A 72,089-nucleotide genomic window follows, 5' to 3' on the forward strand; every position below is an offset into this window, starting at 1 on the left:
GTGAAATATTGGTCAGCCTATTAATTACGATGAAAAATGCAACTTGCATTGAATGAATTCAATCATGCATTGACAACATTGACTGGTCAAAGTTGCAGAAAGTTAACTTGTTACTTGTACATTATAAAGTTAGTCATGAATGAATGATAACAGATAAAGTGAAACTGGATATCTGGTATATTGCAACAATGTTCAGACTTTTGTATTTTACATGAATTATTCTTACTTGCTTAACATGATAAGTTAGTTTAGAATACAACTGTAGTTCTCTCTACATTTAATGCGATACTAGGCCGCCATATTTGACCATATTATAGATATTGTATAGCCTTGGTAGTATGAGATGGAGTTCGCCTGCATGGATATTGGTAGTTATTATCTATGGAGGTGACAACGTAACACTACATTAGTATTTCTTCTACTTGTAGACAATTGCACTTACTGTGAAAGTTAAAGAATCAGTGATTATTGTAAATAATAACTTTTATGTGACGTGCGAGGTATTTGTCTCTCACTTTACCCTGACCTGTTGTTATGACTGGGTGGAGTAATGGCTGTTTTTGATCTAATTTTACCCTTCTCCTTACTTGCTGTATTTCATCCAATCAAATGTAGCATATTCGTCACGTGGTCATTGTTTGTTTACTATGTACCAGGAGCCACGCTAGTTCAGAGCAGCAATTTTGATCTTAATTTTTACTTGGTTTTAATGACCCCCTGTACTGTATATACTTTTCGTCATTTACTAAATAAATGACATTTTCTATTCTCAAACTTGTTCTGTTTTGCCTGCTTTGAGCAAAAAACGAGTGCAGTCCACTTGGCTAGTGCTTTTGAGCTAAGGATCATAAAACATATTTTGTCATTTATAATTATATGATTGTAATGGTTGCTATGGTGACAGTATTCTAATGGGGATGTTTCCTATGGTAACTGTTGGTTAAGATAATGTCCGTATGATACACTTCAGAGAAAATATTGGCAAAAGTTGTTTGTTCTTAATAAATATCATAATATTGTTTAGAATTGACTTCAAATTGTGAGCATCAATGAGTTTCAAGTGTTAGAAATGAATGAAATTCTACACTATGATATATCATTTGTGACGTCATACCGCCGCGGTGGCCGAGAGGTTAGAGCGTTCGCCCCGCATGCGACAGACCCAAGTCGTTAAAACAGGTAGTGACAGTTCCATCGCCAAACGCTCGGCATCAGGTGTAAATGTCACGGGTCCTCGGAGATGACCTTAAAAACGGATGTCCCGTGTCACAGTAAGTGTGAAACGCTAAAGAACCTTCACTGCTCAATGGACGTAAGCGCCGAGCATAGGCCTAAATTTGAAGCCCTTCACCGGTCTTGGTGACGTCTCCATATGAGTGAAAAATTCTCGAGCGAGACGTTAAGCAAGATACAATCAATCATATATCCGTAACCATACTAGATAAGACCATAACATTTTCAATGCGCAATTAGGCACAGGCAATTGCATCGCTTGGGGTCGAATTTACTATATAAAGTATATATAGTAAATTCGACCCCAAGCGATGCAATTGCCTGTGCAATTAGGCATACATGTGTACACGTGAGTCATTTTAAAGCTAATTTACATGGTCCGAATTACAACGGTTACCTTTTTTTCCATCTCGTAAAAACGTTATTAAATCATCGCACGTATGTAGTTATGAGGCTGTATTACATGTCATACATTATTTCACCTGTTTTAACCAAAATTATTTAATTCTAAATCGGTGTTTACAAATAACCGCGTCACTCTGCAGTTTCAAGTGACAGTCACGTGACCAGTTCAAACTTTCAGATCATAAGTGGTCTTATCTGTGTAAAGCTGTGTATTTTGTTATGTACAACAGTACCGTGCCATAAGTTTAATAGAAATAAAAATATCAAATACCTGTTAGTATTTCGTTGTTTCACGCTCTTTCAGCCTTAAAACTAGACAGTTGCGTCTGAGTTAATACATTATGTTGGGATTCCCCTGACGCGCGTGGAGCTATTTATAGAGGCCTAACACTGTATAATTTATGCGTTATCTGCAACACCTCGGGCCTTTCACCGAACACACCGTGCTGGGTTTCATATTGACAAGAAGAATAGAAGGGAGGTAGTCAACTCGCTATATTGCAATCTCTGTCCTCATTTAATAGCATATGACTGTCTTTAACACAGAAAACGTTCCTAGCTAGTGGCAATCGGGCTGAACATTGTCAAGCTAGTGGCAATCGGGCTGAACATTGCCAAGCTAGTGGCAATCGGGCTGAACATTGCCAAAGACGGTCTAGGATCATAACACACACAATTCTCAAAGCAACATCTGTGCAACACATGATTGCATTTAAGTTAGCTGTAAAACTGTAGCTGTATGGGAACGTGAATTGGGGTATATTAGAATAGAGAGTTACAAATCCACCCCTTATAAAAAAAAAAAAACTTGCGATGGACGGTTTAGTTTGTTTTCTTTCCACGCTTGATTTATATCGATGACGATGAATCCTTGCGTCGCCGTCTCAAACTTTTAAGATAAAAAAAAAGTTCCTACATACCTTTAGACATTCATTAACCCCCCCCCCCCCCCCCCCTTACGAAACTGAAAAATCACAGTTTTAATAAATTTGTTCATGTTAGGTTGCGATAAGACATCAATTTGCACAGAAAACCCTGCTGTAAACCGAAGATTTTTATAGGGGGTGAATATGTAGCTCTTTGGTACAGTGTATCTCCTAACTTTTTCTCAGAAGACTACAGTTCTACAGTTAGCCTAATGTGTCACTGTTGCAAACTTGTTCTCTCTCGGTGACCATTTCATGGAAGATCAAATGTCCTTCAAATTATAAGCAATCATTTTCGCAAAGTCTGAGCATTAGATGAAAGGCGAAGATAACGAACAGTGATTAATCTCATAACGCCTATAAGCAATACAAAACAGAAAGTTGAGCAAACAGGGGTCCCCTGGATATACCAGATGTGGGATCAGGTGCCTAAGAAGAGTAAGCATCCCCTGATATTCATTTCAAATGACCTTGGGTTGAAGTCGTGATATACATGGCTTGAATCCGATTTGTTTCTAGTTCTTTCAAGTGACCATGACCTTCTCAAATTGATCTTTGACATGGTCATGTAATCAATCTTTAAAACACGAAATGCCTCTTGGTTTCAAAGTTAAAGCTTTGGCGTCTGCGTAGAGACAGCAAGACTACGGATATATGAGGTGATATTGAATATACAGTTATCAAGACTATGGATATATGAGGTGATATTGAATATACAGTTATCAAGACTATGGATATATGAGGTGATATTGAATATACAGTTATCAAGACTATGGATATATGAGGTGATATTGAATATACAGATATTGTTTGCGGGGTTGAAATTGGAAGCTTTGGCAAATTTAAAGTTTTTATCTATACAAAGTGTGAAAAAAAACAAAAACACGCCAGAACCTTAAATCGGTTATTAAATAAACTCATTCCCATAATAGTGAACTTCTATGAGTGTCGAATACGCAGCATATTCGTGATGTAAGTAATTCCATGCCCGCAAGAAATTTTATTTTAATGTTGGTTCCTTGAATCTATACTTTTTAACGAAGGATTTTTATTCCAGTGGTGGTGCCTCAGAAGCCCAGGGTGTTATGGGTTCGAGTCTCGCTAATACGTCCGGTCTAAGACGAGACTACTCCATCACCAAACGCTCGGAATCTTTCACATTAGGCCTAACTTACTGAGGTTTCGTGCCATGACAGACGTTACACGATAAAGAACTTTTACTGCTACGACCCCGATTGTCATACATATATGTGGGTCTAAAATTATGACACTCTTCTTACAGCTGGTGATGAATTTCTCGAAGGGATGTAGAACAAACAGATAAAAAAGTATTTTACTCTCAACCAGCCGTTTATTCAAATTGGAACATCTTTCTGAAATGTTTTGATCTAAAAATATTACACAAATAGTACGTCATTATGGAGACGTTAAATGATTCTGGCGCCAAGTGATCATAATCCCTTGACACAAAAAAAAAAATATGTGGTGTTATTTTTTAAAGTCTCATTGCGGAACACCAGAGAGATTGCAATAATGCTGTGTTTGCAACAATTTATCGCTGAATAAGCCACTCTTGTGATACTAGAGATGAATTTACGCATGCCCAGTTAATGAACTCCATATACATAATGTATGTAAAGAAAACATATCGTGTTGCATGGTGTTTGTTTACATCATGGAGGGTAGGAACGCAAAAAATGCGAACTCGGGGTGGGGGTGGGGATGTAATATAACAAAATCATTGTTGCAATAACATAACCAATTGTTTTATATCTTCTAATTGTCATAAACTCATTTAGAATTGTATTTTGTAAAATTAGTAAACGTCAATTAGGGAATGTTTTTTATACAGTTTTATTATTATCTGGTAATTCAACATTTGGACGGACTGTGCATTCGCAAATGTCACTTAAAGTTTCCTTTTAGTATCCAGTTCAATTTTATGTGTCAGAATTATATTTCGTATCGTGTTTTTATTGATGCGTTACATTTCTGGTACGAAATATAGACAAAACTAATCTTCACACTACGTTTCTTCCTAACACGCCGCCATATTGGAACACTTGTTATTCCTGGTAAAATGGGGGAGTATACTCGAGTAACACGAGTTCAACACAAGAGTCGATAAATCGACATTTCATTTACAACTCTAGTTATCCGTGTAACTCGGGTCGCTTAATCAAATTCACCTATGGAAAACACGTCGAGCATCGCTATTAGAATAGATATCGCGAAATACAATAAGCTCGAAATTGAAAAGAAAATAATTCCTCTATGTATGAATCTACGAGTAAACTATTCCAAGGCATACACACAATATAATTCTATTCGGGTGAATTAGCGAAAATTACTTTCTCCTGAATTGAGATACATGTATTTTAGAGGACGTTTTTCATATGGGTTATGGGTAAAAAGCGAGTGTTCGTTTTTCGACGTACATGTGATAGCGCTCAAGCTGTCAGCACGTTAATTTTTTAAATCTTTTATTTACTTACGAGTGCAGACATTTCTGTAATACACTGATATTTCACAAGACTTTGTTTCGGCGACCGTGTCCTGTCGTTTTGTGTACGAAATTATTCGTGTTAAAAAGTTATCATTAAGAAAAACAATGAGAATAGGTATATTAGCGAGAACCAAATATGTACTTCGTTTTCTAAAGACGACGAATTTCGCATCTTGTGCCGAACGCATTGTGAAGTGGCATTGCTCCCTTTTTATGGCTCGAACCAGTTGGGGTCTTGACGAGAACCCACGACTCCTTGATCATAAAGCCAGCGCTACCACTTTCCGACGATCACATGGCAAGAGCTTCTCCACTTTCCGAACACATAACAAGCGCTCTACCTCTTTCCGATCGCAAAACAAGCGCTCCATCACTTCCCTATTACAAAGCAAGCTGTACAACTTTCATCATTACAAAGCAAGCGCCCCACCACTAGCCGATTTACAAAGCAAGCGCCCCACCACTTGTCGATTTACAAAGCAAGCGCCCCACCACTTGCCGATTTACAAAGCAAGCGGGCCGCCACTTGTCGATCACAAAGAAATCGTTCCACCACTTCCTGTTCACATATCAAGCGCTCCACCACTTGTCATTCGTAATGAAAGGAAAGGTTGTGTATGCTTTCCCATAATCTGAAAATTAGCTGTAATCAGCGAAGATCTTTCTTCAAACACTGCTATCTATGAAATTTTAATAATCCCCACCATAATCGCATAATGAATAATGCATGTAATTCTAATCCAATAGATACAGCCCGTCTTCATTACTCGGGTATTATTGATAGTTCACGATATTGATGTTAACATCTCACGGCGATAATTAATTTTATATCGCCATTCTGATTACCAATATAAGTTCAATAAGCCTATTTCTCCGCAACAGAATATTCCTAAATTTTAAAGAATTTTAGCGTATAATATACACTGTACATGTATGGACAATTATTGAATGTCAAATTACGAGAAATGATAGCCAGAATTAGCAGAGAAACATTCTGGAAACAGGTTGACGTTATTTCATTCAAGTTAATAAGAATGTGGCAAAATGTATTGAGTTTGTTTCAAAAAGAACAAGAGTCACTTAACAGTACATTGCATTGAAAAGGTGTAATATCCTCTAGCAGATTTAGAGGGTGGGTTAAGGAGGTTGCAAGCCCACCCCCACCCCTTTCCGTTGAATAATTAACAGAAATTATATTTTTAGATTATCTTTTTAATCCCCTCTACTGGGACAGAAAAGGTACAACCTTAGGTCGCGACCAACACTCCCCCACCCCTGAAAGATTTCTGGATCCGCTGCCGATGCCCGTATAATGTGAAAGACGGAATTGCCTAATTTGATGTATCGTGTTTGAATTTAGAAATACATGTAATTGCCCATTTTAAAATTTGCACTTCGTTATGCACCTATCTAGTAAATCCTAAAATTAAATAACATGATAGTAAACAGAGAGTTCAAGACGCAGCATATTAGTCTCCCGTTCTGCTTGTATTTCATTTCTAAACGTCCCCAGATGTATGTGTATGTTAAATGGAGTCACCAATGATGTGAGGTTCCCTTGTCGTGCCAACATCCCCCGTGACACAGATCCTATATCTGACTGGTCGAAATCAGCCCCGGCTTTCGACTCAAATGCCAAGTGCTTGTCGAAGAATCAATCACTAGCCATTTAACGACTCATCTTGTGAGTGGACTCAAACCCGCAACCTACACAAAAGACACTGACCGTGATCGGTGCAGTAAGTAAAATTGTAGTCAAGATTATGACCGTACAGAACATACCTTCTTGAGATTTGAAATAACCCCGTGGGGATCCGGGTTAGAATAGGTCCTCAGTACCCTTTGATTGTCGTAAGAGGCGACTGAATGGGGTGCTCCTTCAGATGAGACCGCAAAAACCGAGGTCCCGTGTCACAGCAGGTGTGACACGATAAAGATCCCTCCCTGCTCAAAGGCCGTAAGTGCCGAGCATAGGCCTAAATTTTGCAGCGCTTCACCGGCAATGGTGACGTCTCCATACGAGTGAAATATTCTCGAGTGGGGCGTTCAACAATACACAACCAACCAACCTTCTTGAAATCTAAATTTATTGAGTAAAATTGTGTATTAAATAAGTACCCTGTTAATTTGAACGTTTGAAATTAAAACATCCTTTGGTTATATTGAATAAACTATAAAAAGTTCTGGATAAGCTTTCTTTGATCGGTTCACTAAAATATCATGAATTATGGAAGGAGCTCAATAGCAAAATATGTTGGAGTATCACAGTACTAAAGAGTACGTTTATACACGAAATACAGAGCGTGATCTACACCTAACGGTAACCCAATAACACACTATGCTGAAAAATCCATTCCTTATCATTCAATACTTACAGTATTAATTAATTGCAATGATTTTTAAACAAAAACGTCAAGCGCTAAAAGCGCCAAAATTGTGTGCTATAAGCGTATCAATAAAAACAAGTACCCGTTAAATGTATATAATAAAAATCCTGTTTTTAATATCTACATATGTATAATACGCATATTATACTAAAATGTTACAATCTTTAAACTGATACGATAAACATTCTTTTAAATGATGATAAAGAAAGACCTATTCTATTTCTATTTAAAAACATTGCATTTTCAATGAAGTCAATTCTTGTTGCATACAATGACTTTCGCATTTTTATCTGTAACACAAATGTTCTGGTCATTTGCATCTAGAGAAACTGGGATTTTATCCGTAAATGACAATATATTTGATATTCTACTCCCAGATTCACTAACACTCAGAATAGTTCCTTCGTCTTTCAATGCTATGTACAACGTTTTGGTTACAGGGTCACGCGATATGTCTCCAATATGACCGTTCACAGATAGTTGCCACAATTCCTTTCCTTCCTGTGAAATACAACGAACTTTATTCTTGACTTCCGTTACCACGATATGGCCCTCTGACGTGATGCATAGCATATTGGGAACACTTTCCGGAGAAGCAAAAAACATTTCCGTTGAGATTGATACTTCTATCATACCGTGTACAGATATGATATCGATGCATGACTGAGACCATGAGGAGACTGCAACTCGATTTTCCGAAACTTGACAAATTCCAAAATACTTTTTGTCGGTCTGGATATATCTCTGAATATTAAATTTCTCTCGTGAAGTTTCGACAATCTCCAAAATTGATTTATCTGGTTTTGTTATCACGATGTTCCCATTTTCACGCATACAACACATAGAGTGGGGGACGTCGATCAGGGAGAGTGATCCTTTAATGTTACCAAGAATAGAAAATCGTTTCAGTTTGGCATTTTCTCTGTCTAATAGACATATATCGTTAGTGAATGGCAGAAAAACAATTTTGTTTAAGTAGCAAGACAATTCATCGGGTAGTTTAGCATCAAATTCCCGATCAACACTACAGACAAGTTTATTCTCAGCCATTCTCAGTTTTTCCTGCTTAGGATATGGCTGATAGAGAGAGGAGGTGTACCCCCAGAAATAGTTGATTCCAGTTGCAAATGTGAAAACTCAGTGTTCAAAGCACTCTTTACTCCCTTCAGTTCCACAAAACCTACTGCTGAAAAGCGACGAATGAATTCTTTGACCTCGTCATACAAAGTGAAATTGAGATTAACTGATTGGTTGTCGGTCGGTAAACATCCCAAATGAAAGGAACCGTTTTCTAATTTACTTTCGACAAACGGCAGCAGTTCAATCAAGTTTTTGTATTTCTTATCTCGTTTGAGATATTCAAAATGAGTCGTGGTTTCTAGTAAGGAATGCACAACTGTAAAGAATTCTTTTCTTTTCACAATGTACTCCCTGTTAAACCTCGCGACATCTGAGCGAAGAACTGAAATTTGTCGCTTGCAGGCTTCGAGTATGTTGTTTATCCTCTGTTCCAACTCAGTAATATCGTCTAATGTTTTCTGTTTGCTTTTCTCAAATGAACGATCGTGTATGGTTTCCAGTTCTGCTTCATCAAGCTATAAAAATAAAAAAACACAAAAACCCCTACACTTCATTGAATGATACAATTCATCAAATATTAACTGCCAATTTCATTGAGATCGTTTCCTTGCAGTTATTGATATCACAACTTTTATTTATGAATAATCGAAATTGAGCTAACACTAGTCAAATGAGTTCATGATACAAATATTTACAAATGTACATTGCCTCAGACTGCGATCGTTTAGCTTCGAATTCTTTCTGAAGGTAAACACAATGATCTGAACAACCTTAGCTTTAATTTGCTATCCATCGGGGTTTCATTAAATATAGAAACTCATGCAAGTCACAGCTGTTACTCAAAGAACCCAAATTCACTTGCTTACCTCATTTAAAAATATCTTTATCAGACTTCATGATACAGTCATCTGATAAACGTTTGAAAAGGTTGTTTGTCATATAATTCCTACCAATGGTGCCGATTCCATATAAAGGTCTTAATGACAATGTTCTTCGCTTCCCCCAGTTCGTAAGAGTAACGCCGTATCACTGTATAGGCTAAGATATTTAAACACATTGCTGAATGGGCATTTCATCCGAGTGTACATGACCTAGTTTCACGCACTCGAGAAAATGTACAAAGGGGAATGAACACATTACCAAAGATTAAACAAAATCCGTAGATACTACACGCAAGTACATTGAACATTGCAAGGTACACAAAACGGATTACTTACCTGTGACTTGAGTTTCTGTAGCACACGATCTATTTGAGGTTGCAGTTCACAGTAAGAATCTTTTATTGGCAGACAGCGACAATGCGCTCCCGAGTGAAAGGTGTCGATGCACTGCACACATATTACACGCGCATGATGAAAACAGTAATGATCGAGCGACCTCCCGATATGCTCGCTGCAGTTCTCTCTGTTTGTTATTGGCGTTATTTCCGGATTCCGGTCATGGCGAGATAATGTAGTTTGTAGGTCAACAATCAGCGAATCCAGAGGCAAAGTATTGACGAAGTCGTCATGCGAAACGTTGGCTGGAATTATGACGTCGGATCGGCATAGTGGACAAGTCAATCTGTCGAGTTTACGCTCATTTATGGGTGTCGTAACAAGCTGTCGTATACAATCGGTGCAGAAAGAATGCTGACAATGGAGGTGACGGGGTCGATCGTAGGCATGTAAACAAATGCGACACGTGAGGTACTCCTCAGTTAGATTATGAACGACACTGTACGCGGCCATTTGTAAACAAATCGTGTCGTTGTGAGGGGAATTTTAACAGGTGGAGAATTTGTAATCGAAATGTTTAAAAACCATTTTCATTTCATGATAGAGGATCAATATAATTTAGAAAAAGTACGAAAAATACTGCGTGCCATTTTCATAATGTTTTAAACAGTGAACAAATAACAACTAATATTTTCAATTTTGAAATAAACGTGACAATACGATGACAATATTTCATTAAAGAAAAGAATTCAACAATATATTGATAAACTTTTTAATTTATGAGGGAATCAAAGAACCTCTACACACTCAGATTGCATCTAAGTTTGACAGCTACAATTAGAATAATATATCTTTTATGGTTATGCATAACATCGGCATCCAATAAGTAACATTTTCAGCATAAGGTACCAGTCTTAAATCCTCGAATTTTGCATCACACAACCGAGACCGAAAAGTGTGTGTTGTTTTGATTATATAAACCATCGCGGTTTAATGACCCATCCAAACAATGTTGAATCAATTATTTGAACTTTAAAAAAATAGATCTATCAAAACAAAGTCCCCATTCTTTTAAAAAGAAGTTGTCAAATATTATAAGCATTATTACATCAAGTTATGGTTGAAAGAAAAGGAGCAACAAAACAATGGCAAACTATAAGAACTTATGCTTCATTCAAAAACAATTTTGGAAGAGAACATTACCTCTCTATTGTTAATAACTTTGATCAGAGAAAGAATATAACTAAACTCCGCATTTCTGCACATATATCTGGAATTTTCTAACCTACTAAACAGAGAACTTAGGCCTGAATGTACATGTGAATCTCGTGACTGTCCATTAACTATAATATATCACATTCTTTTAGAATGCAGTGATTTTACGCCCATACTTAATAAATGTTTTGGTAATGTGCAATAAATGCAAGAACTTTTTACAAATATTGACAATCATTATATTATACAATATTTACAGGAATGCGTTTTTTACAGACAAATTTGAATACCTTTATAATACAACTGTTCATATGTACACGAAATGAACCATTTTTATCTGTTTATGCATTTTTAACTTTTATGACCGTCGGAGGACGTTAACCACCCCACCCCCCACCCCCCGCAAAAGACCGTTTTCCTGATTTTCGAAAGAGCAGGCTCACTGGGGGCCGTCAGGGAAACCCAAACACTCAACCAAACACATTTCAATCAGTTGATCGCTGTAAATGTGGGTGAATTATTGCCAAAACGGCATAAAACCGCAATCAATCATTGTATCGTTAAAGATGACACCAGTGGTTGTAGGTACATGAAAGGTAAAGATATCACAACTTATTGCTTTTCTAGGTCAGAAGTCAAAAGTCAAGTTCGTAATATTACTTAGTAGAAAAACCTTGTGGGCATATTATGTACCGTTGGTGGTACTTACTCTTATTTTACACATCGACGTACTATGCCGTTGAACATGTACTTGTAAAGTTACATGTCAGGATGGGGCTACAAAAAGGGCGCAAGGGTTTATGTAATTTAGTACAGGAAAACGTTTTTTGATATCATTTCAGAGCAAGGTTATATACAGTGACTGAAATTTCTGTGCAAGAATTGTAAGTAACAATGAATCAACTTCGTTATGGACCTGTGTGGGACCAATATGATATGACTATTACAAATGAATACATTTATACAGGGGAAATCTTTCAAATGGTGAAGTGACACAGCTACAGTATATACCAACGGCCCCCAATATATATATTTATAAAAACAAATTTTCTGGTTTCATGTTAAATCTACGCGAGTTAACTCATTAACATTTGTACAATTATGATTTAAATGTTACTCGGCCAACGAACGGTATATAACTCTGAGTTTAAGCTTTGGGTTTTCTCATTAGCTGTGTCCGGACCCAACATGATGTCTGTTTCTTATGATTTTTTTTTCTGGCTTGTTTTTGCTTGCCATCCTCATAAATAAGTAATTATGGTAGAAAATGACTTTTATGTACCGTGTTAATTGTGTATATTTTGGATAAGTAAAATATGGTAAATATATATGTTTTGTATAACAGGTTAAATTTGTTTCTTTCACGTTTGATGGATGTTGGGTATGGAAATTTTTCTGTTTGAGGCCCCCCTTTTTGGGATGCCTCATATTGGTATGTTTCTTATCGTGGCTGTCTTGCACAGTTGGGTGGAAATTTCCGATCAGGCAAACTTAAGATGATGTAATGTTTTGTTTTAGGGCCCCGTACTTAGCCTATTACATGGATGACCAATCACAACGCGCCGTTAGGACGCTTTGGTCATTCCTCTTTGTTCGCTTGGTGTGCAAAGAATGCTCAAGTATTTGTGTACACAAAGAAAATTAATTTGATACCCACCCTCCACATCCTCCTTTGTTATGCTACTTTGATTTGTGTGAGCTAGCTTGTTTTATTTGTAAAACCCACCTTATTTGATTGCAGGCAGCTCTATTTCGATATGTCATTATGTGTTGTAGGGGGTCAGATTGCATAATCATACCTATGTGATACATATGTTCTTGTATTTTTTGTTTTCGACTCATTCTGACCCCCACTAGATATTCTGTTATATAACTTCGTCATTTTCAAAATAAATGACATTTTTTCAATTCACACCACTGCCCTGTTTTCACTGCCTTTATCAAGTAACAAGCAAAGGCTACTTGGCAAGTCATATTAACTAACGAACATAAAATCTCTTAGATAAAAAATTAAAGATCCTCCATCGATATTCTATAATATTTTAGTATTAATAGTTGATCAAATGATAATTACTTATAATGACGATGAAGTGACTAAATTGTGTTTCTTTTCCACTCTAAGCATATTCATACTTATTTCAGAATTACTGAATAAGGAAAAGTAGCCAAATTTAATTATTTTAAGGTTGATATTCGTATCCCCTTTCTTGATAATTACATTGTAACAAGGTGTCAAACCACATTTGGTCTTTAAAAAATATAGGATTGTAGGAATTTTTGTTTTGTTTTGCAGTTTATAGGGCAAATATAGGGATTTCACAACAGATTTAAAGGAATTATAAGGTTTTTATTAAAGAATTTGTATCAAAGTTTATTGTTTCTGCATAAATATAATCTAGCACGCATAGTATCTTACTGGAGAATCGAATAAACAATATTAAATATAAACAAAGACAAAATCCTTTCAGATGTGAAGTTTTCCATCCAATAGACAGTTCTTATACAATCATAGTTATTCTCTTCATAACAATCATCAGCTCCTAGATTTTTTGGGTTTTTTAATCATTTATAGGACTGTCATTGTTTGGATATATAGGGCTTTGTAGGGATTTTAATGACTTATAGGGAAAATATAGGAACCTTCAAGTTTATAGGAAAATATAGGAATAAATACAGACTTGAATGTAAGTTGTAGGTTCCAGAAAAACTATGGCCACAGGAATTCATTATTATAACTGGTCCCTGATCAAATGGATATTAAATTGATTAAATTGGGCGATTCTGACGTTAGTCGCTTAGAATATGACCTGATGTTTTGGGGAAAGACTTAGAAAATGTACATCTTGATGACGGTCTTTAATTTTTACAGAAAAATTTGAATACTTTTATAATATAACTGTTCATATGTACACGAAATGAACTATTTTTATCTGTTTATGCATTTTTAACTTTTATGACCATCGGATGGGACGTTAACCCCCCCCCCCCCCCCCCCCCCCCGGGCACGCAAAAGTCGGTGCTGTTAGGGTGGAGTGGAGCTTGTGTAAATATGAAAGAAGACAGACCCGGCAGTTTGCTGGCAACGTTTAGAATTACAGACGGCGATATGTTTCCGGACATCAAAACACACCTGTACATAGGTTGCCCCTTACCAATGACCTCTAGTGAAGCCGAAAACAAAAACGGTCCTAAATGTCGAGTCCTCCTCGTGGTTAGATATGGTAAAATTATAAATAAAATAAACGGCTAGCATCCACTAGTTTTTCGTCGTAGATATTCCAAATATGCATTTATGTTCGTTGTTATGCATCAATTTGAGTAATGATTTTGCATTGTCTACAGTAGAGGTAAAAACGTAGAAATCCAGGAGTTAACAGACTCCCAGACTTTTGGACATCCCTTGGCAATTAGAAAGCCGGATCCGCGCCTGGGCGAATTTTATTAATGTGTCTGGGCGAATATAACACAGTACACAGGACCACGTATAAGTTGAGGTCCGAGTATCTCTCCATTTCTTAAAAGTAATGGAGCCGGGCCCCTTCGTGGTCCATTACTTTTAAGGACTGGAATGATACGAAGATACTGACCTACTTCTCGTATAAAAAGAGATTTTTGCAATATATATATATATATATATATAAATATAAAGCACAGAAAATTTCACTTTATGTGGATACCCACTTCCGCCCCTACCCGGGGTTGAACTCACGACCTGCGGAACCAAATCTCCTAGCAGTGTGTAACCAGCGTGCTAGACCGCTCGACCATCTAGGCAATTCGACTTGCCTAGATGGTCGAGCGGTCTAGCTCGCTGGTTACATGCTGCTAGGAGATTTGGTTCCGCAGGACTTGCCTAGATGGTCGAGCGCGCTGGTTACATGCTGCTAGGAGATTTGGTTCCGCAGGTCGTGAGTTCAACCCCGGGTAGGGGCGGAAGTGGGTATCCACATAAAGTGAAATTTTCTGTGCTTTATAGTAATTATTTCTTCACTTAGGGCAGTTATGTTCATTTAAGAGTTCATTGCTATTTCTGTGCTTTATATATATATATATATATATATATATATATATATATATATATATATATATATATATGAGAGAGAGAGGGGGGAGAGAGAGAGAGAGAGCTTTGGCAACGCTATCAAGTTTCCATTCAAATGCTCAGAATGGATTATATTCAAAATCCTTAGCTAAGTGTGATATGCTAGAGTTCTTTCCCTTTACGTGTAGTTTATCTATAGTTTGCAAGTAGTTGTATACTTTTTATTCATCTATTAAAGTGTTCCTATTGAGAGATACATCTAACTGTATAATGAAAAGGAAAAATTTTCATGCAATATTATAAATCTGAATAATGTTCAAATATGGTGTAGAGTTTTATTTTCTTTGAACGTAGATATTGAGAACCTCTGCTTTTCCAGTTGATGCTACAAGAAAAAGAACAGACACGGATAAGCATTAGGTGAATTTTAGAATAGATATTTGAATCTTAAATTGATAATGTAAGTTGTATCTTTCAAATATATCATGATATATTTCATTCTAAGCGAGAATTTTAAACGTGAAAATTGATAAAATATAATTGAGCTTTTGGATCACATTTAAACGTATGTTTGATTCTTCATCTCAGGGTGTTAATTGGTATAGCTATAGATTACTTTTTTTTTTTTAGTTTTAAAAAACTTAAAAAATTTTTTTTTACATTTATCTACCCATCTTCCCATCTTTCCACGTTTGCTATAGAGAAATTGGGGGTATGTCGTGTATTTTTCCCAAGTACATGGTTTGCCCCCTTTACGCTCTGCGACGACAAACCAGCCGACATCTCGAGGGCAGCCTCCGGAGGGATAACTATGGTTAATAAAGAACTTCCTGCCGAAGCGGGTCTCCCTACAGAGAAAAAATACAGTAAAAACTCTTTAGTTTGACGTGTTCTAGGAGGCAAATTTTGAGTTGAATTAGACAGAAACTTCATGTTGGGTTACACATTGTAAAGAGCATTTCGAAAAGGACAAAAGGGTCGAAATAATCAGTAAAACGAAGTAAACGGGTGTCGGGTTAGATAGTTTTAAAAATGTAATAATGATGAATGAAAATCCCTTTCTCTGAAAAAATTGGATTACCTTACCATATTCATTTGAAGAGACGAGTATGATAGATTTACATGTATCAAATGATTGTAAAATGGGTAAGTTTTGATAAATGCTTACTTGTCGATAGAGAAGTAATTGTAACGTCCGCTTTTATGCATGTCAGTCCAAGATGTTCTGAGAATTCTGCTGTTGTGAAACCAGTTCATGTAGTTGGAGCCGCGTCCATTAAATTCTATAAATGCAACTGTTTTACCCCGTGTATTCAGTTCAAGCCTGACCTTTGGAGAAAGAAATCTTAGAAGTATAATGAATTACATTTGTACTAAAATTGTGCAAATAAGTAAAAACAATTACCCGTTTAAAAGATCCAATTATTTAAATATAAAATTCATTGATAACAATAAGATTCAGGAAAATTACATAAGCTTCACAATTTTTCTTTTGAACTTTTTTTTCCTTTCGGAAGTGGAGAATAATAGAGTGTGATTTTTTAATGTAAAATCCAAGAATGAAGAGTGAAGAAAACAAACAGTGACCAATCTCACACATCCCATAAAAAATATATAATCAAAAGTAGGGCAAACAATACTGTGTATTCACTGAATTGTACATCGAACTGCAAAACTGTACATACCATGTTATCCATTCTTATTTACATTGATACAGTCATACAGAAAGTGTTTCATACCCTTGTTTATGAATTCAATTTGCATCATTCTTCACTTGCACTTTTTGAGAAACGCTTTACAACGAGGTACATTACAGAAAATTTAGTTTATCATTATGATCTATTTTAATATACATATACCTTATTGTGTTTGTATATATTCTATATCTATTTTAGAGCAGTTTCATAACACAAATTCTTGAACGTTCTGTAGAATTAATTTCTGTAATAGAATTTACATTTTTGCAAACTATATACATTTGTATCACAATTCGTTATCAGAATGGCATGCCAAACGTTGCAATCTGTGATCTTTTTTCTTTTTTATGGTATGGTTTTGCATTTGTATTGTGAAATTTCCATTTATATTGTGTAATTTTGCATTTGAACCAAATACTCTTAAGAACTATAGACCTGTGTCCAATTTGCCTTTTGTTTCAAAGGTTCTAGAAAAGGTAGTGAACTCCCGTATTGAAGACCATTTGACATTAAAAAACTTCATGAAGAACACCAGTCAGCATATAGGTAGTTCCATTCCACGGAATCTGCACTACTGAAGGTACAGACTGATATACTACAATCTTTAGACCAAAATGATGTCACTATACTTGTGATGCTGGATCTTTTCGCTGCATTTGACACTATCGAACACATTACCCTGTTGCACCGACTTGAACATCTGTTCGGAATAACAGGCAAATCTCTAAGCTGGATATCATCTTACCTCAGTGACCGTCACCAAACGGTCTGCATAGATGGTGCCAAGTCAAGGTCAGTGAAAATGAATTTCAGTGTGCCGTAAGGATCAGTGCTGGGTCCCAAATTCTATACAATGTACACAAAACCAGTTGGTTCCATCTGTAGATATCATGGACTTGATCACCATTTTTACGCTGATGACTCTCAGCTTTATCTGTCTTTTAAGCCTACGGGCATAGCTACACAGGAAGAGACATTGCATCGTATTGAGCGCTGTCTATACGACATCGTGTTTTGGATGCATGGCAATATGTTGAAACTCAACACAAATAAGACCGAGGTCACTGTGTTTGCATCTGGTCGTAATGCAAATCTCATTAGAAACATTTCAGTGACAGTAGGTGACTCACAAATTAATCCTTCAACCTGCGTTCGAAATCGTGGTGTCATGTTTGACTCCAAGATGAATATGGAGAAACAAGTGAACTCTGTCAACAGATCTTGTTATGCACAGTTGCGGCAAATAGGCCACATCAGAAAATATTTAACAACAGAAGCAACTAAATCTCTTGTGAACTCCCAAGTTACATCAAGGTTAGATTACTGTAACGTTCTCCTGGTTGGTGTTTCAAAGAAGTCCTGAGCAAGCTCCAACATATTCAGAACACTGCCGCACGTCTCATATCCAGGACCTCTCGTTACAACCATATCACTCCAATACTAAGAGAACTACACTGGTTACCTGTGCTGTATAGGGCACAATATAAGATACTTACAAAGCCTTACATGATGAGTGCCCAATTTATATCAAACGATTACTAGAGATATATAAGCCTACCCGAAATCTTAGGTCTATAAAACAATCGGTCACTCTAGTTGTTCCAAAAAGTCGAACCGTTACGTACGGGGATCGGTGTTTCAGAACAATAGCTCCAAAACTGTGGAATTCCCTTCCAGAACATGTAAGGGACTGTAGAACACTGTGTGCGTTCAAGAAGTCACTGAAAACACATTTTTCCATCAAGTTTTCCTGGACTAGTTTCTATCTTTTCAGTGCATTAAGATTATCTTGTCTGTTTTGACTGTGTGTTTTAGTTTTCGAGTACCATTTTGTGATGTTTTATCAAAATTTAAAAAAATTATATTTTAATGTATTATAACTGATACATTATATGCTGTGTGTGCGTGTGTGTATTTCATTATTATTATTTTAATACGCCCTGATTCTGATGTTTATTCTTATCTAGCATATTTCTGGTATCTTGTGTTTTCATGTTTTATATGTACAATTAGGATAGGTACAGCTACGGACTGTTTACATGTGATAATGCCTTTTATATCATTGCTTTTTAATGTTTTATTTATTTTCTATGTATTATGTGTATAAGATTCTGTAGTAAGGTATGTATGCATTGTAAAGCACCTTTGAGCGTACATAGTGTATGAAAAGGGTGCTATATATAAATATGGTATTATTTGTATCATATACTTTCCATTTGTATTGTATAATTTTCCATTCATATTTCATATGAATTTCCAGTTTTATATCGTGATTTTTTATTACAAATACTGTAGTACGATACTTTTTCATTTGTATTGTATAATTTTTTATTCGTATTCTATATAATTTTCCATTTGTTTTGTATGTTTCATCTGTATAGTATAATTTTTTATTTTGGGGTTTATAATTTTCCATTTTGTACTGTACAGTTTTTCAATTGTATTATATAAGTTTCATCTGTATTGTATATTTTTTTTCATTTATATTGTATCCACGGGGTTGTTTACACTGATTTGTTATGAAGGATTTCATTCGTTGTTGCATGTATCTTGTTGATATTCCAGATGCTCAACACAAAATGAACTGACCCCTTAATTCCAGGACTAGTTTAACTTGAGGTTGATAAACGAGAAGAAAATTCAGCAGAATCTACACGTTGGTAAACTGTAGTTATGAAGAAGATATACACATGTAGTCTATGGCTTGATAATTGAACCATGGTATAAACCAACGAGATCAAAATAAAGAAATAAAATAAAAATATGATTATAAGCTGCCTACTATGAAAAGATGGAGATAACAAACAGTCTCCCAAGCGAAGTATTGGCTGTATAAAAGTGGCTTTTCCTAAGTATTTCCATGTTCCTTCATATTAATAACTAACTTGCACAAAATCCATTCCAATTTTGATTTTATTTAAAAATCTACATCACAAAGACCTTGTCTCTATCAGTACCAGTTCTAAAGTATTACGCGTTTTTATTATCAAGGTCAAGTATCACAGGAGTCATTTGACCTTCATACTAGTTTGTATCCCCTTATCATTTCTCAAGATTCTATGTCTCCATCTGTTATACCAGTTTTGTGTTCAAGGTCAGAGGTCAAGTTCACTGGAGTCACTTTTGAACTCGATACTAATTTAAGATCCCATCATCCTTCTTTATTTCTGAAGTTCCCATGTCACTATCAATTCCAAGTTTTATCAATTTTATGTTCCAAGGTCTAGGTAACTGGGTTCACTTGACCGTGATATTAGTTTGTAGACCTGTATCATTTCTGAAAATTCCATGTAGGTATTAGTCCCGGTTTTAAAGTTATACCAGTCTTAATATCCCATGTCTATCAATTCCGTTCAAACGTTATACCAAATTCATGTTTCAAGGTCATATGTTTAAGTCACTGGATTGTCTTGACCTTTATACTAGTTGTAGGTCTTATCATCCTATTAGCTTTTCTGCAGATCTCATGTTGCTATAAGTTCCAGTTTTAAAGTTATACCAGTTTTTATGTTCATGGTCAGACGTCAAGGTCAATGGAGTCCCTTGACCTTGATACTAGTTTGTAGGACCAGTCATTCTTTTATCATTTCCTAAATCCCCAGGACTCTATTACATTTTTCAGGTTCTATCTGTTGACTTTTGAAATTAAATTTTCCCAACAGAGTTCTATGTTAGACTCCACCTCCATTTGATCCCCCCCCCCCAAAATGTATCCTAATAATTAAATTAAATCTGAAAACACATTGATTTCTGTACAACTAGATACATTGGCCTACCAAACCCTTATATCTAATACTATTATCTACGGGTTACAGAGAACGGCTGCGGACATTTATAGGAGAAAAAAGGAGAATAAGAAGCTGTAGAATAATAAGAACACCTTTCCGTGTCGAACATGCACTCGTACGGAAGCATATTAGGGCCGCAGCAGTATCTTTTTTTTAGTTTGTTATAACAAATTAATAATTTGTTATAACAGATTAGTAATTTGTTATAACAGATTAGTAATATTGATAACCTGTTAAATTTGTTATAACAAATTGACAATATGCTTCTGTAGACTCTGGATCCTCAAATAATCATAGAAACTAGAATTGGATGAAATCCGACAACCTTGATATTTTGGCAGCCATTTTGAAACATTAGAAAATGAAATGAAAAGAAATATTGATGCTAAAAATGAACTATGGACTTTCAATTGATCCCACAACTCAAACGTCATAGACAGTTTAACACTTTCAAATATTTCTGTACATTGCGGCCATTCGGAAAATGGCGGTACAAAATAATTTTTTGACGCTGAAAATGGACTCGGAGTCATCAAATTACTCTAGAAATAAAATGTGGTTGAAATCCGACAACCTTGATATTTTGACAGGTTTTAGCAGCCATTTCGCATTGGCGGTTGTTTTGATAATTTCGAAATGTGATTGCACCCCTCCTCGTGGCCCCTATCAGCTCACAAAGTTTGAATCGGGTCTCTTGAAGCACTTTCATAAAATCGCGTGGACAAGTCCAGTATTAAAGAAGAGGAATAATAAAAACAACCTATAACCGTGTAGGAATGCCAACACGAATGTCCAAGAACACCTCCACATGTCGGAAATGGACCCTGATCAAACTTTTGATGCCAGAAATGGACTTGGGGTCCTCAATTAACTCTACAAACTAAATTGGGTTGAAATCCGACGAACGTAATATTTGGCAGCGATTTTAAAACGTTTGAAAATTGAATGGATAGAAGTATTGCTGCTAGAAATGAACTATGGACCCTCAATTGATCCCATGACCCAAATGTCGTAGACATTTTTTAACACTTTGAAATGTGGCCAAGGGCTCACAGCTGACGTGACCTATCAACTGGGTATGCTTACTCCTCCTACACACCTAATCCCATCTCCGTTGTTTCAATGGATCCGTATGTCATGTTCTCGTTTTTTGTTCTTTATAGGATTTATGAGATTGATTCGTTATATTCATCTTTTTCATTTAAACAACCATTGTTCCATAATTGATGTGGAACAAATCGACCATGCGACATGGATAATAATCTAAACTTTGATTATGTCATTCCGATGTATTTAACGTGTCTGTGGAAATTGTTCATTGTAAACTCGATAATCACTTTGTTGAAATATATTTTGTTTTGAGAGTATAATTTACCTTTTGAATATTGTAGCACTCCCAGTAATCAATATAAGGACTCCTCAGAAATTTTTTTATGATATCTTGTATGCTTCTCCAGCCTGATGTTATTCGGTAGACAACCATTATAGATGGAGCACGGGCAGTTTCCGGTGAATACGTCACATTTAGTATTCTTCCTCTTCCAAGTTTCCAAAACGCTTTCCCCGATACCACTTGGTGCATGGAAAATGAGCTCCCACTTCCCTACAATTATGTTCGACCAGTATTTCATGAGCCGTACTGAAATATTTGATTTATATGAATTTTTTGACTCTCGGACAAAAGCGATTTTTTAAAGTTGTAGCACAGTTGTAATTTCAAATGTATTTCAAATGAAGAAGAGCAAATAAGATGTGAATAAGTGCTATCAAACTTACGTCATCTTACATCTAGAGTTTGTGCAATGAACAAGACATGTGTAGCCGTCACGTGATAAGACGTTAGGTGTTTTCACGCAAAGAAATGGACATCATGTTTGTTTGAAATTAAAAGTGTTTGTGATGAGGAAAATAATCCATGAAATTTTCGTTGCCTTTGCAAATTTGTACACTTATTGACCTCTTCTGCCCCTCAAATGATCATAGAGGATATCTACCCTGCACAACCTTTCAAATGACAAGCTTCATAAGAATCTTTATGATATTCAATGTTTTGCATTCCGTGATCACCCACCGGTTGTCTCACATTTCGAATTTCCCTCTCCGATACCTTGCCTTTAGAATGATATATCCTAATATTTGAATGCTGTCTGCTGAGGACACATACAACATTAGCCATATGGTGACCAATAAAATCCTAGCAATGATATATCATAAAGTGTTTATGCATTTTCAGCGTGTAATAATTATAGCCCCGCTCTGGTGCATGATTGTCATGATTTTGATAGAGACATTGGCCTGTATGTTCATAGTTTGTCAGCTAAAGTGAAGGAATAAAGAAACATTTCCAGTGTATAAACCATAACCCTATGCTATGACTCTACCCTGCGGCCGGCCTGAATCCTTCACCCTGCGGGTGCCATTAATTTCTAGATTTGATTAGGGTTGTCTTACCGGTAAATTAGATCAGAAGATTTTCAGTATATGATTTAATTCAAATCTAATGAAGTGAAATATTATTTAGTGAACCGAAAGGGATGGGGCTGCAAACAAAGGATATTTTAGACCATTGCTAACTAAAAAGTTGGGCATAGAATATCAATAGTTGCATGTACTAGTTGGTACGTTGAATTCATGTGTACATGTGAATATAATTATCTTTAAAAGCACAGCAATGTAAAAAGCAAGAAATAGACAGGTACCGAAATAAGTCTGTACATCATCAGTAAGAGACTTTATTGTGCTAGAGATAACAGTGGATGCTTACTCCTCCTGAGCACTTGACCCCACCCCTGGTGTATCCAGGATTCCGTGTTTGTCTGATCCCACCTCTGGTGTATCCAGGAGTCCGTGTTTGTCTGATCTCACCTCTGGTGTATCCAGGAGTCCGTGTTTGTCTGATCTCACCTCTGATATGTCCAGGGGTCCGTGTTTGTCCTACTTTCAGTTTTGTATTCTCTTTAGGCTTTTTTTAAAATCGATCACTGTTCGTTATCTTCACTTTTTCATTAACAATGAAAATATAAAAAGGTCCAAGAACAGTACTGTTCCATTGAGGACAACAGCAGAAATACTATTTTTGCCGCAGTAAGCATAACCTTTGTCATCACATTTGTATAGAAAAGACATTGAAACCGTTAGGACTAAAACCCCTCAAATTATCCATGAGCGAAGTTTAGTAGTTGCATGACTAGAGTCTTAATGTTTAGAAATGATATATATATATTCCAATTGTTATTCATTGAATACATGTAATCAGCATAATTCTGCTTTAGGTGTTATATTTACATTTACACGTTCTTGTTATCAATATGTTAAGACATTTTCCGAAGTTCAGAAGCTTCATTATAACTGTATTCCCAGTTGGTTTGCAAAGTGTTCAAGAATAAAGAAAATTGTTATTTGTTTTATTCATTCGGGGTTTTATGCCGACGTGACGATATTTTAGGCATATACCGGCTTGTAAGTTCAATACGTGTCTGGTTTTGAAGTTTATCGGACGCCGTGCGGCTCGTAATAAGACTACTCTTGACTACGGTCTTTTACCTGCCAGAGGGATTGTGACCACTACTTTACGTTCCATCCGACGGACCATGAAAACGGTGTATCATGTCGAACCTAAAACCCTAACATTCTGAATTTCAAACCTATCATTGAGGCCTTCATTTGAACACGACTCACTCAGGTCGGCGCGGGTTGGAATCCCGCTCGCGCTGGTAAGTGAGAACGTTTCCCAGTTTACTTTCGGAAGGTCGGTGGTCTCTTCCCAAGAACATTGTATCTGGGTTCTCTCTTCCACCAATAAAAACTGGGCGCCACCAGATAACTGAAAAATTGTTGAGTGTGGAGGAAAACAGCAACAAAAAAAAACAAAAACACACCAACAAATACTACGACTCATGGTCCCGGTAGTCTAATGGTTAGGGCACTCGCTTTGCAACCAGAAGCCCTGGATTCAATTTTTGATCCCGGCGCCGTGCCCATCAATATTCCGCAAAGTAATTCAAGAGTTTTTAAGATACATGTATGACACATAAAGGGGAGATCACGGTAGGCATTGGAACGATACAGAACCTTCACTGAAACGGCTCTGAGCGTCATACATAATTTGTGGTACTTCATCTGAAGCTGATGATGTCGGCACATAATCTAAATGAATGGAACGTAAAACAACCGACAAAACAGATACACAGTTTGTGAACTTTGTGTAGAAAGATTTCTTTTCGTTTTAGGTTTAATTATTTTCAATTTTTTAACCTACCCCCAAAGAACCCAAAACGAAGGAGATCGTGGAATTTTATGCCTTACATCGAATATGGTTAGCATTCCCCATGGTGATTTTGAAAACTTGAAATTGCTCCAGTGTTAAAGAAGCCAAACCACTGGCAGACACTGATTCCAATAGGCCATTTGGATGGCTTATACTTCACCTAAAAATCACTTATCTTAAAGCTGTATGGTCCGAATTACAATATTTTTTTCCATCTCGTAAAAACGCTATTAAATCATCGCACGTATGTAGTTATGAGGCTGTATGACATATCATACATTATTTCACCTGTTTCAACCCAAATTATTTGATTTTAAATCGATGTTTACAAATAACCGCGTTACTCTGCCATTTCAAGTGATAGTCACGTGACCAGTTCAAACTTTCAGATCAGCGGTGGTCTTATCTGTGTAAAGCTGTGTATTTTGTTACAACAGTACCGTGCCATAAGTTTAATAGAAATAAAAATATCAAGTACCTCTTAGCAATTCTTTGTTTTACGCTCTTTCAGCCTTAAAACTAGACGAGTTAATACATCATGTTGGGATTCCCCTGACGCGCGTGGGTCTATATACAGACGTCTATTATGGGATGATTTATATATGTACCACACTTATTTACTTTCTAAATAATATTCTCACTGTTTTCTTTTACATGCAGATGTTTTCAAGCATGTAATTAAGGGAAAGTTAATAACTTTATAAAATAATTGATCTGCTTTAAAGTAATAATGCACAAAAATAATACATGAACATCAGGTCATACAGCTTTAACTATTTTAGTCCAGATTTCATAAATTTTTCCATGCAAAAAAAAATTAAAATACAACAACAAACAAACGAGCATTAAAACCCGCCTTCAAATTCAGTTCATTCTTTGTTAATCCGGGCATAAGATATTTGAAATCCAACCAAAAAACATTCTCGAAACAATTTTTCTAAACGAAATTGATTTTTTTGTACCCACATACAAATACCTACTCAAGAAAACGAAATGTGATACCGGTATCCAACAGACGACCACCTATCAACTTCCAAACCATCATTGTCATTCTAAAATTTGTTTATTCCCGCCTTCGAAGAAGAACATTCTTGTACACCTTGTTCTGCCGAGTACTAAACAACCGTTTGGCCCTTGATCACCAATAATCTTAGAACATGCATTAGAACGTTATCCTTAGACGAATTTGGCTCCACTTTTTTGGCACACTGTTTTTGGCTATATTTAGCTCTAAAACTTCATAGTTATTTCGGATTTCAAACATTTCGGTTGAACATCACTGAGGAGACATTATTTTTCGAAATGCGCATCTGGTGCATCAAAATTGGTACCGTATAAGTTTTACATACTTTGCTACATGTGCACCATGTCGCATTTCAAGTATCAAGTCTATGGTAGTTTTAGAGCGGAAGTTCACTGACCTAGACCCAAATACAGCTGTAGGAGATTGCATGTACTTCGATGCAAACGTGGCACATATGGAACAACAGTTGTCTGTATAATAATTTCTAAATTAAATCTAAAAATTCTTGATTACCTTTGCAAGGTTTGGATTCACCATGCATCTTGGAAATCATCCCTGCAATCAATAGAGGGGTCCAAAGAAGCACATATGCCATTTTGTCACTATAATGTTTAATAAAAATGGGGAATTTTAGACCTGTCCAAATACAGTAACATGTAATTCAGTTATTATGAGATTTTTTACATTTCATAAATTACCCAGAAAATTCTTTTTAAAAGCAAAAGAGAGAATTTAGTAAATATATATGAACCAGCATTGGATTTTTTCATACCGTAAGAAAACCAAATGTTGATGGAGGCAAGAATTTATATTACAGATAGAATCAATACATCCATATGGTGCTATAATTATGTAGGCTGGAAACGTGCAAGCATTAAAATGAAAACGATCTCTATTGTACTTTGTTTTACCAGTCATGCAATGAATCGAGGTGTGCTGGTAGAATAAGCACGGTAGAAAAAGTAGCAATGCATTGCGTCTTGACGAAGAAGATCTGTCCATATACCGGTATTTAAAAATTAGACGATATAACATTAAACTAGGCCGTGATTAAAACACGATTTGTGATACACAACACTTAATGTTATTATTGATAATAATTTTAGTGTACGTTTTACGATGCAGTCTCGTTTAAAGTCAGCATTTCGCAAATTTTATGGTCGTTATAATGATTTAGTTTCGCAATACAACCTATCATTGGGTCAAATCCTGTCTGACATGTTTCGTACCGATTGTTAGGCCATTCTTAGCACGCTAATTTTGACTACGGATAACTCTGTTTACCTCATCAAGATATTGGACTGACAGCGGGTGTAACCTGTCGACAGGGGATGCTTACTCCTCCTAGGCACCTGATCCCACCTTTGATATATCCAGGGGTCCGTAATTGCCCAACTATCTATTTTGTATTGCTGATAGGAGTTATGGGATGGATCATTGTTCGTTATCTTCAACTTCCATGTACATGTAGATACAATCTTTATACCCGCCTTTACTATTTCTTCTTCCTCAAACCCCTTTTTTAGTTTAAGCAGTTACCAATTAATCTTTTTGAAATATGATAAATGGCGTCCTGTAGATGTGCAATAAGGTTTTTTAATTTTCAATTTTATCCTGGGAGGCAAATGGGGTTCTTAAACGATGTTTTTGGGTGTTTTTTTTTTAATTAAAAAAACAAATAAAATGTATCCCAGAATTCCTCTAACATTTTACGTACTAGCCAAATTATCTTTTGGAAGATGATTGGTGGTGTCCTGTAGATGTGCAATATGGTTTCGAACTTTTCATGTTCACCCTGGTGGCCAAATGGAGGTAGAAAACGACGTTTTGTACAACATAGTTCCCATAACTCCTCTTACATGAAAAGGTGAAAAACAATCTCATAAGTCTTATATAGAATGCAAAATAAGGAGTTGACAAACACGGACCCCTGGATATCCCTGGTGAGATAAGGCGTCTAGGAGGGTTAAGCATCCTCTATCGACCGGTCACACTCGCCGTGAGCTCTATATATCGATCGGGTAAACGAAGTAACCCATACCATGACGATAACTAGGCTAGAAAATGAAAGGGACAGGCTTGAAGAATTTAACAACACCTGTGTCAATTCCATCAATTTTTACAATATTGATTTATTGGGAATTATGTCGCCTTGATCCAGTTCCTATGCACATTACGTAACGCGTAGGACTACATACTGTGGAAGACGGACAAAATATCGTATGAGTGATAAATAAATTCGTTTAAACTTTTCATGGATCGTAATATACAAACATTTTTTTATATTTATTTTTATTAAACATACATGCAGTATATATATACATACATTCTGCAAAGAAACTTGTACAAAATATTTATAAGAAACTATCAAAGGTATATGTATATATTATTTTCTAGAGAGAGAGAGAGAGAGAGAGAGAGAGAGAGAGAGAGAGAGAGAGAGATTCAGTCATTATTTAATATATTTTAAAAAGGTACATATATATTGAAATTTATAAAAAAAAAAAAAAATTAAATAAAAAAAAAATAAACAACAACAAACAAACACTCAATGAAATAATTGATTCCAGCGGTTCCAGCAGGTGTCAAACAAATCTTTTTCACCATTTTTATCTGCAATATGTCTGAGAGTTTCATAAAATGTATTCATTAGCGATATCGCAACATTTACATTCAGTGTCTTCCCTTTACACCTCATAGTATAGATATAATATTTCAGCCAAAGAACAAGATTATTTTGTATACTTTTCTTTTCATCCAAAATCCTAAAATAAAATTATTTTTTGTTATTGATATTTGAAGATTGGTCTTATGTTCAAAACAAAATTCAAATTTTATATCCATTTTTTATCCATTATGACATAATGTTGCATTCATGCTTATATGTGTAAGGATTATTCGTTGTGTATTCTATGGTTTTTCTTTTAATTAACAATTGTAAATTTTAGTATGTTGTACAGCGCTTTAGAGTATTTTTAGATAAGGCGCTATGTAAGTGTATTTTTATTATTATTATTTATTATTAAATTCTCTTAAGAAATGCTGAACACTATCACATTCCCAAAACAAATGTTCAATTGTTTCTTCTTCTATCTGACAGAATGTACAATTCTTATCATCTCTAATTTTGATTTTGAATAAGTATGAGTTTGAAGCTAAATTTTTTTTTCAGAATTCTGTATTGAAACCACTGCAGTTTACAATTACTTGTAACTTTAAAGGGCAATCTGAAGATCATTTTCCATTCTGTGTCATTTAATTCAAATATTTCTTTCCACTTTCTTTTACCAGTAGGTTCTGTGCAGTTTTAATTGAGAAGAGTATAAAAATTGTCTTGATTTTTTGCATCGTAGAAGAGTGTATATACTCGACATAATCAGAGGGTTTGTTAATTTAATTAATTTTTTTTTTTTTTTATCAAACTTGACTTTTTTCATCCATGCTTTAATAGCATTTATGACACTCATATATTCTAAAAAATTAATTTTTACTTTTGGATAAATGTTACAGAAAGATTCATAAGTCAGGAACAAACCCTCTTCATCAATAAGGTCATTAAGGTATTCAATATTATTGTTAAACATGGATTTATTAAGAAATGCTTTCCCACCCACAAGAAAGTTAGAATTATAAAATATTGGAATATCTACTGTTACTGTAAATGGATTTTGTTTATGCTGTAGCTCAATCCAAGAATCAAATACATCAACCCAAAATTTGTTTTTCAGCGATGTCTTTATGTTTTTTTTATGTATTCTATTCCACATGTAGTAACTTTATTCAGATCTAAATTTGGTATGAAATTATGCAAACCCCTATCTGAAAAAAGGAGTTGTCTCATCCAAAACAATTTTAAAGAGGCTACAAAAGCCTTTACATTGATCATTTTTAACCCACCATCCTCATATTGCTTTACGATTACCTCTTTTTTAATTCTATGTTGAGAATGGCTCCACAAGAAAGAAAAGAATAGTTTATCTAATTCTTTACAATAGCTGTCATCAGGATTTGGAATTGCCATAAAAATATGATTTAATAGAGGCAAGACCAGAGTTTTGATAACAGTAATTTTTCCTATTGGTGTCAGATGTCTTTTCTCCCATTGATTTAAGATTGATTTTATTCTGTTTAGCTTTGGCTGATAATTTAGTTTTGACATGTTCTGTAATTCTACATCAAAATTAATTCCAAGTAGAGTAAACTTACAAATCCCCCAATCCAGATGAAAGTCTTTAGAAAGGGTATCCTGACTATATTTTTTTTATCCAATCCATACTGTATTGGTTTTTGAAAAATTAACTTTAGTCCTGACATTTCAGAGAAGTGTCGCAATACTTTTATTGTTTCTAGAAGAGATTCCTTGCTACCATCAAGTATAATTGATGTATCATCGGCTAGTTGTGAAATTTTCTTTTCATTGTTATTTATAGTTATACCTTTAATACTTTTATTTTCTCTTATTTGTATAGCTAAAATTTCTGCACAAAGAAGAAAGATATAAGGTGATAAAGGATCACCTTGTCTACATCCTCTTTGAATATTGAAAGATGCTGAGAGATTGCCACCTTGGTTAATAGTAGATATGATGTTATGATAGAATAATTTCACCCATTCATGAATATCAGGTCCAAACTTAAAATAAGTTAAGGTCTTTTGTATAAAATTCCATGCGAGGGTATCGAAGGCTTTCTCAAACGTCAATAAGTAGTAAAAGACCTGGGTTTTCTTCTTCTTCAGTATACTGCATAATATCATAAATTAGTCGAGTATTTTCTCCTATATACCTATTAGGAATTAAGCCAGTTTGATCAGGATTGATAAGTTTATCCAAGTAAATCTTTAATCTATATGCAATGGTACCAGAAGCTATTTTATATATAGTGTTCAGAAGTGTAATTGGACGCCAGTTTTTAAGATAGTGTCTTGGTTTGTCTCCTTTAGGTAAAAGTGTAATAATTCCACGTTTCTGTGTTATTGACAGAGTGCCATTTTCATATGCACAGTTGATAGACCTTACAACAAATGTACCAAGGTATTTCCAAAAAACCTTAAAAAATTCAGCTGAGAACCCATCAGAGCCTGGTGATTTATTTGCTTTCATTTTACTTTGTGTTGTAGAAGCCTCCTTCAATGTAATTTTACCTTCTAAAAGCATAGATTCCTCTCTGGATAACTTGGGAATATCCTCATACTTTAATTCCGAACTTAAGTCAACTATGTTTATTTCCTGGTTAGGTATTGAATATAAATTGTCATAAAATTGCTTTGTTTCATCCAATATTTCAAACTGGTCTTGAATTATCTCCCCACTATCTTTTATAAGTTTGGGAATTATCTCACTAGTAACATTTCTTGATTCTAAACCACAAATAATGTGTTGGTTTTTCTCCTTCTTCTGTCCATTTTGCTCTGCTTCTTACATATATTCCTTGAAGTCTATGGTTTCTGAGTTTTTCCAGTTTTTGTTGTTTTTCATTTAGTTCCTCTATATTGTGTTCAGAACTATTTTGTTCTAAAACCTTAATTTCTTCTATTAATTTTTTTTCTTCTTTCACTTGTTTATTTTTTATATATGCAGAGTAAGAAATGCTTTTTCCACTTATTTCCATAAGTAAAGTTTCTAGGAATAACTGATCATTAATTGTGAAACATACATCTTCATCTGACACTGCATCAAGATTATTAAAATCATAAACAGGAACTGCATATTGTTTTTTCAAATTCAAAATAACCTCTCTGATACAATCTAGATATTCCTTATCACCAAGTAAAGAATTGTTGAATTTCCATAAGCCTCTTCCCTTTTTAAAATCATTGAAAGTTAAATTCAATGTTATCATAGAATGATCAGACCTGTAACTTGGTTCAACTGTACATGTATTAAGACAAGGTAGCAATGACTCGGACATGATAAAAAAGTCTAATCTACTTTGTTTAAATGGGTTTTTCTTTCTCCATGTGTACCTTCGAAGCGATTCATGGAGTTGTCTAAAAGGATCCATATAGTTATATCCTTCCATAATTTCTAGTACTTTTTCTCTAGCCTTTGGGTTATTAATAGATTTGTAATTATAGCAATCTAGTTGTGGATTTAATACTAAATTGAAATATCCACACCATATGATATTACTACAGTTCATTTCTTCAATGGACTGTTGGATATTTTCATAAACATTTGGTGAATCAGTATTTGGACCATATACTGTACATAAAACAACCACATGACCCTCTATACATACCTTCAGTATGTGATAATTTCCATCTTTATCACCCTTTTCCAAACATACTTTAAAATCAAAATTGTTATTAAAAAGTATTGCTACCCCTCTTGAATTCGAAGTAAAGGAACTAAAGTAGCATTCAATTGGTATCCCCACATATTCCTCACATCATTCTCTATTTCATTGTAAAAATGGGTGTCTTGAAGACAATATATATTATAGTTTAGACTTCTTAAATAGTTAAAAATATCTCTTCGCTTTGCGATATCGCCTAGACCTTGACAATTTACAGATAATATTTTAATTCCCATCAATTATTGAAACCAAGGTGTCGATACCTGCTGAACTGAAATGAAATAAACGATTTCCTGCACGCATGTATACAGACTGAAAAAGAGGGAGACGATAGTAAAGAAGGCTAAGAAAGAGAGAAAAGAAATCATATGAAAGAAATAAAGCATTAAAAATATATGTAATGACAACTAGTTCTTGTTACTCTTTCTTTCAAATACAGGCAAGCGTCCTACTTGGTTATTTGTTTTTTCCAATATAGCAGTAGCTGTACCTTCATTTGAACACCCTTGATGGAAATAAACATGCGTGCACAAAATATATGAATGAAATAAGTTTTACACAATCAGCTGCAACAGTTTTTATTGTTGACCAACTTGTTACAATTTTGCAAATATTATGCTCTTTTGACGTAGATATTGAGAACATCTGCTTTTGCAAACTCTGGAAGAAAATAAGCAGATTATTAATCTGGACAAATCCTGAATACATTCTGGTAAATACATGCATATAAGAAAAGCACAGGCTCAGTTTTGCCTATGTTTTCTTTTTAAAATAACTTTTGATCTTTTCATCGTTTATACTTTTTATAATTGAATTGGAATAAACAGTTATTTTCTTTTCTTATATTATATGTAGATTATATTTTAGAATTCGGGAAATATCACATTTAAATTCATGGATTGAAATATATCTAAGATATAGAGACTTCGACAAAAGTATTACTCATTTTATTCCAAGTTGTCGCCTTTCCATATTTGCTGTATAAAAATTCAGGGTACGACCTTCCTTTTTCCCATTTACAAGGTCTGGGTCTTTTAGCATCCGAAACAACAAACCACCCAGTATCGCGATTGCAGCCCCCATAATGCTTGTTGATAAAGAATTTTCTACTTAAGCGAGTCTCCCTACAAAGTAAGAATGAGTATCAATATAGCTCACGGTGTTCTCTGGAGGACTACTGAAACATAACAACATACAACGGCCTATTGAAAGGTACACAGGCAAAGTGAGAATTCTCAAACCTAAATTGCACAAAAGGTAACGCTGCTAAGGAAAAGAAAGTATATGATATAAATAAGTGGGAAAGATTTGGTTGCTTGGGACACAAGATTAATCTTGCAAAAATTCTCTTTATGTCCATGAGTTAAGAGAAGTACTTGGAAAAGCTCGCAAACTGGTAAGTTTTTTTTTTCCATCAATCATCTAGCATCACAGACCTCGTCCTTGAAAAACAGAAAGTCTCGGTGGATAGCCTGAACATGAACATTTGATAGGACACAAGTTTATTATAGATGTTGTGAGGCTGGAACTCCACTTTATACATGCTTCAACGATTGAATGAACAGTTTTCTGTATTGATGTCTCTAGCCAATAACCTTATCTTAACTAACCATCAAAAACTGCTTTTACATTTTAAGAACAAACAATAATTGAAATCATTGTGTCTCTCTTAGCTCCATTTGAGAAAGTTACCACAATACTATGTAAAGACAAAACATCTACCATACACAAAGTTCTTCCAATAACCACAAATTTTCTAACTAGCATAAAGATATCGGAGGATGACATTCCTATTGTTAGGCGTGTGAAGGAAAGATGCAGGAAGAAATATACAGGAGAGGAACATCTGATCAATTTACATTCGCATGCATAATGATTCCATTCATTCACAAAGGATTTAGACTTTGCTCCTGATCAGAGAGATTCTGCTTACAGATACCTGAGAGAGGAAGTCTTCAGTCATAAGATGCAAGTTAGTGTCACGAAAGAGAAATGTGATGATGAAGGCAAGCACACAAGAGAATATTGAAGCAGTATTACCAATTGCTGTGACATATTTGAAAGAGGCAAGGAGCTTACAAGGAATCTTTTAGGATGTTAAGCAATCTTGTAAAACATTTAATCAGCTGATACAGACGAATGGCTAGCTGTAGTTTGTACTGTAAAGAGTGTAATAAACTCAGAATCGACTGTTTAGAATGAAGTACATAGGTATATTGGGGCAAAAATTGCTAAAGGGGATCATGGTCTCAGTTTCCTAGAATAAACAAACTAGCCAGTTTCAGGATTTTCTGTATCATTTGAGCGTGTTTCAATCTGTGTGGACAGATTGTAAGCAAAAGGAGGTGCAGACTAAAGTCTAAAAATGTAGACGTACTTGTCTCCTTAAACAAAACCTTGTCATATTGGTGACTACTGCATCACATTATAACACTGCAGAGTTGATGAAAAGTTTCAGTTTGTGAATTCACTGCATTACATTTTTCTATGTACTGAAATCCAGTGAAGTTCATCAAGTATTTAACTTGAATTGCTGGTTGGTGTTTTGTTTTGTTGATGTTTTCGAGTCATTATTGTGTTCATTTACTTTTTAATATAATGATTCAACAATTAAAGTTATATAACTAAATTTCTAATGTTTTTATTCTAATTAAGATAATTTAGGATGAAAATAAAGTAAATTTAATATATTTTTGCCTAAAGTTTGAAATGAATGAATTTTGATTATTTTTCGATTAATCAATCGAAATGTTTAATCCGATTGTCGATTTTTCTCTCTCCGATTGTCCACCACTAGTACATGTATAATCATAAATACAGTAACACGTGCATGTACCTGTGCGATCGTCGGCAAGCTTTGAAATCACGTGACTCTATGTGTAAATTCAGACCGAAACGGTATTCCGGCAGTAACTCAAAGCTTCCCAATTGGAAGTAGGGGTCTATTAGAGCGAAATTGATCGGGGTGGGGTTGGAAAGAGGTTTTCTCCTCCCAAATACTAATAAAATATTGCGAGGGTTGGTTGTTTTTTGTTTTTGTTTTTTGTTTTTGCTAGTTTCCAGGGTAAGAAGAAGAGTACATTTAGATGCAAACACTTTTGTGCGGGTACCAACTGTCTTACAACAGCATCAACTTTATGCTTGGTTTTGGTCTTATTGCTCAGCCCTCTGAGGGTTGGAATCCACAAAATTTACAAGTTTCGTTTCCCTTACCTTATTGATGCTACATGCAAGTCTTGGTAAAAGTTTTCCAGTAGTATTGGATTAAAAGTTGAAAATGCTCAAATGTTAACACATGGCAGATACGCAACAACAGACCGCAATATATTATCTGAGTAACTCATGTGACCAAGATGAAGATAATTACGAGAGCTTACCTATCGATGGAGAAGAAATTGTATTTTCCACGTTTATGCATGTCTTTCCAACTTGTTCTGAGAATTCTGCTGTTGTGAAACCAGTTCATGTAGTTGGAGCCGCGTCCATTAAATTCTATAAATGCCACTGTTTTACCCCGTGTATTCAGCTCAAGTCTGACCTTTGGAGAAAGAATTCTTTGATAGTATAATAAATTACATTTGTACTAATATTGCACAAATAAATTTAAAATCTTTAATTGAAATAAGTAAACAACACCTGCTTACTAGATTCAATTACCACGATTAAGGTTAATCAGACGATTTAAAAATAAAGATTCTTTGATGATTATGAGAATCAGAGTCAGAATCAGAAACCCGTATCTTTCTTTGACTTAGAATAACGAGAAATGTATTACAATGTATTACAATGAAGATATCATTGAAAAGTTGTTTTTTATTACATTTGACAAGTAATTTATTGTAGATATATACATACTTTATTGTGTTTGTATATGTTTTATATCTATTCAGAGCAAGTTTCATACCACAATTCTATTTTTATACCTTCTGTGAAATGAATTGATTAACACTTTGTAAACAATGTGACGTTTTATCAGTTGACAGCATAGTATATCAAAGTTTAGATTGAATATTGTTTTACGTCCCTCTCGAGAATATTTCACTCATATGGAGACGTCACCACTGCCGGTGAAGGGCTGCAAAGTTTAGGCCTATGTTCGGCGCTAATGGCCATTGAGCAGGGAGGGATCTTTATCGTGCCACACCTGCTGACACGGGACCTCTCTATGCGGTCTCATCCGAAGGACCGCCCCATTTAGTAATCTCTTACGACAAGCAAGGGGGTACTGAGGACCTATTCTAACCCGGATCCCAAGGGATCAAAGTTTAGAAAATGATGTTCAACATATCATACTAGCATAATGAATTCTTTTCATTCACCACAATATCCTGTACATGTTAGGTTCTGAATAGACCGAAAACAACAAAAATAAAATCTTTTACACATCAGCCACCACCAAATACCTATTTTTATAAAAAACGATATTTTACCTTTATCTGCAGAATTGTGATCAATTTCTAATCTTAGTCTACAGGATATTTCAACGTTCTCATTTAAACAAAGTCTATGATTACAATAATCTTGTTTGCAGATACAGTCTGTCCTGGAGTCGAATGCTGATTTTGTTTACAGATTACTCCGTTTACCCAATCAAGTTAGAGGACTCGCGGTGGATGTGACGGTCAACAGGGGATACTTACTCTTCCTAGAAACCCACTCCCATCTCGTTTGTTTCCAAGGGTCCGAATTTGCCCTGTTCTCAGTTTTTATTCTCTATAGCTTTTATGAGGTGGTATTCAACTTTTTTATTGAAACATTCATTGTTTCATAATGGATGTGGAGCAAATCGATCATGTGACATGAATATCAATCTACATGTAACCTTTGATTATGTCAGTCGGGAACAACTCAATTGTATGACAAACGGGATGATTTCAGCTTCTCCATCGTCAACTTCCCATATTTATGTAGCAATATTTCATTATCACCTGCATATGGTGTTTATATATCTCAACTGATTCAATACGCAAGAGCTTGATCTGCGTATAGTCAGTTTTTAAATCGAGGCAAGTTACTGACAAACAAGTTCATGGTACAAGGGTTTCAACAGTCTCAATTAAAGTCAGCATTTCGCAAATTCTATGGTCGTTATAACGATCTAGTTCGTCAATACAACCTATCATTGGGTCAAATGCTGTTTGACGTGTTTCATACCGATTGTTAGGCCGTTCTTGGCACACTAATTTTGGCTACGGATAACTCCGTTTACCTGATCAGGATATAGGGCTCACGGCGGGTGTGACCGGTCGACAGGGGATGCTTACTCCTCCTAGGCACCTAATCCCACCTCTGGTGTGTCCAGGAGTCCGTGTTTGCCCAACTATCTATTTTGTATTGCTTATAGGAGTTATGAGATTGATCACTGTTCGTTATCTTCACCTTTCATCGATAAGAATACTGTACATGTATAAATACAAACAAGAAAAAGTTCGCCCCCGTTTTATTTTCGCCCCATTTGCCATTGCCATCAGTGTACGAATTTAAGAATTGGAGAAACCATTTTATCTCCTACATGTATCTTTCTCTTAACACAACTGTATCTGGGCAAATTTCAAAGGGGCGAGACTGTCAGCAAATAAAGAAAGGCGAAAATAACCATGTATACAGTATCAACATGTATGTTGAGGTTGTTCATTATAAACTCGATAATCACTTTGTTGAAATACACACTATGTTGAGAGTATAATTTACCTTTTGAATGTTGTAGCATTCCCAGTAATCAATATTAGGACTCCTCAGAATTTTTCTATGATATCTTGTATGTTTCTCCAGCCTGATGTTATTCGGTAGACAACCATTGTAAATCGAGCATGGACAGTTTCCGGAGAATATGTCACATTTAGTGTTTTTCCTCTTCCAGGTTTCCAGAACGCTTTCCCTGACACCACTTGGTGCATGGAAGATGAGCTCCCACTCCCCTAAATATAAGTTATACCAGTATTTCATGAGACATATCAAAATGTTTTAATCAAAAAGAAGTTTGGCCCTCGGACACAAGCGATTTTTGTACGTTTATAGCACAGTTGTAATTTCAATCGTATTTCAAATGACTAAGAGCAAATAAGATGTGAATACATGTAAGTGCTATCAAACTGATGTCATCTTAAATCTAGAGTTCGTGCAATGAAACGACTCTTGTAATTGTCACGTGATAACAACACACATTAGGTGTTTGCAAAGAGGAATCTTAACGCTAAGAAATATACGTCATTTGATTTTTCTTTGAAATTTAAAGTGTTTCTCATGAGAAAAATATTACTGGTTTATCACATTACACATTTGATATTGTTCGCAATAATTTCAGAGATATTATTGATTTTGACTTTGGATTACTCCATTTACCTCATCAAGACATAGGGCTCAGGGCGGGTGTGAACGGTCAATACGAAAATGTTTACTGTTCCTAAGCACTTTATCTCACCTCTGGTATGTCCAGTGCCCCTTTTTACAAAAGAGCGACTAAGACTAAAAATGTTACATAGTTTTAACACTTGTCAACTTAATTAATTTTGTGAGATTATACTTATATGAGATTACGTAATTAAATTCTTCTTATTCCCATTAAAGCCACAATCTGATCAAGGTAAAGAATAAAATGAATTGTAAAAAGTGATTTTGGTCTTAGTCGTAAGTTCTTTCGTAAACAGTGGTCCGGGGGTCCGTGTTTGTCCTACTCTCGGTTTTGTATTCTCTTTAGGCTTTTTAAAATCGATCACTGTTCGTTATCTTCATTTTTCATTAACATTGAAAATATAAAAGCTCCAATAGCAGTACTGTTCTACTGAGGACAACAGCAGATCTACTATTTTTGCTGCAGTAAGCATAACCTTGTCATTGCATTTGTATAAAATGGACATTGAAACCATTAGGACTAGAAACCGTCACACTAATCGGGGGCGAATTTTAGTAGTTGCATGACTAGAGTCATAATGTTTAAAAATCAAATTTTACAAATTTTACATATTCGAATTGTTATTCATATGGGTATTCTATTGAATGCATGTAATCAGCAATTATTCTGCTAAGAATAGGTGTTATACATGTATGTACATTTAAACGTGCTTGTTTTCAAAATGCTAGACAAGTTCAGAAGCTTAATTATAAATGTATTCTCAGTTGGTTTGCAAAGTGTTCAAGAAAAAAGAAAAAGGTTATTTGGTTTTATGCCAAAGAGATGATATTTTAGCGATATACCGGCTTGTAAGTTCAATCCGTGTCTGGTTTTGAAGTTTTTGGATGCCATGGGGCTAGTAATAGGACTACTCCTATTACATACCAGAGGGCATACCAGAGGGATTGTGTTCCTTGACACAGGACACTATTTTACGTTCCATCCGACAAACCCTGAAAACGGTTTATCATGTCTAACTGAAACCCTAAGACATTCTGTCATACAGGCCTTCATTTGAACACATACATGTACAGTAGTGGGACATAAATGAGTTCGCAAATGGCTGACGTTGTAAACTCTCGCATGCGTCCTACAGAATCAGATATAAGATACATTCGTTGTTTTCCTGAATAAAAAGGTGTTCCCGGTATTTTCTTTAGTTATTCTCTACTTTCGTTTCAATTTTGGAGCCTTTATAACAGTTTCCCTGGGACAATTTGTAGTGTGCTACGTACCCGAGGTCATATTACAAAGTACAAACTCCATTTGTAAGTGAATTTTCCGTTATTGATACAAAATAGGCTCTTAGAATATTTCAGGTGTTACTGTGATTGGCGTGGCGGTCGGCCATTTTGCAAACTCATTTATGTCACGCTACTGTACATCACTACGACTCATAGTCCCGGCTTTGCAACCGGAAGTTCCTGGATTCGATTTTTGAACCCGCCACCGTAACAAACAATACTTCGCCAAGTACATGTGTAAGTCAAGACTTTTTAAAAATACATATATGACCTATAAAAGGGAGGTCATGATAGGCGTTGGCACGATACAGAACCCTCACTAATACGGTAATGAGCGTCATACATTTGTGTACTTCACCCGGAGCTTGTGGCGTCAGCACAGTCAAAGCAGATAGAAAATTTTTAAACTTTGTATAGAACGGTTTATTTTTGTTTTAGGGTTAATTCTCGAAAATTTTTATTAAAACAAATCAATTTTTTGCACCCACGAACAGTTGACTACTCAAGAAACCGAAATGTGATATCAAACAGACGATCAACTTCAGAACCATCAGGTTAGAGCATCGCCCTCAAAATCACACGGCCTCTCGCCTCTGTCGGTGCGGGTTCGAATCCCGCTCGCGCCGGTAAGTGAGAAAGTTTCCCAGTTTACTTTCGGAAGGTCGGTGGTCTCTTCCCAGGTACATTGTATCTGGGTTCTCTCTTCCGACAATTAAAACTGGGCGCCACCAGGTAACTGAGAGATTGTTGAGTGTGGCGGAAAACATCAATCAATCAATCAGACCATCATTCTCATTTTAAAAGATGTTTATTCCCGCCTTTGAAGAAGAGGATAGTTGTTTTACATCTTAATATGTCGATCACTAAACAACCGCTTAGCCCTTGATAACCAATTATTTGAGAATATGTATTAGAACTTTACATACTTTGCTACATATGCACCATGTCTCATTTCAAGTATCATGCGCATCGTAGTTCTTAAGCGGAAGTTCACAGACCTAGACCCAAATAGGAGCTTGCATGTACTTCGATGTAAACAGGGTACATATGGAACAACAGTTGTTTGAATAACAATTTCTTAATTAGATCTAAAAATTCTTGATTACCTTTGCAAGGTTTGGATTCACCATGTATCCTGGAAATCATCACTGCAATCAATAGAGGGGTCCAAAGAAGCACAGATGTCATTTTGTCACTGTAATGTTAAATGAAAATGGGGAATATTTAGAACTGTCCAAACACAGTAATTATAATTCAGTTATTATAAGATTCTCTACATTTCATAAATTACTCATGCAGAATTTTTTTTTAAAACAAGAGAATTCAGTAAATACATATGAACCAGAATGGGATTTTTTCACATCGAGGAAAATCCAAATGTTGATGGAGACAAGAATTTATATTACAAGCAGAATCAATACATCCATATGGTGTTATATGTATTATGGAAACATGCAAACATTAAAATGAAAACGATCCCTTTCGTGCTTTTTTTGCCAGACATGCAAATGAATCGAGGTGTGCTGGGTGAAATAAGGAAGGTAGAAAAATAGCTATGCATTACATTTTGACAAAACGATTCTGATCAAGTATTTAAAAAATCAGATGATGTAACAATTCATCTATTTTAGTAAACTAGGCCTCGATTGAAACACGGATTATTTCCCCTTTATGATATACAACACTTCATTTCAAAAGATGAAATTCTTTAAAACCATGCTTCAGTTTTAGACACATTTAATATTCCAGTCAATGGGTCGAATGAATATGAGTTACCGTACCTATACTGGATTCCTAAACTACAAACTTACAAACAAAGATACATTGCTGGATCCAGTAAGTGCTCTACCAAGCCCCTATCTTTGCTCCTCACGAAAATATTAACAGCTGTGAAGGAGAAACTTCATTTACTGTGCGACTTCATATGCCAGAAGTGATGTTAATCAAATGTGGATTCTAAAAAATTCTAAAGAACTTTTAGTAAACTTGAAATCGCAGAATTTTTCCCAAATCAATAACATTAAAACCAATGACTTTTCAACACTATTCACGACCATTCCTCTCGATAAATTAAAGACTAGACTTTTTGACATTATAGACAGTTGCTTCTTCAACAAAAATGGAAAACGGAAATATTCATATCTAGTGATCAGTCATTCAAAAACTTACTTTGTTAAACACCACTCTGATTCCACGCACAAGTACTCTGAAGTTGAAATAGAAAATATGCTAGAGTTCCTCATTGACAACATCTTCGTGGTCTTTGGTGATCAGGTTTTCCAACAGTCTGTTGGAATTCCCATGGGCACGATTTGTGCTCCTTTGTTAGGTGACCTGTTTCTATATTCATATGAAGCAAAATCTATTCAAAAACGTCTACGTGAAAAGAAAAAATCTCTCGCTGCGGCCTTCAATTCGATATTTCGATATATTGATGACGTTTTGTCTATTAACAATAATAACTTTCATTCATATGTCGATTTGATATATCCCTATGAGCTCGAAATAAAGGACACCACAGAGCCGTCCACTTCTGCTTAATACTTAGATATTTTATTGAAAGTAGACATTAACTGCAAACTGACAACTCAACTGTATGACAAACGGGATGATTTCAGCTTCTCCATCGTCAACTTCCCATATTTATGTAGCAATATTCCATTATCACCTGCATATGGTGTTTATATATCTCAACTGATTCGATATGCAAGAGCTTGTTCTGCGTATAGTCAGTTTTTAAATCGAGGTAAGATACTGACAAACAAGTTCATGGTACAAGGGTTTCAACAGTCTCGATTGAAGTCAGCATTTCGCAAATTCTATGGTCGTTATAACGATTTAGTTCGTCAATACAACCTATCAGTGGGTCAAATGCTGTGTGACGTGTTTCATACCGATTGTGAAGCCGTTCTTGGCACACTGATTTTGACTGCGGATAACTCCGTTTACCTGATCAGGATGTGGGGCTCACGGCGGGTGTGACCGGTCGACAGGGGATGCTTACTCCTCCTAGGCACCTGATCCCACCTCTGGTGTGTCCAGGGGTCCGTGTTTGCCCAACTATCTATTTTGTATTGCTTATAGGAGTTATGAGATTGATCACTGTTCGTTATCTTCACCTTTCATTATTGTTGATAATTTTAGTGTGCTCTATACGATACACATAGATACAATTTTTATACCTGCACTTCGTAAAGAAAGTTAGGGTATATTGTTCATACCCTGGTTCGTTCGTCTGACCGTCTTTCTCTTTTTTCTTCCTCAAACTCCTTTTTTATATTAAGCAGTAACCAATTAATATTTTGGAATATGATACTGTAAGCCAATTCTTATTCGCATGCGTGAAAATTTCGCGAGATTCGCGAGAACCTCATCGTTGTAAATATTTCTCCTCGCGAACCAGTGCTTGAATGTCTGTCGTATGCTCGAAAAAGGCTCGATGACGAAAATTACTCGCCGCGAACCAGTTTACCACAGGTAAATTGCAAAATAAAGTAGCGGCAAATAAAAGATGGTTTACAGTATATGGTTTCCCGTAGATGTGCAATCTGGTTTTGTAATTTTCAATTAAATGGTGTAAAAAAAAAAAACCACGATGGGTTTTTTTTTTTTATAAACAACCAAAAGCTGGATCCCAGAACTCCTTCTATTTAACGCACTAGCTACATTATCATTTGGAAAATGATTGGTGATGTCCTGTAGATGTGTAATAAGGTTTCGGAATTTTCACGTTCATCCTGGGGGTCGAAAAAAAAGCGTTTATCTACAACATGCTTCCCATAACTCCTCTTACTTGAAAAGGTGAAGATAACGAACAGTGACCAATTTCATAATTCCTCTAGAGAAAACAAAATTAAGAGTTTCGCAAACGCCGACCTGCTGGACATACCAGAGGTGAAATCAGGTGTCTAGGAGGAGTAAGCATTGCCTGTCGACAGGTCACACCCACCGTGAGCCCTATATCTCGATCTGGTAAACGAAGTAACCCCAAATCAATATTAGTGTGCAAGAACGGCCTCAACTGGTATGAAACATGCCAGACAGCATTTCACCTAATGACAGGTTGTATAGGTAAATTAGAACGATCATAAAATTTGGGAAATGCTGACTTTAAAGGAGACTGTTGAAAACCCTGTAACATCAACGTATTTATCAGTAGCCTGCATTTAAAAACTGACCATATGCAGAACAAGCTCTCGTATATCGAATCAGTTGAGAGACATAAACATCATATGCAGGTGACAATGGAATATTGCGATATAAATATTAGACGGTGGAAAAGCTGAAGTCATACCATTTGTCATAAAGTTAAGTTGTAAGTTTGCTTTTAACATCTATGTTCAAGAAATTATCTAAGAATGAACAGACGTAGAAACTCCGTGGCGGCTTTAATTTCAAGTTCACTGAGATATATTGAATCGACATATGGATGAAAATGATTATTGTTAAAACATTTTACGCAGTAGCCAAATCATGTTTTCGAAGATGATTGATGGTGTCCAGTAGATGTGCAATAAGGTTTCCAAAATTTCATTTTGCCCCCGGGGTCCAAATGGGGGTCGAAAAACTTTTTTTCTTTTAAAAAGTCCTGATTCCCAGAACTCCTCTTACAATTTACGCAGTAGCCAAGTCATTTTGAAAAATAATTGGTGATGTCCTGTAGATATACATTAAGTTTTCGAAATTTTTATTTTCATTCGTGGAGCCAAATGGGGATTAAGAAACGACTATTTCCAACAACGAGAAAAAAACCTGATTCTCAGAACTCATTTTACATTTTACGCAGTAGCTAAATCACATCTGGTGGTGCCCTATGTTTAAGTAATATGATTCCAAGGAGAAGTGAGTGTTGCGGGTCCTTAGATTGAGAACTTGAAAACGGAGGTTCCATCTCGCTGCAGGTGTTGTCACGGTAAGGAATCCTCATTGCCATGACTCTGAACTCTATAAAGGATCAATTCAGGAAATAAAAAAAATCTATTGCGTCGGATTTGGTTTTAGTCTTTACAAAAAGCTCATCAATATTCGTTATAGTTTATTATTTTAGGCCAAACAAATGCAATAAATTGTTTTTCAGATATCGCGATGTCTTTAGTATGTACATATACATGTAAAAGGAAACTTTTTATTATAGATCTCTAACTACGATGTGGCATTATGCATTTTATTTTTTATTATTTCCGAATATTTCATATTTTTGTGATGGTATTACAACTGTGAGGCTACACAGTTGTTTACTTGCTTATAGTTTTTCTTACAACAATAAAATACGTCACTGATGCATAATATTAAAATTATGAAAATGGAATTCCGAGTGAGTATAACTGCTATTTCATAAAGAAGTTCTTCATTGGCAAACACAATAATTTTTGCCTGGTATGCTTTTATACATGTATATGTACGTGTACATGTAGTTGAGTCAAATAACACAAAGTGAATGATTATTGTCCTCTGAACAAAGTTTGCTATAGTTCCACTTGACTGCGTTTGTGTACAGGGAATTTACAATTTGCTTTCCTATGAAGCATGCATATCAAATAGGTTATTGAAGAAAAATATATATATTTCATATCAAAAATAGGAAAATGCTGAAAAGGCGAATTTATAAAAATGTAAAAGTGTGGCGCGAGGTATATTCGAATCAGGACAAAAACGAAACTCTGTATATAGTGACAGTGGTGTAGTTGACTGAGCTACACTAACCTCAGCATACAGTGACAGTGTGTAGGTGACTGGGCTACACTAACCTCTGCTTACAGTGACAGTGTGTAGCTGACTGAGCTACACTAATCTCAGCATACAGTGACAGTGTGTAGCTTATTGAGCTACACTAATCTCAGCATACAGTGACAGTGTGTAGCTTATTGAGCTACACTAACCTCAGCATACAATGACAGTGTGTAGCTTACTGAGCTCCACTAACCTCGACATACAGTGACAGTGTGTAGGTGACTGGGCTACACTAACCTCTGCTTACAGTGACAGTGTGTAGCTGACTGAGCTACACTAACCTCTGCTTACAGTGACAGTGTGTAGCTGACTGAGCTACACTAACTTCAAAAACCGAGGGTATGAATATGAACCAGGTTGTCAAAAACAGGTTCCATAATTCTATGTAGTTTATTGCGAATTTCGACCCCAGGGCAGGGGTGTCTCTAAAATATCCTATTGTACATAGTTAATCAAAAGATTGCAACCTTTCAATATTAGGAGCAGGCCTGTCCTGAAGGATTGTGCTAAAATAGGGAGAGCACTGTTTAGGTCCACTTTGATTGTTAATTTCAACATCGCAAATAATGAATTTCAGATTTTTGAAAAAAGTTCATTCTTTTATATACATGTGCATATATACGGCAAAATGATTATTTAAAAAAAAAGAAAGAAACCTGAAATAACAACGACTTTTTCTGAAAAATTGGTTTTCCCTATTTAGCCTTAAACTGTAACCTGTATGTAACGGTAAGCCTTAAACTGTTACCTGTATGTAACAGTAAGCCTTAAACTGTTACCTGTATGTAACAGTAAGCCTTAAACTGTTACCTGTATGTAACAGTAAGCCTTAAACTGTTACCTGTATGTAACAGTAAGCCTTAAACTGTTACCTTATGTAACGGTAAGCCCAAACTGTTACCTGTATGTAACAGTAAGCCTTAAACTGTTACCTGTATGTAACAGTAAGCCTTAAACTGTTACCTGTATGTAACAGTTAGCCTTAAACTGTTACCTGTATGTAACGGTAAGCCTTAAACTGTTACCTGTATGTAACAGTAAGCCTTAAACTGTTACCTGTATGTAACAGTAAGCGTCAGCGCTACCCTTATGTTGTTTCAAAACTAAAATTTATTTCTTATATTTACATTCTACATTAATTTCTGTAAAAAAAAATCTACATAAGTAGTAGTATTAAAAACAAACTAGTATATGGAAGGTATCACAAAACCAGTTGAGTATACTCGACTACAAATTTGAGTAATGATAGATATAATTCGCTTTACATGTATGTATAATTTACTATTGACATGTAAATATTTTGAAAAAAATTCATCCCGATAATTTTGGAATTCTCTGGAAAGAGTTTTACCATTTCATATTCTATTCGACCAAATGGTGGAAAGTTTCTTGTTGAACATGATTTATACTTCCTTCGTCAAGCCTTCGCAAGAAAGCATCACAGTCATTTCTCTGCAATACTTGTACCTACAATGGACACACTCATGTATATGTTTACTGCAATTTGCAAATGTCTAAATTTGGTAGACACCAGATATAAAGGATATTTATGCAGTAGAAAACATTGGAAACAAACAAAGTATGGGAAAACTTATAAATAACTAGGAGCGACAAAGTCATGCACAGTATGTAAACAGTCCAAACTGTCACACTTTTATGATACTCACGTTGTATGTTCTGAGAACCTGATATTGATATACTGGGATTGTCAATACATGTTGAACCAACTGTATAAATAATGCTCGCCGACACTAATCATATATTTCTATATAAATCAGTCTGCAGCGATTAATAGCATTGTTGAAATTAGTTTTATATGAATTGTTCGATAACGATGTAAATCAATTAAACATTGGAAATTGCTCGCAATCGGTTTGTGGAAAATTGGAAGCCGCATGTTAGTTGTATCTATTTTGGCTAACCTGATTTCTGTCTACATTGTTCGAAGTACTGTTGAATGAACAGCTTTTGTTTAAACGGTCTGAGCACATGTTTATCCGTTATCAATAACGTCAGTATGCTTCTTTGCTTGTATAAAAAAAACCTTTCAGTAAAAATCGGCGGAATAGCGCAGCATTTACAAAATAATAATGCTTATATTTATTTGAAGGCGTCATCTGACTGTAAACGTAACAGCATTGATCACACTGATATGCAAACATGGTCACAACAGACATGTTTGATTTTTTTCAATGAACCGGAAATGTAGTATTCAAAGGTATTTCTTATTTGTTCGACATCATGGAAATATGCAAGCCTATAATAGATAAAATAGTATAAACTTTATATTTTGGATTCCTTAAATTGAGTTTTATTTAAATTGACCTTTTATTCATCGACATGTGGTCCCCGGATTTGACTGCGATGTTGTTCCTTGCGGTTCTGACATTAGGTACGACCGAAAAATAAGATGAAATGGTATTTCTTCGATTTCTGTTGACGATTTTGATGTCGAATTATTTTTTTTTTTTACTATCCGCCAGTTTCTACAAGGGTTCCGAGATGTAAGGAAAGTTTTATAAGCGTCGGGGAATGGTGTTTCTCGTTCCATCTTCAAGGTGCCTCTTTTCCAAAATCTCAAGAGATTTGTAACGAGATTGGAGGAGAAATGGTAGTTTTAGATTCCGAGGAAAAAGAAAACATGCTTACTGAGTATATGGAAGGTAAATATAGGCTTTGATATTAAAATGTTTTACAAATTGCAATCGAAAGATGTGTGATAGTACTATATAGTAACCCGTTTGTTAATACGTATTATATTGAATATAAATAGATATTTCAGGTGATCGGAGTAGCCTATTGCTCTTTGTTTTTTTAACTCTCTAAAATTTTTACTTCTCAGAAGTGGCTTTTCCCCACTTCAATAAAGTGTTAGTTATTTGTTAAAGCTCGAGCTTAGATTGTTTGGTGATAAATTTATGAAGCATTAAAATTGTTATTTCAGAAATTAATTTCATTTTTGAAAATACATAAGGGTATGAACTAGTGACGCTTTACGCCGACATACCTTTCATGAAGTGTTTTAGCGCAACAAAAATGGTATACCGGCATAAAACCTTGCAGTTCATACTCAATACATTTTCAGAAACGAAATTTTCTTTTTTCATATTAAGATTCCTACGCACATTTATTCATAGCTACAACGCATTCACTAGGAAATGGCTGTCATTACAGCTAAAGACATCAAAGACAAAAACGTTGGAGATGTAATTATTACAATTCATAACATTGAGTTTGAGCTCTATTTTTTTCAGCTGAAGGTTTCACATACAAGCTGGCGGTACAAAATCGAGAGGTAACTACATGTAACACGTATGCTACCACTATTTATTGTATCGACATGAGCATGCTTTCTTCAACGTTGTTCAGTTCAATATACAATATCTTTTTAGGACCTGTTGAAATCACACCAAAGGAAGACAATCGCAGATAAACATGGTGAAAGATGTAAGTATACGAAAATACTGATATTTTCTGATATACTATCGCAGCTATTGTTGATGAGAGAGAGAGAGAGAGAGAGAGAGAGAGAGAGAGAGAGAGAGAGAGAGAGAGAGAGAGAGAGAGAGAGAGCGAGCGAGAGAGAGAGAGAGAATAGCATGCTATTTTTATACGGCCGTCGAAGACAGGACGTATTTTGGTATGGCGTCGTCCGTCTGTCTGACCGGACCTTGTGGGCAAGATACAGACTGAACCGTAACCTCCAGGATTTTACAACTTAGTACATGAGAGGAAGATGCCTACTGTTTTTCAAGATCAGAGGCCAAAGGTCAAGGTCGTAGTATCACTTGGTAGGAAAACCTTGTGGACAGGATACAAACCGGAACGTAAGCTGCAGGATAATATACCTTGGTATATTTGATCATCATGATGAGAGGAAGATGCCTATTGTTTTTCAAGGTCAGAAGTCAAAGGTCAAGGTCGTAGTATTACTTAGTAAGAAAACTTTGTATGCAGGATACAAACCGAACCGTGAGCTCCTGGATATTGCAACTTGGTACATTTAATCACCATATTGAAAGCAAATTGCCTATCATTTTGCAAGTTCAAAGGTCAAGGCCGCAGTATCACTTGGTGGGAAAGCCTTGTAGGCAGTATACAGACCGAACTGTTAGGGCTAGGACCCTCCAACTTGGAACACATACACTTTATGCTAAGTGGAGGATGCTTATCGTTTCTCAAAGTCAAATGTCAAGGTCGTACGGTAGTAGCAGGATACAGGTTAAATCGTTGGGGCTAGGACCATCAAACTGTACACATCTTATGCCAAGTGAAAAGAATACATAAAGAGTACATGGTTTGTCTGTTTTTACGATGCAAAGAAATTATGTCACATCCTGATGATTGCTGATACTACTTGAAGCCAAATTCTACAAATCATGGTGTAAGAAAAACACCCTATATTAGCTTTTCACAGGTGTATTATGTACTGTTGGTGGTACTCTTGTTAGATAATCTGAAAATACACAAATTCTGCTCGTGCCAACGAACCATGTGACTAAACTCGGGCAAGCACGTCATGCAATTTCGTTTTGATCATAATGGGTCACACCGAAAGTTTTGTTCAATCTGTTTTCTCAAATCATGGGCATGTCATAGAGTTGCAATTTACAGGAATGTTACATTTACACTGTTAACAAAATTCTTAACTAACTTTGCGAATATGGTCAGTTATGTCACATTAAGATTATGGCACTGGTGTGGATGATTAACATCCATAATCATAATGAAATTGCGGTGTTTATGATATCTTCGTTACAGTGGATTTAAATCTTCACGTAAAGATCACTGGCACTTGTATCTGTCGTTCCAGTTTGTGACTTTTACAAGAAATATAGCGAGGTGAAATCAACAGAGGAATTATATACTCCCAATGCAAAGGTAATTCGCAGACACTGTGTCACCGAATCGTTTACTAAAATTCCAAAGGACTTTTTTCCTAAAGGTTGAAATCAAAAGTTTGTTATTTATACAGTATTGTATTTCATGTCTGATCTATGAAACAAATTTTAATTTCGATCAAATTACAAAATTCCACATTTATTTTAGTTTATAGCTATATCTTGTTTTTAGATTCCCGTGACCTTTAATGAATACGACCGGGCCAACTTAACAACACCCCTCGGTTTCTCTGTCAAGCTATCTTCTATCCCCAATGCAGGACTAGGAGCATGGGCGACAACTGGTGTCCCTATTTATAACGTTCTGGGTGTTTATGAAGGAGAAGAATTCTTTGACGATAGCGAATATTTGTATGGATGGACAGTAAGTAATTTTCAAACGCGATATAGTACACAATGATATGCAACCAATATATACAATGAAAATAGAGAGACTGTACATTTTTGGGTGAAGTGTTTAGTGTCTCAATTTTGAGGTCGACTGGACGCTGCGGTGGAACAGTGATCCCGGACCCCTCAAATTTGGGTGGTCGTCTTGGCAGATTTAGCCTGACTTTCGTGTCTAATTGAATTTTTATGTTAACAGACATACCTAGAAGTCTCCACACCAACCAAAATGCATCTAACATCCGACTACGTGCAAGAAAATAAATCATACACATAGTGGCACAAATTTGAAGAATTATAGAAAAATATATATCGATACTTTTCAATGTTTTTCAAGTTCCTACATTGTTGCGAAGTAATTGTCACAATGAACCTAAATAGGTGTAATAAAGCCTACAACATGGACAATGATATTTTCTCGTTTTACGCACCATTTCCATCAATAACGACATTTAGGGTTTCGTTCTGGTTGCAGGGAAGCTAACCTTGACGATTTCAACTTTCATATATTTTTATGTAAATACATAGCACAAATCATAAAAATGTTGTTAGTACATGCATTTTCATTGGTTATTCAATGACGTCATGCAAATGAGCGTGGTTCGATTATTCGATAGTGGGTGCTAAGCGGTATACATTATGTACAACTAAATGTGCCAAGGATAGAGCTGAAGGTAGCAGATCGAAACCCTTGGCTAGCGATGGTCTTTCGGATCAAACCTTTAAAACGGAAGTCTCGCGTTGGCATGATAGAAATAAACCTCGCTTATGTTAAATGGCTACATGAACACCCAGCATGGGCAAATTATGGCACTTCATATAAAGCTGCATATAAAGCTGCATAAATGAGTGAACGAATTTTCAAAAACATTAAAATTTTGAAGTCTTCATGCATTCAAATGAGTTTACTTGTTAATTCGTTTGTTACCATAAATGTGTCCATGTAGGATTTCAATTCGTAAATATATCCATAACGCGAATCCACAAATTAAATGTTACAGTTAACAAGAGCTTCGCAAGTTGGGGCATATCCCCTCGCAATGCGTATCTACAAGCTCTTACTACGAAACCCCGAAGAGATCTTGACCTTTGGGTCCTAAAATGATCAAAGTTGTTCCTCTCTTGATAAGCAACGTGTAAAGTATCAAATCAATCGAGCTAAAATGTGGCCTCTAAAGTGTTTACACGCCCAGCATCACACCCACTCACACAAATACTCACCGACATAAGAATGTTCCCGTTACAATACACCCCCCCCCCCCCCCGCAATGAATTGTGAGGGGATATTAAGATAATGAATAATATGGGATCCATAGAATGTTTGATACAAAGTGTATACTACAGGTATAAATGTACGTTTTGAATGTGAAGTCAGTCTTGATTTTGTTTCATTTTAGCAATTAATTACGATAATGACAATTACACATAATCAAAATATTCTTTGTACTGATGCAAATCGATTTACTATTGTCTTCAACGTGCATAACATTTTATTTTGATATCAAAATGTCTCCATTTGACAGCTGAACGTTGACGATGAACATGCGATGACACATTTTGTGGATGGTGCCTCCCCGGCCAAAAGTAACTGGTTGCGATATTTAAACTGTGCCAGGAATGACAAGGAGGAAAAGGTTAATGTTGTACTGTGTGATGATTTAGTATTTTACATGACGTCAAGAGATGTGGCGCCAAATACAGAGTTACTCATGTGGTACGGCACATGGTATGGCAAGAAATTTGGAATCAGAAGGGTGCACCCAGGTATTTATGAGTATTTGTAAAGAACTTCAATTGAAAAACCTTTAAAACTTAAAGAGAAATTAATTCTTAATTGATGATGTTTAAAATTTACATAATTATTTTATTTGTAACTAAATCTCATATGCGTGGTGTGCAGATATATGCATCGTAACTAACTAGATACATCCATGACGCGTTATTCGATTGCTTTCACAACGCACACCAATCATATCCTGTAACATTCACTTGTAATATAAAACAAAATGTAATAACCATGATGTTTAGTTTGACGTTGTGGTTTCCAGCAATTGTTCAACTGCTTTCAAATCTTTTAAAAACCTTTTTTTTATCCCCGTAACTGTTCTCAAATCTTTTAAACCCCCTTTTCCTAAGAAAAAACAGTTTCAATGTAAACATTACATTACAAATTCAACTTTTCTTTTTTTTAACAGAAGATGATCTTGATCTTGATGATGCTTTCTATATTCGTGTAAGCAGCTTAAGACAAGATTTCCCTGGTAAATATAGTTTCCATGACAATTCTACTGCAACATACACCAACTGGATTCCAAAGAAATATAACAGACTTCGAGAACGAGAATATTGGCGAGACGTTGAGGAACCTTTTGGATTATTACTTTCGTATTTAGACGGACAATGGAACTGGGTTCCCGAAAAAGATTATTCGTACTTCACTGGTGACTCCGGTCTTCTCTTACCATTTGTGTGTGAGGACAGATCATATGTAAAACAATAATCACTTTTATTAAATTAGGATTTCAAACTACTGTATGTGTCTTAGTTTTTATTAGTTTATCCGCGTCACTCAGATGCCTTATTACTGACTGTCGAACATTTTAAGCTTCTCAGAAATCACTACACAATTTTTCACCAAAATAGGTATTTGGTATCTTTAGTAAATAGGAATTGTGAATTCCATATTTGCTGGTCTATCGGTGCTCTTCGGAACCAGAACTTAGTAAAATGGTGCAATCTTTTAAAATATTCTTTGTTACTCTTGAACATGTTCCAGACAAACTGAGTGTATAGTTTATACCGAGCATTATACCAGATTGTACAATCCGTGGCTCCAGAATCAAAAGTTCAGGACTTCTTTACCACAGAACATGTAAAGTACGTACTAAAGTTATACAGCATGGTTAGGCCGGTCACGGTAGTTCAGCGGTAGAGCGTTCGCTTCGTAAGCAAGAGGTTGAACTTTGAGATCCGCTTGTTCCTTCGCCAAACGCTTGGCATTTAGAAGTGAGAATCACGAGTCTTTCGGATCTGACCTTAAAAACGGGGGTCCCGTGTCGCGGCAGGCGTTGACGCGTTAAAGAAATCTCACTGCCACGGCCCTGGGCGACAAAACATAGGTCTAATTTGTGATATTTCACCTACAGCTGATGACGTCTCAATTTGAATGAAATATTCTCGACAGGACGTAAAACAACCAACCAACTATACAGCATGGTCAGAATAAAAGTGAAAGATGAAGATAACGAACAGTGATCAACTTTATAACTCTTATAAGGAATACAAAATAGAGAGTTGGACAATCACGGATCCCTGGATATACCAGAGGTGGGATCAGGTGCCTAGGAGAAGTAATCATCCTCTGTGGACCGGTCACACCCTCCGTGTTCCCTATATTTCAATCATGTTAAAGGAGTAATCCGTAGTCAAAATCATTTTCTTCTCATGTAGAAGCTTTTGAATACCTTCTACTTTGTAAGGATATGAAAACAGGTCAGCTAACGATGGAGCACAATTAGTACCCATGGGAATTCCAACAGACTGTTGGAAGACTTGTCACACATTAAATGTGGTTTCTAACGTCTCAAACTCTGCCTCAGAACACATAGCAGAGAAACCGATCAGTACGATCTAATATATATATATATATATAAAAGCACTGAAGTTCCAACAACACCCGATACCTCAGAGTGTCGAATCCACAACATGGATACAAGGTCAAATACAAAAAATTATACAAAGCACTAAAATGACCAACGACACGAACAACGAGATTGTCAATCTCGTTGTTCGTGTCGTTGGTCATTTTAGTGCTTTATATATATATATATATATATATATATATATATATATATATATATATTGAACATGGAGGCTTTTACCAAAATTATGAAACTTATTCTTATAAACGATCAATCACAAGTCACTGCGAAATTTTTACATACACCTGCTATCGTTTAGATCACAAGAATCTTGACACGGTAAAATTACAGGTTTTGAATGTTTTTCAACTAGGATCTTGTTGATCAGTACACAGTAAAACGAGTTTTGAATGTTTTTCTCTCATCTTCGTTGATTAAAAGATGAAGGGAATAAACCTCTTATATCGGCATTTTTATCACTGTAAATAACACCAATAAGGACCAAGGTTCGTACAGTTCTTATAAAGGAGATGCTATCCGCAGATGATGCGGCCCTGAGTACGTATACCGATGAAGCCCTCCAACAGCTGTTGGACAGGTTCTCTTACGCCTGCAAGGAGTTCGGGCTGAATAAACAAAAGTCATGTCCCAGGACCCCCCCCCCTTATTACCAGGAATCAACATCAATGGCAAAGTACTTGAGGTCACAGACCACTTCACCTACCTTGACTCTACCATCATTAGCAATGGGTCTCTCGATGCTGAAATCGACAAACGCATCACCAAAGCGGCCGCCGTGATGTCGCAACTGAGCAAGAGAGTGTGGGACAACAATCAACTGACTCTGAACACCAAACTCAGAGTCTACCAGGCATGTGTGCTCAGTAGCCTGTTGTACGGCATTGTATCCTGGACCACATATGCCGGACAAGAAAATCGTTTGGAAAGTTTCCATATTCGCAACCTCCGACGTATACTAGGCATCACATGACATGACAAGGTCACCAACATCGGAGGACTGGTGAAAGCTGGCTCTCTCAATTTGCATCTCATACTCTGCCAACGTCTTTACTTACACTGGCTTGGGCATGTGCACCGAATGGAGGACGGTTGCATTCCAAAGCACCATGTATGGAAAGCCGGATGCCCACCATCAGAACGTCCTAACTTGGGGTTCAAGGACGTTTGCAAGCGCGACCTGAAACTGACAGGCATTATCCCAAAGACCTTAATTGGAATCGCTTAGGACGATCGTACTGTCTTGAAACTGCAGTGAGAGAGAGAGAGAGAGAGAGAGAGAGAGAGAGAGAGAGAGAGAAGTCAACAGCTGGAGAAGAAGAGACAACAAAATCAGGCTCCATATGCACCTTCCAACTACGTCTGCAACAAAGTTCTGTGGCAAAGACTGTCATGTAAGAATTGGACTAAATTAATGTAAGCCATCCCCATTACTGTCCTCAACAAGACCAACTCTGACCTACTAGGACGAGACTCATCGTCTCCCGAGACGTAAGGGTAAATCATATACATTTATACTTATGAATTAACAAATATTGACAATAATCTCCGAAACGCTTGCTCCAGAGTTACTGCTTGTACATTTAATATAGTTCCATATGTGAGGTGAAGTTCGTAAGTTTTTATTTTGGTTGAACATATTTTGTGATGACATAGCTCTTGAAAGTAAGTAATGAATTGAAAACTGTCCAATATGTCAGATATCGAATGCTCCGAGACTGAAAACTCTCCAATATGTCAGATATCGAATGCTGGGCCGAGACTGTTCTGGGAAGTTAAAACATTTTTACCGAAATTAGGTTGTACACTACCTGACATTGTCCAAGAAATCAGGCTATTGTTTACAATATATAGCAGTTTTCTGTTGTCATTCATATGGTGCATTATGTTTTCGATGTTTGCGTTTGTCGAAAAGAAACGACGTGTATTCATAATTATGCCCGTAAATTATCGCTCTGGACAAAAACTACCATTATAAACACATTCGCAATACTGATTTTCATTTTTAAAAATTATGAATGACCGTTCATTTTGTCTTTGGTCAACTATTCGGCATTTAATTTGGAGCTCCAAGTGACTTCCTAGTAATCAAGTCTTATTTACTGTATAATGATATCAATAAATCTGACATAACTAATGCTGGTAGTTAATAAAAAATTGCTGTTAAATTCATTTGAATAAACATATTGTTCATTCAATTCATGTGCGCAACAATTCAAACACGCATTTAAAAAGTCCTTAATCCTCTATGCAATATTATATATCAAATCGCAACTATATGTATAGTTTGTATATAAATGCATCGGATTGACTATTCAAAGGATCATCCTACGCAGTCATTGGGCCTTATCTATAGACATAGGGACCAATATTTCACTCAACTCGTTATAACTATTCAGCCGGTCTATGTGCTGGATCGATGTTCAGTAATATAAAGAATATGATTTTTTTTAAAAAGATGTAATATGAAAGGGGAAGATAACGAACAGTGGTCATTCTCAAAACTCCTATAAGCAATACCAAATAGATAGTTGGGCAAACACGGACCCCTGGACACTTCAGAGGTGGGATCAGGTGCCTAGGAGGATCCCCTGTCGACCGGTCACACCCGCCGTGAGCCCTATATCTTGATCAGGTAAACGGAGTTATTCGTAATCAAAATCAGTGTGTCAAAAACGGTCAAACAATCGGTATGAAACACGTCACACAGCATTTGACCCAATGATAGGTTGTAATGGCAAACTAGATCGATCGTTATAACGACCATAGACTTTGCGAAATGCTGACTTTAAACGAGACTGTTGAAACCCCTGTACCATCAATTTGTTTGTTAGTAGCTTGCTTCGATTTAAAAACTGACCATACGCAGAACAAGCTCTTGCATATCGAATCAGTGGAGATATATAAACATCATATGCCAGTGATAATGGAATATTGCTATATTGATATGGGAAGTTGACGATGGAGAAGCTGAAATCATCCGGTTTATCATAACGTTGAGTTGTCAGTTTGCCGTTGATATCTACTTTCAATGAAATATCTAAATATGAAGCAGAAGTGGACGACTCTGTATACTTTATGATCAATATAGTCACATTCTGAGGCCTATCAAAACCTGACCATGAGTCCACGGGTTTCACGGCTTTAATAGAAATTTCCCTGTTCTTTATTACTATATGTACATTATTGTACAATAAGTTAACTTGTTGGGTGTCTAGGTGTGAAGAACACCATATATGCAGTTAATACTTTGAAACAAATACAATGTATCAGAATCACAGACATCTGAAGTATGGATATTACTACCCCCCCCCCCCTTCGCCTTTTGAATATATTTTTTTTTTGGTGGCAATAATTTCTCTGAAATGTGTGAATCCCCGGTCTATCTCACCCCTCTTTCGATTCAAGTAATCGTTTCACGCTTTTTGTAAGCTTTAGAGATTGGCCTTCTAGTGGTATAATCTCTAAAGCTTACAAAAAGCGTGAAACGATTACATGAATCGAAAGAGGGATGAGATAGACCGGGAATTCACACATTTCAGAGAAATTATTGCCACCAAAAAAATTATTAAAAAGGGGTGGGTGGGTAGTAATATCCATACTTCAGGTGTCTGTGATTGGAATGTCGGACATTGACTTTTAAAATTTGAACAACAAGCGACCGAGAACGGTAAAAGAATCCGGGGGGGGGGGGGGGGGGGGTCCCCTTTATCATCAGTAGACATCCTTATACAGATATCATCTACGGTAGTGTCCAAGGTCATATCAACATTTGTGTATCACCATGTTGGAACTCGTGTGTCGTCAAATTATATATGTTTAGTGGAAGAATTTCATTGAATTATTCGATTTAAGCAAATCGCTCATGGCACCATCATAGTTTTTCGTAACTCGCTACGTATAGTGCTTAATTTTTTATGCTTTTGTAAAACGGTGTCAAGGCATTCTGTCCCGAAAATTTCAACGGTACATGTAAGAGTCAAGGGTTTGTGGGAAATGTGGTGAAACTTGGAATTCTTCTGAAATATAACAGATATAGGCCGCCATACATTTATGTTGTCGTGAAATAATTGAATATAATACGATACAAATATTTTAAGTCAGTTGTTTGTTTCTTTCTCATTAAACTGATGCCTGTTTTATAAATGCTAAATAATAAGATTTTGATAGATTTAACAATGAATTTAAAACAATGTCGTAAACCGGAAAAATAACAAACCGCGAGTGTTATTGGCCTAAATTGTCAGTGAACACGTGCTAGAAGAATGATAGGAACTAGGTTATTATGCCATGTTATGCACAGGAGTAGAATAACTCCAGACATCGGACTTTCACTCTAAAGACTTCAAGAGACCTTGGCCTATGGAGGTATGCAGATATAAGGTTTTCCACAGGAGTGGGCAGTTTTATCAATAAACGAGAATTAAAGTCAAAATAAGCAAAAACAGTAGCCATGAGCTTTCCCCCACGAAGTGCTCGCTCTCTGGCTAGATGTTTACTTATTTTGACTTTATTGCTCGCTTATTGATAAAACTGCTGACTCCTGTGGATTGTCAGAGAGTTATTTTTGCAAATAGATCTAGATCTCTTAAGTTGCAGGGTTGTTTACATTTGGATGTTGAATTTGTTGTTTGCATATTATGAAGGCAAAACATTTATTCATCACGATTTCACCTCATTCTCGCGCGTGATAGTCAATGTGTTTTGAAGACACCTTGCATGCGGTGTTGTAGGCCCTAATGTTTTACATGCTTTTATTTCTAAACATGTTCCTATATTTGCTCTATCTGGTTCAATTCGTAATAATATACAGGTAGATCTACCCCCCAAGTGACTTGTAATACATTAATCATTCATTTAGTACCAAACTGATATATGTACCAGGTATGTAAAAAAATATATCCTCAGATTCAATTTTTTTGAAACTATAAGGAACAAAAACTTACTGTGCATCATGTATTAAAGAAATCTATCATAATTTTTTTGTCCACATAGTTTCAAATATAAAAAGCATATCAGACTGTGCAGCTAGGAGAATGTGAAATTAAACATTTGTGATAAGAATGTGCCCTGTGTTAAAAGTATCTACAGAGATTTTACAAAAATTAATAACACATACTGTTTATAAAGATGACCTACAGTGTATTTGTTACTAAATCTCAACAAATATATATTCAATATTGTAATTCATATATCTGTGTACACCACGGTGTACATTATAACATACATGACTCATCAATAGCAAATCTTAAACATAAAAATGGTACATGTTTATGAAAAATCTCTTAAAGGGACTGATTCACGATTTTCCCCAAAATTATATTTTTCACTTTTAATGATAAAAATCTACTGTTTAATATGTTTAAAAAAATTTACATAAAAATTAAGGTCATACATTATCACAGAAGCTCATTTTAAAGAGTTCATTGTTTCTTTTGTAAACATAGATTGCGGTATGTTATTGTTTACGAAATTTTCAAAAGAAATGGATATCGATCTAAGTTTATTATAACTTTCACATTTCAAGCATTCTTCGGGTAAAATGTGTCATCTAAAAGTTGAAATGTGCGACTATGCAAAATTAAGATGCTTTATATTATGAAATTAATATTTCACTTGTTTATTTGTTTACATAAAAAGACTCGAGTCTTTGTTTACATAACACATATTTAAGGCTAAAATATAGCCTTTATTCTTGCATTCATAAGGTCAAAATTTTTGTTGTCAACATTAAATGAGTTATACTTTTAATATCCAACATCAAAAATGAAAAAATATTTTGTTCAAAAATTGTGAACCAGTCCCTTTAATGCATGTTTCAAAGGTTGAAAGAAAAAAAAGATGAACAAAATCATACAGAATTTTTATTTTTTTTCAAAATAGAGAAAATTAAAATCTAGGATTTTGGACTTTTTAGAAAAAAGAATTTTTTTTTATGGCAAATGATATATTGACCTTAACTTAAAGATATGACCTTGACCTTCATTAGACTTCAAGGCAAAATATTGCTTATACATTGTGTCCAAATATTAGGTCTCTATTAGCTACACAACATAAGTTATGCATTAATTACTTTATAATTGAGGGTTAAATCTCACAGAAATTAAAATAAATGCATTCGAGATCCTCCAGTATATTGGATGTCTCATATTTTTTAGAATATGCTAAATACATATCATGGATTATATTAGTTTGTTCTGATCCTCATTGAATATTAGTATTATTGGAGATTTCATTTATTAAATTAATGAATTTAAGATGATATTAGTAAGAACTACTTTTACAGGTGTGTGGTGGTACTTAAATTTTTTTAAAATTATTTTTTGGTTAGCTATTATTTAATGTAAATATTTAAATAGGCTAAATATTACATATGACTTTTATGTACTATGTGGTTTTTTTTTTTCCTTTTTCCATTATAAGGAACCATCACGTTAGTAAGGGGGGGGGGGTGTAACTACCTCTCATTTTTGCTGTGTTTATAGGTTATTTACTTTGACATTTTGGATTAGATTTTCAAGTATTGGCTGAAATTTAAAAGATTATGTCAGTCTAAGATCCTCATATCAGAGGTTGTATTGACATTAATGTCAACAACTAGGTCGCAACACTTGATATGGAGGAGCATGGTTTGATATCAGATAGTATGGAAGTATATTAATGTCTTTGATTTCGTAACATATTTAAGTGAGTAATTTACTGAGTTTAGTTTGTATATAGGGGAATGCATGATTTTGCATATTGTAGTACATGTACAAAGTTTGCAAATTCTGGCTTCTACAGATTTTTTGAGCAAGTTTGTGTTTGTGTGTTTGTTTCCATTGATCCAATCTAAGATATTATTTACTTGCATATCTAGATTTACATATTTATTTTTTGCATAAACTCTTCACAGTCCAAAACAATGCACAGGAAAATTGGTCATTGAATGTTGTATCATGATTTTAAGCTTGAATATTAGGTCACAACATAAAGAGGTTCAAAGATTTCAGTGTCGGAAACCATCTGCCTCTTGTTTGGAGAATACTTGAGAGTTTTTTTGTTTTTTGTTTATAGGGGTTTTTTTTTGGGGGGGGGGGGGGGTTAAAAAGAATTGTTTGGTTGGGTTTTTTTTTATTTTGGGGGGGTTGGGGGTTGTTTTTGGTTTGGTTTGGTTGTTGTTTTTACACATGCAGTATTTTTATATAGAAATGTCCAATTAACTTTGTATGGATGCCAAGTATTGATTATTAGAAGTAAAAGTCAAGGTGTTTCCGAAGTTACCTACACCACCAAGATGACAGGTCCCCACCCCCATGTTACACCAGAACCCTTACTGTTTCATCATTCTGAAATTTTCCACAGATGAAATTGAAGTGTTTCTTTAAAAAAAAAAAAAAAAAAAACTACACTAGTCGTGTTAGTCATATTGACTCATAAGACTTTGTGAAATGTGCTTCTGTGTAAATTTACAGTACTGTCTGTAGTCAGATACATGCATGTGCATATCAGAATGTTGTGTAAACTTTGGCGTATTTAATTTTTGCAGATAAATCGGTTGCCATGGCAGATTTTGGTGGGACATGGCAGGACAATGGTCAAAATCATGGTGACCAGATGGATTTGTGTGAAGAGCTTTTGGAGGCCATTTGGTTCAACAAACTTGATGAAGTCTCAAAACTGATTGAAGATGGTGCTGATATTAATAAGATAAGAATGGTTTTTCAAGATGAACCTATTTCTCCCTTAAGCTTAGCATGTAAAATGGGACATGTAGATATTGTGAAAATCCTCACTCAAAGGAAAGCTGATTTGAATATGTCAGGCCATGATGGGAAGACTGCCATGCACTATACATGTGAAGGAGATGAGCGAAGGGATGAAAAGAGGGAGCATTTATTGGAGATTTTGGGCTTTCTGATTAAAAATGGTGCTAATATGGAGGCCATGAACAATATGGGATGTACTCCACTGTTTTCTGCTTGTGAGGCGGATGATGTGGATATGGTGAAACTCTTGGTTCAGTCCTGCTGTGAAGTGAGTGTACAATCAGTGAATGGGGATTCCCCCATGAAAGTTGCATGCAGGAATGCCAAGTTCTGGACTTACTGGCACAGTAGGGAAATGTCAATGAGCAGTGCACAAAGTAACCCAAATAATTTTCCACCAGTTCAGATTACCAAGGTATTACTGCATGCTAATGCAGATATCTCAGAAGCCACCCTTCTTCCCACTGCTGTGCAGTTTGGTGACCTAAAACTTGTCAAAGAACTAATTGATCTAGGTATGGATATTAATATGCTGGATGACAATATGTGTACGCCCCTTGGTTCAGCATGTACATGTGTGAATGTGAAAACAGAGGTAGTAAAATTGCTTCTTGATTGTGGTGCTGACATCAATAGAGGAGGTGGATGGAGGAAGCAAAAACCAATTATCTTTGCCTATGTCCATAACTCTGTGGATAAAATCAAACTTTTGCTGTCTTACGGAGCCACATTAACAAGGGAAGAAATGACAAATTTAGTGTCACTCTCATTTTCAAAATCAATTCTGGAAAATCCTGAAGTCATAACCCCATGGAGCAAAGAGCTTATGTCATGGAACTTGTTACTGGCGGCAGGATTCATTCCTATCGATAATGATCCAGTTCTTGCCAATAAACTGGACCAACTACGCCTGTGCAGCAGTTTTGATAAAATTAGTCCATGGATATGGGATATGATATTTCCTATGAGTTCATTAAAAGGTTTGTGTCGTATTGCAATCAGAAACAGTTTGAGGACCGCTGTGAAGGATGTTGCCATTGATCAACTTCCGTTGCCTACAGAAATAAAGAAGTATCTGCAATTTTATGAATTTTACTTGCCAGAGAAAGCTTCCTCCAGTGATTCCTATGGCTCCAGGTCTCCTAACAAACCACCTTCTACATAATGTTTATTTAGATTTTACAACTATATTTGTATCTCGCATGGATTAAAGAATTGAGTGTTAATGAAGATAATTTTTTGTCAAATTACCATACAATTTTATAGTCTTTAATATATGTACACTAGAATATTGCTTGAGATTGTGTCATAAAATTAGTGCCATATTTAGTTGTGAATTGTATTAAAATGGTTGGTTTATTGTTGATAACTTAATACTACGTAAACGAAATTACTGCAAGTCAATATATTACAATAAATATTGTAATTTGCTGCTATTTCTTGTTTCTGTTAAGAAATATATTTTTATTTGTTTGGAAACAAGTGTATTGGTTTGTCAAGAGTTGTTCCTCTTTTCATTGTGGTTTTGATTCATAAAAAAGGGAGGTAATAGATTAATGTAGAAAAAAAAAAGAAGCAAGCAACGATGATCAATGAAGTGAGCACGATTACCAACAGCCAAAACACATTGAATGGAGACAGCTTGAAATAATTGTGTGTGTATACTGCATGTTGAATAGACATGTGTACATACGTATAATTGACATCATAACTCAGGAAAATCTGCTAGTTTGAACAGAGATCGACATATACCACGGTTTGAGCATATATTTACATGTGTTGTAATATGTGAAAAAGATACTGTATATTTTATTTACATTTCCAATGTGTTTGCCTCTGATATCAATGGTAGGCAGTGAAGAAATACTAGATAGATTTAGTACGTCAGGTAATTCCGACAGGGACACGCCGTATACAGGCCCGAGTCTGTGCATGCACGTGTCCCGAGAGTAAATATCTATTGAACCAATATTAATTGTGCACATTTAATGAAAATAGATCAGTATCAATTTCATTTCAAAAGAAGCGCAATTACTTTGATACATAATTAATTTTAATGCCCCCATAATCGGAGATTCGGAGACATAGTTTTTGATCTCACCATCTTGTTTGTCTGCCCGCAAAAGCTTTTACCTAGACCACAACTCTTGGAACAATTAATGCTAGGAGTTTTATATTTCGTGTATTCCTTGTGACAAGTATCAAATTTACTCTGCTATCGCACGGGGTATCTGTGTTTCACAAACACGTCTTGTTTTAAAAGTTTTGCTCCCAGGAGTACATTCTTGCAACATTGATGTTCAATATATATAGTGGAATTTATCTCCAAATTATGGTAATACAGTTGGTAAAAATTCTGTCCGCTCTTGGTTTATTTCATGTTCACTTTCTATTGGTAGATGGGTACGTGTTCGAAATCTATATATAACGTACATATAATTACATCAGTTTTGACCGTAAGTTATTAGTTTTTAAACTCCTTTAAGTCCCTCTTGTTGAGAGAAAGGACAACTGTCACTCTAAGAATGAATCTTGCACAAGAATATTATTTATCAAACATAATATTATATCTAACACAATGTCTAGGCCTTTCCGACTTTCGGATGACTTAATCATTAGACAACCAATTAACATCCATAAAGTCCATTTGTCCATTTTTGTGCAAATATTCTTCCCACACAGGAAGGTCTGATTTCTTAACATCACAAAATCTGTTGATTAATTGTTTCACGTCCCGTCGAGAATTTTTCATTCATATTGAGACGTTACCAGCTGTAGGTGAAGACTAGTGAAGTGCCACAAATATTTGGACCTGTGCTTAGCACTTAGGGCCGTATAGCAATGGGGTTCTTTATCGTGCCAAAGCCTGCCGCGACGCGGGACCTCCGTTTTTAAGGACCAGTGATTCTCATTTCTAGATGCCGAGTGTTTGGTGAAGGAGCAATCACTACCTATTTTAAAATCTTAGGTTTGAGTTCAAGCCCAGCTCGTACCATGACCGCCATGAAACGAGCTGAGCTTGAACTCACGACCTCCCGGTTACGAAACGAAAGCTCTTCCACAGCACAACCGCGACCGGTTGAAAGTCTCTAGCAGGTGGAATAGCCGTTGCATGAAAGTTGCATGTATAAGAGTCCCTTTAATGATTGTAGATCTGTCATGGTAGTTTTTAGTTTTCGTAACATTTCTAAAGGAGTGATTTCTCCAGATGGATATTGTTTAGGTAAGGAATTCTACTAACCGTCTTATCTGTACATGTACTGACTATATTACAATACCCAAGAAACTTAGACTGCAAGGACTGTTATTGGACCTGCTTTCTCATTAGCTAGAGGGATGCCAAATTCAGCGTAGATGGTTTTGAACGAAGACATCAGCAAACCACATATTCCTAATGTGCTTCCAGTAAATATAGACAGAGCTATCTAGGTATTACTGGTTTGGTGTTTGAACACGAGGTTTTACTTCTAGATCTACTACCCACTGAACAAAACATGCAAATGTTTCCATTAATACGCAGCTAATTCAACAACCCATGGGTAGACACCTAATAATTCGGGTTGTTATTTTAATAACTTAATTATATGACTGAGTGTATAAACACATTTAAGTTCGACATAGTTGTAATATACGGCTTTTAGAATTTATTATCTATTACTTCTCACAAAAAATAATATGAATAATCGAAGGCATTTCAATACATTCACTGTTCAATTTCAAAAAATTAATTGAATTATGTCTTTAAAATATTTTAAATGCATACTTGTAAGTTTTTAAAAGCTTTTTTAAGAAGGCCGCTACATGTAGCATGGAAAATGAATAATGTGCCTTTTTATTTTTTTATTTTTTTTAATTTTTTTTTTTACAGCTACATGAAGAACCTATGGATAGACACACATGATAATACAGGTTATTATTGTAATATTAGTTATGAATAATGTAGATACAGGATCATCATTGCGTCTTAAATTTCTCTTCATGAATTACATGCATGTTCTGTCGGATCGGCTAAGAAATGAATATTGTTTCTAGAATATCTAAAAGCAAGATATTAAAAACAGAAAATGTGGACCTTAAAGGAGGACTTGGACAGGCGGACGGACGGAAACCGATAACAGATAGGGATCTAAACGCGACACTAGACCATTACCCGTGTTTACATTGGTCCGGTTGATTTGGTGTCTCTGAAATCACGATATCCACGATCTCTGACAAACAGCGACTTAATGTAAGAAATAATTTGCAGGGACAGATCAAAGCCGAAATGTTTATGATCCCAAAGTTACACGTATAACGAAAACAAATCGGACACGACCTCATTAAATTAAGTTTCCAATCACCTATCTATAGCAATTCCTGACCGCAGCTAATCAATTTTTCCTTCATTAAACGGTGCAGTAAATCTGCCCGAGATGGGACGTTAGGTGGACCAAGTTGCACGCGCCTACATCATGAGGAAACGGTACGTGTAAATTATTTTTTCACCACGTTCACCATTAATATTGGTGTAAATAAGTCAATTTAAGGTAAGTTCAAGTTTTTTGTGTTTATCTTTTTTTTTCTATAGGGGCCTCCAGATCCCTGCTTTTTTGTTGAACTTCATGGTTATAACAGGTACGTGTGGATGTTATTTTTCTGGTTTTCCGGTGGTTTTACTTTTGAACTTAATAGTTATAACATTAGCTTCCCTGATCGAAATTTGCAGCCCAGCGTACTGGTATATGTAATTTGTAATATGTATTTACAGCTCAATGTCATAAGTGAAGGGGGGGGGGGATTCAGTAAATCAATGACGTTTGTCTCTGAACGAAGTTTGAAAACTGTTGATATACATGGAAATTGGGATATAATGTTTTGCGATGCGGTCAGAAATGAGTGAACTCATAGTTTCAATGATTGTACGATTTCATTTGAGGTTTGTGAGTTGGTAGATGCACCTCTTAGAAGCACGCAATATCACCTGTGCTATATACATGTACACAATATGTATTTTTATTGTATGTACAAAACGCGTGACAATATCAGTAATCATTTATATATATATATATATATATATATATATATATATATATATATATATATACACACACACACACACACACACACACATGTATAACACTCCCATGACAATTTCTCTCTTGAGTAAGGAGAGTAGATTTACTTGTCATTGTTATGTGTATTATATTAAATATGAATCTGATAATTGCGTTCTTCACAAGCAGGCAGTGCAGTACACCGCACACTGACAGCAACGGGATCATCTGCCTACTTCTCCTCACCAGGGTACCCCAATGAATATCCAAGGTGTGTTTAATTTAGCTAATACTGTGTATTACAAAGGAATATGTATCGTTAGGTAAGGATTCAAATAGACCCCCTAAAAGACTATTGTTTCTAAAGAAAATTGGGTTTAAAAATAATAATAACAAGAATATTAGTAAAACTGATAGATGCTCCCCGAAATGCATTTAAACCAATGAACTATACTTCATATAACGAATGACTCGCACAATGATCAATAACTGTTGAAATAATGTTGAAATGAAGGTTTCTTTTTCATATATAAGGTTTATGCTGAGTGATGTTGACCTTTACAAAATGGCTTTGAGTGACCTTTGAAAGTAATTTCCCTATTACTTATTTGTGTGATATGTGATCAGTACCTGTTGAAATAAAGAACTTTTTACTTTTATTATAAGGTATATGAGTGACCTTGACCTTTCCAAAATGACCTTGGTCCAAAAGTCTCTGTCTCAAGGAATATTTGTGATCAATTATGATCAATTTCTGATGAAAGGTTGAGAAGATTGGAACTTTAATACATGTATCAAAAAGTGTTGAAATAAGGAACTTTATATAGTTACCTTGACCTTTCCAAAAATGACCTTGAAAGACCTTGGTCGAAAATTCCTTGTCTCAAGGAACATTTGTGATCTATTAGTAATTTTCGATGAAAGGTTTAGGAGATGTGAGCTCGAACAGACGGACGGACAGACATGGCGACTATATGCTCCCCTGATTTTTCGAGGAGCATAAAAATCCTTAAAAACCTGTAGGACATGGATGTTCGACTTTTGTATTTTAAAAAAGTGCATAATTTAGTACCATATCCTGTTCTGTGAACATACATATGTATTCTTGTCCAATATGCATCTCTCAAAGATTGAAAAAGTCATGTTATCAAATGCCCGATATCTTTTCTTTTCTTTTTTTTTTTTTTTTTTTTAAATTTTACTTGAAAGATTTCTCAAACAGTACAAGTTACTTTTTCAGTGAAACAATGAAATGTTTCATATTTGATGTGAAATCAAGAAATGTCGTGAATTTAAAAATGACGTGAAACCGGTCGTCGATATTATCGTAGTTTTTCCACACAGGAATTGAAGTTAGAAGAAGAAAAAAATGAAATCTTCAATTATTATGTTTAAACAGTAAAATAGGAAATGTTTAAACTGTAAAATAGTAAATGAAACCAATCGAAGCAAAACCGAAATTTATCGAAACAAAATAAATCCCAATCAAATCAAATTAAAAAACAAATCTAATCTAATCTATACCGAAACGAAACCAAATGAATTGAAATTATATGAAATGAAACTTAATTAAGTCATGTGAGTAAATTAGGCTACTGTGAACCTCAAGAGAGACATCATTAAAATGATACTTTTCTGTTGTGGTCCATTGTTGTGAATTGAATTTTTTACGAACGCGACATTTTGTGCATGCAGTGTTGAATATTTCTATTTTGCTGCTAATCATGGACAAAAGTTTGGATACCAGGGGCTGACCTAAAAGGAGAGTTAAAGGGGGGGTTGCTACTCCCTCTTTTTTTCATTGAGAGTTTTGACTAAAGCACCCAAGGTTTTCAAATTTGTGTTTACTTAAAGAGATTTTACTAGACTACTCACAAAGAATTGATATCCATAAATCATTTTGGGTTAGGGAGTGTAAAACACAAACACCTGCAGAATTGGGTAACATGTAGAAAATGGCTTTGTATGCTATAACACAGATGCGTCCTTAATCCCACCTTGGTATTTTGTCTCTTGTTTATTGATTATGTTTCGTTTTGATTTATATTTTGTTTCGTTTCGTTTTGATTTCGTTACTTTCTATTGGTTTCGTTTTGATTTCGTTTCACATTTTATAGATACCAGTAAATAAGGTTCACGTCAAATTAACATGAGTTCTTTACAGTACTAAACACCAACAAATTACGTATTTTGAATTTCAAGCAATTTAACACTGCAAACCACCATACTGGCTGCCACCCAGACAGACGTCATCCACATCAACTTCCTGGATTGTGACATTGAGTATGCGAGAGTAAAAGTGCCATACTGTCAGATCGACCAAATAATGGTTTATGACGGTAAGTGGCTTTGATATGAAACAAAACTGAATTACGAAACAACTCATCGTTTGCTGAATTTGTCTTTACAAAACTTTGTTCTCTTTGGTACCAAATTGCCATTTTTCCATTTTCAAAAATTAGGTTTAAAAAAAAAACCCATAATTTACATCGTCTGTAAAATTAAGAATTAGTCGAGAATTAAAATATTGCTTGTCAATGATCCTTTACCAAAACAAAAAACAAACAAATAAAAAAAAAAGTATAATGATCTACAAAATGTCCGTTAATATCGTTTTCTCTTACATTTTATTTCACCTTACACAGGGGTTTCCACGAATGACTCAGTTTTGTACCAGGGGTGCTGTTTGAATGACGTTACAAAACTACGTAGTTCCGGGTCATCCCTTTTACTACGATTTATCTCCGATTCCACAGTGTCTGGAAGAGGGTTTTACGTCCAGTTCTACACGAACGGCACGGATACTAGTAAGTTTGTGTTGTTTAGGGACGAACAGCATTAGTGTTTGAAATACAAATGTATATCACAAAACGTTCAATGGGTGTGATTTTATTTCAAGCACCGGTCTGTAAATCACTACTTCATTGAAAGCGTTCTAAAGCATCGTTTTTGATACTGTAGTACATATGATCCCGCATGGAGACAACTCAACACGGGAACAGATTCGAGAACTCGCACTACCTAGTCTTGCCCTTTGACCCTTTGAGCTACGTTATACTGATAACTTAGAGCAAAGGATCTTGGAACAATATTATTACACTATATTGCCAGGCTTGGATTTCTCGAAGAACTTAAGTCGAAACTTGGACTTAAGTCTGGGATTTCACTCAAATTTTGACTGTCCAAATAAAGGTTTCGGGAGAGTTTTACATGTATACTAACTCTGTTGTATAGGCTTGTTCGGAAATTATTGAGACATCGTTGATTTCAGTCGTAAAAATGTTCCCCAAATCACCACAAAATATAACAAATTAAAAGTACAAAAAATGTTTTATCTACATGTATGTGCCAATTTTCGAGATAATAGCATTGATCAATCAGTCTCATCATGTTTTGAAAATGAAGAATGTCACCACTACCGGAGCACTCGTATACGGCATTTGCTTTGATATATTTATACTTCAATAATTAAATGAAGTTTTATATTGCACATCAAGTATTCAAGAAAACACACGAACACGTACATTTGTAAACACATGGAACCCTCAATCCTGACACGAGAATTTGTTCTCGAGAACATGTACAACTGTTGTCAACATCAGTACTGAATCCCGAGACCCCAGAACTTATTGGAGATTCGAGAATTCTCACTACCTCTCTATAAGCATAGGGTGTTTAATGATATGTGCAACATTTTCATTTATAGCTCAATAATAATCAAGATATCGATAGAAAGGTGATATCAGTACATATAAGTTTTTATTCCCACTATAGGTGGGGGAAATCCTTATCTGCAATTATGACGTCATGATATTGTCATCAGAAATTGTTTTATCAATCGAATTCCCCTGTTTATCTTATCCTAATAATGAACGGAACATGAAGCGTGATACGATAACAAGATGGCAAACGTTACATACATATTTGGGGGTGGGATAATGAAAAATTGAAGTTGTCTATCATCATTTTTATCACAAAATACTTTTCTTAAAATTGTTTCGAACGTTTTGTTTGCAGGAAGCGACAATGATTTATCGTCCGGAAGTGCAATTGTTATCGTCATAGTTCTGATTGTCGTGTTTCTTGCAAGTGTCGGTGTTATTTTACCATTACTATACTACAAGCACAAATATCCAAAATTCAAAGTCTCCCACAAAATTCTACCGAAAACATCGGACAATGTGAAGAACACGGGACCGGAAGTTAACTTGCAAAAACAACCGGTTGCGGTTGCCTCAGGATCCAAATCTCCCAATCTTCTGAAATCCTCAAGTCCTGGGACATCAACTCCAGACTCCAGCATTAACGGAAGGGTGCCAAAACAAAATCTCATGTAGTTAGGGTGGTTTTACCCAAACCAAAATACTGTAGTAAGCTATAGTATACTACTGTGAACTGTAATATTAAAGTATTTACATTGTCAGTAATTGTATCAAAGTATTTACGTAATACATGTATAGAGAATCAAAGTATCTCAGTTTTCAACATTACTTTTGGTGATGTAATTAATAAAAGGTATGGCCATACTTATTACAAATATCTGTATATCTTACTCCTGTAAGTCAAAGTTTCTACTATACTGTAATATTAATCTTTTTATCGTGGTTTAACAAAGCATTAACGTTTTTTTTTTTATCTTCAGAACTGTAGCGAGGTTTTTCGACGCATTTGTAAATGATTTTACGATAGCAAACTTTAGTAAAAGCATATACAAATGTAGCTTAAATTTGGCGATGTTCCCATGGAGCCTGAAACATGGTCGTATCTATCTTGCCGCGCGGCTTCCGTGCAATGCATATGACAGGTACTGACTGTGCGCGAGATTTCGGAATCAGACTCCGTGGCCTCTCTGATGTTGCTTAGTTTGAACAGAGACATATATGCCAAGGTATGGTATATATGTCTCTGGTTTG

The 72,089-nt window shown here is 35.5% G+C and overlaps 5 protein-coding genes and 1 pseudogene across 7 annotated transcripts in view; 3 read left to right on the plus strand and 3 right to left on the minus strand.

The window, feature by feature from the left end:
- Positions 1–774, plus strand: part of LOC125681763 (BTB/POZ domain-containing protein 2-like) — a 12,500-nt gene extending 11,726 nt beyond the window's left edge. Inside the window, exon 3 of the mRNA XM_048921980.2 lies at positions 1–774. This exon is cut by the window's left edge and continues 2,045 nt beyond it. The gene's annotated coding sequence lies outside the window, so the exon portion shown is untranslated.
- A 6,365-nt stretch (positions 775–7,139) lies between these two features.
- Positions 7,140–10,285, minus strand: LOC125681884 (tripartite motif-containing protein 59-like). The gene is made up of 2 exons (XM_048922138.2): positions 9,755–10,285; positions 7,140–9,052 (listed from the first exon to the last, which is right to left on the minus strand). The coding sequence occupies exons 1-2, from the start codon at positions 10,265–10,267 to the stop codon at positions 8,510–8,512; spliced, it is 1,056 nt and encodes a 351-aa protein (XP_048778095.2). The 5' UTR covers positions 10,268–10,285; the 3' UTR covers positions 7,140–8,509.
- A 5,041-nt stretch (positions 10,286–15,326) lies between these two features.
- Positions 15,327–26,408, minus strand: LOC125682205 (uncharacterized; annotated as a pseudogene).
- Positions 26,409–32,647: 6,239 nt separating this feature from the next.
- LOC125681931 (uncharacterized) lies at positions 32,648–41,128 on the minus strand. Of its 2 annotated transcripts, none has more exons than XM_048922217.1 (6): positions 41,061–41,128; positions 40,825–40,913; positions 37,775–38,001; positions 35,461–35,621; positions 33,026–33,207; positions 32,648–32,743 (listed from the first exon to the last, which is right to left on the minus strand). In XM_048922217.1, exons 2-6 carry the CDS (start codon positions 40,904–40,906, stop codon positions 32,697–32,699), a joined length of 699 nt encoding a protein of 232 aa, XP_048778174.1. In that variant the 5' UTR covers positions 40,907–40,913; positions 41,061–41,128; the 3' UTR covers positions 32,648–32,696. The 2 variants fall into 2 exon arrangements, with proteins under 2 accessions (XP_048778174.1, XP_048778173.1); XM_048922216.1 differs by having other exon boundaries at positions 41,053–41,122.
- Positions 41,129–47,906: 6,778 nt separating this feature from the next.
- On the plus strand, positions 47,907–63,579 carry LOC125679127 (uncharacterized; the record flags this gene model as incomplete). Its single annotated transcript, XM_048918093.2, has 8 exons — positions 47,907–48,111; positions 48,703–48,743; positions 48,841–48,895; positions 50,262–50,329; positions 50,522–50,713; positions 52,260–52,500; positions 52,932–53,177; positions 61,924–63,579. Coding segments are annotated over 8 exons (2,433 nt in total), but the record flags the coding sequence as incomplete, so codon positions are not given.
- Positions 63,580–65,239: 1,660 nt separating this feature from the next.
- Positions 65,240–72,089, plus strand: part of LOC125679122 (neuropilin-2-like) — a 7,047-nt gene continuing 197 nt past the window's right edge. The window contains exons 1-6 of one of the 2 annotated variants that reach the window (XM_048918086.2): positions 65,240–66,605; positions 66,711–66,757; positions 67,363–67,447; positions 69,379–69,515; positions 69,822–69,983; positions 71,194–72,089. The exon at positions 71,194–72,089 is cut by the window's right edge and continues 197 nt beyond it. In XM_048918086.2, the coding sequence (XP_048774043.1) occupies positions 66,595–66,605; positions 66,711–66,757; positions 67,363–67,447; positions 69,379–69,515; positions 69,822–69,983; positions 71,194–71,513 (762 nt within the window). In that variant the 5' untranslated portion in view covers positions 65,240–66,594 and the 3' untranslated portion in view covers positions 71,514–72,089. The remainder of the gene's footprint in view (positions 66,606–66,710; positions 66,758–67,362; positions 67,448–69,378; positions 69,516–69,821; positions 69,984–71,193) is intronic. The other variant, XM_048918087.2, reaches the window with a different exon arrangement.

This window comes from Ostrea edulis, chromosome 2 (assembly GCF_947568905.1).
Source record: "Ostrea edulis chromosome 2, xbOstEdul1.1, whole genome shotgun sequence".
NCBI classification, from domain to species: Eukaryota; Metazoa; Mollusca; class Bivalvia; order Ostreida; family Ostreidae; genus Ostrea; species Ostrea edulis.

Excerpts from the sequence above, each read along its gene's own strand:
- LOC125681884 (XM_048922138.2), bottom strand. The coding sequence starts at position 10,267 with ATGGCCGCGTACAGTGTCGTTCATAATCTAACTGAGGAGTACCTCACG. Across the intron at positions 9,053-9,754 it reads TACAGAAACTCAAGTCACAG|CTTGATGAAGCAGAACTGGA; the intron begins GTAAGTAATCCG and ends TTATTTTTATAG.
- LOC125681931 (XM_048922217.1), bottom strand. The coding sequence starts at position 40,906 with ATGACATCTGTGCTTCTTTGGACCCCTCTATTGATTGCAGTGATGATT. Across the intron at positions 35,622-37,774 it reads AATGCTACAACATTCAAAAG|GTCAGACTTGAGCTGAATAC; the intron begins GTAAATTATACT and ends CTTTCTCCAAAG. Across the intron at positions 32,744-33,025 it reads GACAACTTGGAATAAAATGA|AGTTTGCAAAAGCAGATGTT; the intron begins GTAATACTTTTG and ends ATTTTCTTCCAG.